Here is a 72089-nt window from a genome sequence, read left to right on the forward strand (position 1 = left end):
ATGATAGAGAACCAATGCCCCAATTTTTGTTCTTCTAAGTGTCCATTTCCCCAATTTTTGAAGCCGATTCTGAACCCAGTTTATTGCTTTCTAGTGTGTCTACTTGCAGGTGACTCTGAAAAGGCAACTTTGACAGTCAATATCTTTTGACTAATAACTTTTCATGAGACAAGGTTTGACAAGATAAGCATATGTGGAATAGAGATTTAGCGTGCCAGTTTTTAGAGCTCTATCAAAGGTTTGGATTAGTTTTTAAGGCCAATCAAAGGATCTTCTAGCACCAATTTGATAGTTTGCATAAAGAGGTGAAAGTGAGTTTTAAAAAATTGAATCAATGATGCAAATTGATTTCAGTTGCTATCAAGTGATTGGTGGATCAATTTTTTAGTTCAAGTCTTTGAAAATGAATTTTTTTTTAGTCAGACCCATTTTGGGGCATGACTAAGTTCATCTGATTGCATAAGATATGGACCTAAAATTAGGGGAGTTTTAAAGGGTTACCTTCTCCATTGCAGCATGTTGTGGGTGGATAGTGGTCAAATGTAGGCCAAGGCAAGTTCATAGAGACACACGAGCTATCTCCATTGTCTATGTAAATGAAATCGTAAGTAGTTTGAAAATATTTTGAAAGTGGATATGAGGAATAAAGGAAGAAGGCCTGGTCCAAATCTTAGATCCAAAACTAATTAAGTCCTTGGAGGACATTGTTATTTTTTCCCCTTGATGGAATCATTCAGCTTTTGTTTCAGAATGTCGACTATTTTTCAATAGTGGAGATTTTTTTGCAACTTCAATAATACATGTCCATCTTTTGCAATGGGGAGATACATACATGCCTTGGCCCAATCAATGCTTACATTTACATTGATGAAAGATTCTTGGTGATAATATGCTTTTTAGTTGGATCTGTCTCATCTCCAAGGATGAGTTCCATATTGCTCAAATCCAATTGTGTCTGCTGCTCACTTTGAAGGATACACACAATAATTATGCAAAATAGAAGCCACTAGGGGTCCATGTGAGGAACAAGGATCATGACTAGATGAAAATTCAAAGCCAAAACTTTTGAAATGGAGAGCATTATAGTTACTTTTTCATCAATTGAATAATAAGCTAGCCAAATTGACTATCTACAAACATTTTTGTCATCAAGATCAATGTAAATATTTTACAACAGGCTATTATGGTGCTTTTGAAGTTTTGTTGCTTTTAAAATTAAAAGGGGGATAACGAGGGATATCTAGCACTGAAAAGGAGTCACCTCTTCAAGAAAGGTAGCATCAAAGGAAGTTGCAACATAAAGCAGAGTCATAGGCCAAAAAAGAGAAACCTAGCCCACACAAATAGCAAAGGAAGTAGGGTAGTGATAAAAAGAGGTAGCTGATGCCATTAAAAAGAGAAGATAGTAGCAGAGGAAGCAATGGAAGAGGAGCCAAAAAAAGACAAAAAGAGGAGTCACACCTTCAAAAAATAATAAATCTCTACAAAGAACACATCAACTTACAAAGAAGCCTCACAAATTAGAGAGGACCGATGGCATTGAAACAAAGTCATCTATAGTCAATAGAATAATAAGGAAAACACAATAGATTTAAATAGGAAAAATAGCTCCACGCCATAAAAGAGCAAGAGCCATATCATCAAATAGGGAGCCAACTCAGGAGGAAACCACGTGGGGAGTTTTAAGAAAGTGTTCAATGCATCAATGAAGAGGGGCATCCGAGCATCTATATTCAAAAGAAGCCATTTCTATAGAGGAAATCCCATGCAAGAGGAGGTCCACAAGTGCCAAGAGGGTAGGAGATTCCACATTCAGAGTAGAGGAAGCCACTTGAAAGATCATGCACAAGAAGTTAAACAATAGAGGAAACCTTCCTACTGAAGTTAAAAATTACTTAAGTTAAATCACTTTTGAGGTAGACTTTGTCTTTGAAGTTTTATGCAATCAAAATGCCAATGTCATTATGGAATAACAAATCTTTAAGGATGGAAGATCATGTGGGTGTGAAAGCTGTAAGCTATAGGCAATGAAATTATGGATATGGCATGTTCTTGTGGAGATATGCATACAAACCATTATCCCACATGGCCTGCACAAAAATTTTTTCAAATATTTAAATGCAACAACATTCACCAAATAACTTGTCTACAAGACACAAAGCTTTTGAAAGCCAAATCTTGCATAGTGGGGCTCGTGGTTGGCTAGCAAGCTGGAGGTAATCGGAGAATAAATTTTGAATGCCCAAACATGCAATAGTGATGATGACATCAACAGGTCACTAAAAAGTTGAATAATCTAGCTAGTCGCTATGTCACTAGGCAAAAAAATTGAGGACTTTTGGCTAGTGAGGTAGCAAGTAGCCAAAAAGACTCAAAAAAGTAGTGAGAGCCAAATAAGTGATGTGGGTCCTACCTAGGTATGGAGCTGTGAACCAACATGTGACAAGTGGCAACCAGGAAGTGATGTGGCAAGCAAGTTTCAATGATGCACCAAATTGTGCCATGTGGCAGATCAGAGGGTTTTCACTATGTTGCTAAGAGGAAGTTTCTCACTCATTAGCATATTGACATAATGAGTATGACATGGCATGCTGACATAGCAGTGAGCAGGACCAACAATGTAGTGACATGGCACAGTAAGGTGGCAAAATAGAAGACCAATTAGATCATGACACATGTCACCAAGCTGGTCAACAAGTTTGACCTAAAAAGAGAATGGTGGAGATATTTAGAAAATTTAAATTTTAACATTCTATTAATTTCCCCCAAAAAATTGTTGTGTAGTTCTTTTTTTTTAAGTTGGAGTTTTTATATAGTTAAAACTATATAAAAGGGATAAATTTTTGCAAAATGCCTTGGAAAAAATGAATAGAGGCTTGATTTTCAAACAGCCATAAGTTGGGAAATTTTTGTCAAAAGTTGGCACTCCAATATACCACCAAAACCAGGAGAATCCAAATTTTCCATTTTTGAAGTCAGTTTTTGCATAGGTACTCACTAATTTGAGCTATTAGCCAATTTGTAAAATCTAGGGCATTCTTAGTAGAATGAGAAGTTTTCATCATGGATCATCAAAATTGGTAAGAGGATAGATATGAAGGCTTGGTGAAATGTGAAAATGAAGAAAATCAATTATGTGATGTTTTCTTGGCTTTTAAAGGTCATATAACTAATTTTTCACTTTTTACTTTAAGTTCAAATGTGACATCAGAAATTAGTTATATTTTCTACCAAATATCTGACATTCTTTATGCTTCTAGGAGCCAGAATCATGGGGATTTGATTTTCAGTAATAGAGAGAAGGTAGAGAGAGGCTTTTGGTCTTCTTAAGAAGGAATTCAAAGTGGACACATGTCAAATGCAGAGAAAATTTGAGAACTCTTTCTTCCTATATCTTTCCCTTTCTTTCTCATTGTAGAAGTTCTAGTTTTTGGAGAAAAAACCAATAACTGATGTGATACCATGTTTTGGATCTAGTTTTAATGTGTTCCCATATTGTGATACCACATATGTTTTAGCAAATCTCTCTTGTATGAATAGCATTAGGAAGGATAATACAGATAGTTCAGCTCTATTAGGTCTTTTCATGTTTTCATTTCATGCATATGGTTGTATTGTTTCAAAGAAATTAATACACAGAATAGCAGGTTGAGCTTAATCATGAATCTTGTCTCCTATCTCATTGAGCTTCAATGTTTTACAATATTTGAACAAAGAGCCTAGATCATAGTTGAAGTCCCTTAAGGCTGTATGATATCTTATTATTTTTTGTAACTCAAGGGGTTATGTAAATGCTTCAGTGAATCAATAGGGTTGTAGGTTTATCGAGAAAGATATCATGTAAGAATGAGGTTTGGATTGAGCACATATGTTTATTTACAAGGTAAACAGATAGATCGTATATCTAAATATATACATAAGTATTAGATATCCATATGTATGCATTTGATTCATGGATTTTCCCAATGGATTAGGCACTGGTCAGCTATAGGATCATTAAAGTCTTATTGGTGCATATCTGAGGTTTTGTTGAATTCAACATTATTAATCAAATGTGTTTTACCCTTTTATGTTGAAAGAATATCAAAGTTTAACCCTCACTTAGCTTGTGCATTTCATAGAGTTGTAATTAGCTACTACACTTCTTTGTTACTGCATAAGTTATTAGGAGATTTAGGGGTTTTCATCTATAGTAAATAGATTCAGGGATATATTTTGCATTGGTACCATATCTTAGAACCTTAAGGTTAACCTACCTAGGTCTTGCAGAGCCTAAAGTAGAAGAAGGGTCAAGCCTTATAGTTGGCCCTGTGTCTGAAATGATATGTTGAGAATGGGAGTTAGCTACCCCTAGATATTTCATATTCTCATTAGGATAATTGAAAACCCTCTAGAATTTTCAAAAACCAAAAAAATGGTGACTCTGTTGGCTAATGTATTGAATCTATGTGATGGACAAAACCTAAGAATTTAAAGAAGATTCAATACATCAAAGAAGTGTTGCTATAGTAGTAGGGTTGTGAGGTGTTTCTTATTTGCTTGCTGAATTTTTATGCACCCTAGTTGTTTTTATTCATTTGTAGCAGTAATTTCAAGGTTGAATATAGATTGTGTTACTAAGTTTTATTTCCAGTCAATTCAACCAGTTGTGGTTTTCATAGTACTACTGAAAATTCAAAGTCATAATTCTTTTAAAGGGTTTTCTCTCTTCAAGGTGTTTAAAATTTTTAAAAGTTCTAGAAAGTGACAATTCAATTCAGATCTGTAGTGTTATGAATTATGTTTTAAATCTTTATCACAATTGTGAGTGGTGACTCTCTAAAGGATCTTTGAACCAGTGTAGATCAGTTATGTATAAATGTTTTCAAGAGTTTGCAATTGAAATAAGCAGATCTGAAAGTTGTCTCAAAACTTTGAACAAGAAGAAAGATATATATACGCTCTTGACTAATAAGTTTTAAAGTGTTGTTTGATCTATTGTCATAAGTTTTGAAATGATAAAAAATGAACCATACTTGTGATTTCATTTAGTTCTCCTCAAGGAGATGGTGAATCTATAAGGATATGATCAATGGTGTGAGGAATTGAGATTAGCACCAGGCCAATTAGTAGATCAATATTTTAGCAGCAACACTAGAGTTATTTTATTTTTTATGATGTTATTCTTGTCATGAAAGAAAGTTGTATAAAAGTTTATTCTCCATCAAGTGAGTTTCAGCACTAAGAAGAGGAGAATAGTTTTAAGGTTTTATACACTTCATTAGATTGAGTTTCAGCCAGTTATTTTTAAATGTATGAAGTGTGTTTGAAGTTGAAATTGTTAGAAGGTTGTATAGATCTACTGCAAATTACAAATCCAAATTAGTGTGAATGAGGTTCAAATTTTTAAAGGATGACAAAATTCATTTCACCTAAGATGTAGCTAGTTAGTGAAGTTTCTAGATCTATTTCTACCAAGTGGTTTATTCCATTATGTTTTGATGGTATTCATGGTTTCTCGAATGTCATTCATAATGATATTAGAAAATGTTTTCCTAAGTTTAGTGGGAACCATCTTGTTTTAGCTGGTCATCATGTTGAATTGTTTAATGATTTGATGGGTGACTATGAGATTTCTTATGAGGACATGCACATGAAGTTATTTGTCCAAAACTTAGAAGGTGATGCTAGAGATTGGCTTACCTCTTTACCAGCACAATCTATTTCATCTTGGAGTCAGTTGCATTCTTCCTTCATGAAGAAATTTGTAGATTGGGTAAGCATATCTGATTCTTATGACAAGTTCTTGAAGATTCATATTTAGAGTGATGAACTTGTCCCTCAATTTAACATCAGATTTGCAAGAGTTTTGAATGAAATCCCTAATAGTTATAGACCTAATGATCAAATGTGTTTAGCAGTGTATTTTGATGCATTTGACAAGAAAATGAATTAGCTACTAAGTGATAAAGAACCACAGACATTATATCAGGCTTTTGTGACTGCTAGGGATATTGAGAATAATATGAAGTATGGATTGATTAGAGGTCATTTTGCTATGAATGATTGCTGGTATAATGTGTTTGAAAGGAAAGTGGAACATAGTGTTGATACTTTCATTCCAAATCAGAATATCAACACCCCTACTGTAATGTATGATCAGATTAAAAATTCAAATCAGAATGTGTGTAGAGAAGAGTGAGTTTATTACAAATAAAGACACATATGTTCGTGATGCTATAGTAGTAGGATATATTTTAGACTTTGATAAGCTTCAGCATTGTGTTGATTCTACCGATCAAAGTCTAGTTACAACAGTAAGTTCTTCTCATGATAATTATATGTATGATGAGGTAACTAACATTTCAAAATTTGAAGTTGTTGAACCTAGATCTCAGTTTGGTGCAAGTGACAAGGCTGAAAGTTATCTCTCTGATCATGAACTTAATGTTGCTGATCCAATATGTCATGGAGAGATAACACAAGATGAAGAATGTAAGTTACACTCATCTTAGTCACAGCCAAAAGAACTAAGCTCACATGTTGATAATGTTCTAGCAATAGAGGGTAAGATGGATTTTCTTGATTAGCAAGATAGGCAAGAACTGATTTATCTTCTTCATAGATTGCATCATGTTGAGAACATTATTAAATCTGAATTTGAAAGACAGTCATATCAATGTGAGTATGATGAAGCTGAAAGTCATCTTTCAAGTGATAATGAAGTTGCTAATCCATTGTATTATGAAGAAGATCATGCTAGTATGTGTTCATCTTCATGTGAATCAGATGCAAGTTGGGAAGAAGAAAGTAAATACATAAGTGAGTATTCTTACGAGAGTAAAGGTATGAAATTTTCTCTTAAATCTGAAAGTGAATATCTAGTTTAGGGTTATACAAGTCAGCAAGATGTTGAAAGTTGTGAATATTTATCTACACAATATGAGGATAAAGAGGTTGTTTATAAGAATGGATAACCTAATTGTGTACATGAATGTCTAGAGAATGAATGTAGTGATAATCAGTATATGAGTGATTCTAAGGTTAATGCATCAACAACTATTGGCAAGATAAATAATGATTGGTTTGTAGGACATTTGAATCACCTACATGAAGACAATGGAAGTAACTTTGATTTGTATTCCACATGCTTCGTTGATGAAGTAGAAAGTGAGTCTACATGTAGTCATGATTTTTCTTCACATGCTAAAAGTCTCCATGAAGACAAACCGGGTAATGGTTTTAAAGTGTATACTAACACTTTATATGATGAGAATCCTGATGATGATCAACCTAATTTTTGTCAAAACATTCAAAGAGGGTCATTGCATGGAGTTATCAATCCTTTATTTGAATAGCATATGGATAGTTCAGATTTAGTTGAGGATGATTTTGATGATGATTCTGTATCCTACTACTCTGAGAAATCAGATTGTTCTTCTTTCGGGTTTGATAGTGAAACTAATGATTATGTTGCATCTCATGATATGAATAACAAGGTGTTTGATGAGGTTGTTAATGAAGATTAGTATGCACCTTGAAGTGAGTTTTATGATGAAATTTTTAATGCAAAGACTAATCTATTTGTTGATTGTGAAGGACCATTTGAAGATTGTGGATTAGCTTCACATTCTGATGTTGATGACATGTGTGAGTACAAGTCAAAATGTTCATTTGAATATCATCTAGTTATACATAAGAATGCATATTTCCAAGGTATATATGGCTTTTTCCCCCATGTTGAATATGATGCCTTCATATTCAAAGTTGATAGCATGCATCAACCATTAAATGAAGATGAGTTTCAGTTTCAGTCTGATATTTTTAAGCGCACTAATCAGAACTTTCATAATGAGAAATTTGTAGAAAATGAACTTGGTTGTTATATGCATTATGAAAGTGAAGTTGTGCATTCAATTTTGCCAAGTGAGTTGATTCAGAATGTTGATCTAATTGGTGAAATTGATAGAAGTAATTTTTCCAATTTATCTCATGAAAGTTTAGATGAAAATCAAGTATACGAAAAAGGTAAATAATTTTGCTAAAGTTTGGTGGCCCAAGGTCATCATATGTACATAGTAGTCGTAGTTGTTTTTTGTTTTCAATAAAGTTGTTTGAGAGAACTTCTATTGTCAAGTGTGTAGTTTTCTTATCCCAGATATCTAAATCCTTGCCATGCCTACAAGGGGCATGTATCCCCAGATAGAGCCACTATTGGTGCTCAAAATTGTAGCCCAAATTTTGAGTACCATTGAAGAGATTAAGTCCCATAAAAACTTTTAAATGCATATGTACCTAGCTAACAATGTGAGGCCTAAGAGGTGTTTAATGCTTCTAGCACCTTTCATTCAGTATGCCTACGTGTTTTGTTAAGTTAAATTGAGATTTTGAGCCATTTCGTGAAGTCTCATTTTGAGAAAGTGTCAATTATGTATTTTCACCTAAGTATCCTTTCATTCAGTATGCCTATGTGTTTTGTTAAGTTAAATTGAGATTTTGAGCCATTTCGTGAAGTCTCATTTTGAGCAAGTGTCAATTATGTATTTTCACCTAAGTATCAGACAACAACAGGAGGTTGTGTTTGCTATTGAATATCTTGCACCCAAAATTGTGTTATGACCTACCACTTTGGGAGTGTTTAATGTCCATACCTAAGAAAATATTTTTTAGATTTCAAGCCATTTTGAGTTCATTTGACTAGGTTTTGAATCCCTCAAAGTTGGTAGTTTACTATTTTCACACATTTGCAAAATGTTCATATTTCTGGGAAGCCTTGTTTGATGAATTATAACTTTGACCCAGTTGACCAAAATGCTAAAATTCCTTTTGTATTGCATTATAGATGTCAGATACTTGTTATATTTCAATTTTTAAGTCTTCAAGAATCCATTTGATCAGTTTACAAATGCAATCCCAAATGGGATTTCTATCTTTTTACTGGTGTCATAAAGTGCAGATTGTTTGGAACCCCTATTCATGATGTTATAATTTGAGATCCATGATAGGTGAGATAAAATTGATTATATCACTATGTTGTCCCTTGAAAATATTCCAAGTGTGTTAGTTTGCAAATCATGATGAATCCGTATGCACACTTTTCTAGGTCCATTCCATTTGCAAAAAATGTTTTTTTTTTTGTGTTTCCAGTTTGCAAACTCAACGTAGCCTACTTTGACTACTCACCATTTGCATCCTATTATTTTTCATAAGCCTAAATCGTAGATTTATATTCAACTCATGATAGAGAACCAACGCCTCAAGTTTCATTCTTCCAACTATCCATTTGCCTAGTTTTTGAAGTCGATTCTGAACCTAGTTTATTGCTTTCTAACGTGTTTACTTGCAGGTGACTCTGAAAAGGAAATTTTGATAGTCAATAACTTTTGACTAAGAATTTTTCATGAGACAAGATCCAACAAGGTAAGAGTATGCAGAATAGAATTTCAGTGTGCCAGTTTTCAGAGCTCGGTAAGAGGTTTGGATCAATTTTTAAGGCCAATTAAAGGATATTGTGGCACCAATTTGAAAGTTTTCATAAAGAGGTGAAAGTGAGTTTTAAAAAATTCAATCAATGATGTAAATTGATTTCAGTCACTCTCGGGTGATTAGTGGATCAGTTTTTTAGTTCAGGTGTTGAAAAATGAAATTTTTTTAGTCAAACCCACTTTGGGGCCCGACTAAGTTCATCTAATTGCATAAAATATGGACTTGAAATTAGGGGAGTTTTAAAGGGTTACCTTCTCCTGTTGCAGCATGTTGTGGGTGGACAGTGAGCAAATGTTGGCCAAGGCAAGTTCATAGAGACACACATGCTATCTTAGTTGTCCTTGTAAATGAAATCGTAAGCAGTTTGAAAATATTTTGAAAGTGGATATGACGAATAAAAGAAGAAGGCATGGTCAAGATCTTAGATCCAAAATTGATTAAGTCATTGGAGGACATTGTTATTTTGTCCCCTTGATGGAATCATTCAGCTTTTGTTTCAAAATGTCGACAATTTTTCAATAGTGGAAATGTTTTTTCGCAACTTCAATAATACATGTCCATCTTTTGCAATGGGGAGATACATACATTCCTTGGCCCAATCAATGCTTACATTTACATTGATGAAAGATTCTTGGTGATAATATGCTTTTTAGTTGGATCTATCTTATCTCCAAGGATGAGTTCCATATCGCTCAAATTAAATTGCATTTGTTGCTAACTTTAAAGGATACACCAAATAATTATGCAAAATAGAAGCTACCAGGGGTCCACATGAGAGACAAAGATCACGGCTAGATGAAAAAGTCAAAGTCAGAAGTTTTAAAATGGAGAGAATTATAGTTACTTTTTCATCAATTGAATAATAAGCTAACCAAATTGACTATCTACAAACATTGTTGTCGTCAAGATCAATGCGAATATTTTATAGAAGGTTGCTATGATGCTTTTGAAGTTCTACTTTTTTTAAAATAAAAGGGTGATAAAGGGGCATATCTAGCATTGAAAAGGAGTTGCCTCTTGAAGAGAGGCAACATCAAAGGAAGTTGGAACATAAAGAAAACTGACAGGCCAAAAAAGGAAAACCCAAGCCATGCAAATAGCGAAGGAAGCAGGGGAGTGATAAAAAGAGACAACAACCACCATTAAAAAGAGAAGACAGTAGTAGGGGCAGCAATGTAGGAGGAGCTAGAAAAAGAAAAAAAGAGGAGTCATACCTTCAAAGAACATAGTAACTCACAAAGAAGCCTCACGCATTAGAGAGGACAGATGGCACTGAAACAAAGTCATGTATAGTCAATAGAATAATAAGGAAGACATGATAGATTTAAATAGGCAAGACAACTCCACACCATAAAAAGAGCAAGAGCCATAGCATCAAATAGGGAGCTGAATCACAAGGAAACCACATGGGGAGTTTTAAGAAAGTCTTCAATGCATCGATGAAGAGGGGCAGCAGAGCATCTACATTCAAAAGAAGCCATTTCTATAGAGGAAATCCCATGCGAGAGGAGGTCCATGATGCCAAGAGGGTAGGAGCTTCCACATTCAATGTAGAGGAAGCTTCTTGAAAGATCATGCATAGGAAGTAATACAACAGAGGAAATCCTACTACTGAAGTTAAAAATTGCTTAAGTTAAATCACTTTTGAGGCAAACTTTGTCTTTAAAGTTTTATGCAATCAAAATGCCAATGTCGTCATGGAACAACACATCTTTAAGGATGGAAAATCATGTGGGTATGAAAGGTGTAAGTTGTAGGCAATGAAATTATGGATATGGCATGTTCTTTTGGAGATATGCATACAAACCATTATCCCACATGGCCTATGTAGTTGTTTTTTCAAATATTTAAATGCAATAGCATTCACCAAATAACTTGTCTATAAGACACAAAGCTTTTGAAAGCATAATCTTGCATAGTGGGGCTTGTGGTTAGCTAACTAGCTGGAGGTAACCTTAGAATAATCTTTAAATTCCCAAACATGCAATAGTGATGATGATGTTAGTAGGTCACTGAAAAGTTGAAAAATTTGGCTAGTCACTATGTCGCTAGCTAGAAAGTCCAAGGATTTTCAGCTAGCAAGGTAGCAAGTTGCTAGAAAAACTAAAATATTGGCAAGAGCCAAATAAGTGACGTAGGTCTCACCTGGGTACATAGTAGGGAACCAATATGTGACAAGTGGAAACTAGGAAGTGATATGGTGAGCAAGTTTTAATGATGTACTTGATCATGCCACATTTTAGATCAGAGAGTTCTCATTATGTTGCTAAGAGGAAACTGCTCACTCATTAGCATAGCGACATAGTGAGTATGACATGGAAGCAAGTAGGACCAACAATGTAGTGACATGGTACAGTAAGGTGGTAGAATAGAAGACCAATTAGATCATGACAAGTGTCACCAAGCTGGTCAACAAGTTTGACCCAGATAGAGAATGGTGGAGATTTTTGGAAAATTCAAATTTTTTGTATTCTATTAATTTCCACCCAAAAATCATTGTGCAATTCTTTTTTTTAAGTTGGAGTTTTTATATAGTTAAAACTATATAAAAGGGATAATTTTTTGCAAAATGCCATGGGAAAAATGAACAGAGATATAATTTTCAAATGGCCATAACCTAGGCAATTTTTGTTGAAAATTGGCACTGTAATATACCACTAGAACTAGGAGAATCCAAGTTTCCATTTCTAAAGTTAGTTTGTGCATAGGTACTCACCAGTTTGAGCTATAAGACAATTTGTAAAATCTTGGGCATTCTCATTAGAATGAGCAATTTTTTATCATGGATCATTAGACATGGTAAAAGGATAGATATGAAAGCTTGGTGAAATGTGAAAATGAAGAGAATCAATTCTGTGATTATTTCTTGGCTTCTAAAGGTCATATAACTAATTTTTCACTTTTTACTTTGAGTTCAAATGTGACATTAAAAATTAGTTATATTTTCTACCAAATATATGTTATTTGCTATGCTTCTAAGAGACAGAATCATGGGGATTTAATTTTCAGTTACAGCAAGAAGGTAGAGAGAGGCTTTTGATCTTCTTAGGAAGGAATTCAGAGTGAACACATGTCAAATGCAGAGAAGATCTAAGAATTCTTTATTCCTATATCTTCCCCTTTCTTTATTATTGTAGAGGTTCCAATTTTTGGAGAAAAACCCAATCACTAAAGTGATACCATGTTTTTGATCTAGTTTTGATGTGTTCCCATACCGCAATGCCACATATTTTTTAGCAAATCTATCTTGTATGAAAAACATTAGGAAGGGTAATATAGATAGTTTAGATCTATTAGGTTTTTTCATGTTTTCATTTCATGCATATGGTTGTATTGTTTCAAAGAATAGCAAGTTGAGTTTCATCTTGAATATTGTCTCCTATCTCAGTGATCTTCAATGTTTTGTGATCTTTGAACAAAAAGCCTAGATCGTAGTTGTAGCCCCTTAAGGTTGTATATTATCTTATTATTGCTTGTAACTCAAGGGGTTATGTAAATGCTTCAGTGAATCAATAGGTTTGCATGTTTATTGGGAAGGATATCATGTAAGAATGAGGTTTGGATTGAGCACAGATGTTTATTTACAAGGTAAATAGATAGATTGTATATCTAAATATATACATAAGTATCAGATATCCATATGTATACATTTGATTCATGGATTTGCCCAATGGATTAGGTACTAGTCAGTTATAGGATCATTAAAGTCTTACTGTTGTATATCTTAGGTTTTGTTGAATTCAACATTATCAATCAAATGTGTTTTACCCTTTTATGTTGAAGCACTATCAAAGTTTAACCCTCTCTCAACTCATGCATTTCATAGAGTTTTAATTAGCTACTACACTTCTTTGTTACTGCATAAGTCATTAGTAGATTTAGGGGTTTTCATCTATAGTAAATAGATTCAGGGATATGTTTTGCATTGGTACCATATCTTAGAACCTAAAGGTTAACCCGCCTAGGTCTTGCAGAGCCTGAAGTAGAAGAAGGGTCAAGCCTTATAGTTGGCCCTCTGTTTGAAATGATATGTTGAGAATGGGAGTTACCTGCCCTAGATATGTCATATTCTCATTAGGATAATTGAGAACCCTCCAGTGTTTTCAAAAACCAAAAGGTTATGCCCACCATATTTGTACTAAGTACTACATCAAAGATCCTTCACTTGATCAAAATGGAATCAATGATCATCACTTTGTCACCATGAGAAGTTTCTTAGGTTTTATGTATAGAAACATAGTGAACAAGGTAGATAAAGGAGAAACCCATCACTCTAATATTAAAAAATACATTAAAATGTCTGCCATTAGATTGAGATGAGATCAAGATTTGTTGCTTAGTCACTATGGTAATGTGCTCACTCTTGTGTATAGCAAGATAGAAAATCAATGACAAGTGTCATCAAAGATTAGTGGGTCCTGATAAATTGCCACTTGGCCCCTGAGAAGAATGAATCAGGTTGTGAAATGTCACATATGTTAGATGGGCCTAGCCCACATGGAAGATAACTTAAGTCATTCATTCTTCATGTTCTTAAATCAATAGTGATGCTTTTTCTAAGATCTAATCTAGGTCATTGATTTGTTTAAGAGTAAAATTTTCTTTACACTTCTATGTTAGCAAGGATACCATATGAATTAAGAGGTGTTTCATGTCTTCCCTTGCAGATATGATATTTGTTTCATCATAAGAATGTAAAAGGTAAAATGAAAAGTGGGATGAATGCTTTATGCTAGTACAAGATGTGTTGAAGTGTAAGCTCATAAGGATTTTTTGATAAGGTTTGAGATCCTACAGTAAACATGGCTGTGTAAGAGTTTAAAGGGAATTGCAAAGCCATGCTTAAAGGACCATAATACTTCTATGCTTGGAGTTTTCTGAAGCATCATTAGACAAACATAGGGGTTTGCTAGTTGTTTCTCTAGAGTCATGAAGATTGAAGCATCATCAGACAAAAGCCCAAATTTTTTTAAAAATGATCAGCTAAGGGATCATGCCAATTAAGAAGAAAGGACAAATTCACCATAACCATGTAAAATAAAACATAGAAAGGTACTTCATGATTGAATTACATGGTTGATATTATTTTCTAATATCGTACAAAGGTGGTATTAAAACTTGTGCATGCAAAATTTACTAAGGCTAGTAGATTGCATGATTAAGCTATAAAGATTTGATTGAATGTTCAGAGTATTTTCCATTTCAAAGAGCTTGTATTTTCTATTCTAAAAATTCTCTAGGCATCCATAGCTTTGCGAATTTTTGCGTTATTTTTGCGAGAGTTTGAGATATAGATTTGTAGAAAAAATGGCTGACATGGATGTTTAAGAGATTCTTGCTGAGGAGGTAGAGGTTGAAGAGGAAGGTGATGATGTCATAGAGGTCATGCCATAATAGAAGAAGAAGAAGGGTGCAGTAAAAATAGAGAAAAAACCAGAGTTTGAAAGCCAAACAAGAATGTAGAGGACTAGTTGAAGATACTTCCAAGGTCATCCAATGCAATTTCAAAAAATTACCATGTCTTCAAAGACCCTTACTTCCTATGCAGGATGCAAAATGCCCTAAGATCGATGGCTTTAATTTGTTCATGTATTTTTACCAAAATAGAACTAAGAAAGTACTAGTATGCAATCCATGGAATAGGAACATGGAAAAATTGATATTCCCAGAGGTATTTTTTGATGTGAACTTGTTAAAGGCATTGATAAACTCCTATAATCTAGTCATGAGGTTATTCCATAGACATAATGGGAGTATTTTATGGACACTTGATAGAACTTCTTTTATAGAAGCTTTTGGTTTGGAGGGGTAGATGGATGTGCCCATTGATATTGATGATTTGTAGGGGAAATTTGGGAGAAATAAGAATCATTATCTAAATGATGTGATGCTACCCCACATCCCCTACAATGTAGAAAATGTAGGAAAGATACCAAATAAAGTTGAAGATCACTTGCCACTAAGTAGATTTAAACACTACTTCAAGAATACAATGTATGGATTACATAAGGTTCTGGGAAGTGATGGGGTAGAGGATTGTGTATATGGCTCACTGTTTTGAATGGCATGTGACATACAAAACCCTTTTCACAACAAGGAATATGATTATGAAAGATTCATCATGGATAGCATGCACCATTAAATTGTCAATGCCAAGAGAGGAAAGATGAACAACTTCAAATTTCATCATTACTCATTGCTGATGCACCTAATCTTGTATAAGAACATTGGTTACATTAGTCAAGATTTCATTGATCAAACTTCTAATGAATTTGGTGAGTTTCCTGTGCAACTATGGACTCACATTTGGGATAAGAATTTTTATTATTCAAATACAATTGTTTTTTTCAATTTGTTTAGAACATTACTCTGACCTTCCTTTTTGGATGAGAAAATGAAATTAGATCACAATTGAGGTGATATATTTTTGTTTAAAGAGTGTACATTGATCAGAATTTATGCATGCCCACAGACTCCTCATATATTACTTGAATATTTTCCCCTTAGATTAGCTATCATTGAATTCTTTTAGCAATTCTTATTGATGAACAAAGAGATGATTCCTCCTTCCCTACATAAACCTACATTCATTTGTAGAAGCTTTAAAGTAGGAGATTTCATAATTGGGAAGAATGCTTATGAGGAGCTTAGTGAGTATCTAGGTTAGTATAAGTTTTTTACTAGACCTTATAGAATGTATGACCTAAAAAATTATATAAAAAATGAGATAAAAGCCATTAGGGGTTACATTCTGCCTCCCAGTAAACCCATCCCTATAGAAGATTTAATTGCTAATATAGTAGCAATAGGGGAGGCTGATGAGTTACTAGGGATGTATTGTGAGATTAGAAAACTAGAAGAGACCTTAAAGAGGACCAACCTAGAATTCAAGGATTTCTACATAGAGATTCCATATCTAGCAATTTGAGGAAAATGGTTGAAATCTTTGATCATATCATTGTCCAAATGACAAGTGAGCCAATAGGAGAAGAGGCAATAGTGAACAAAGAATCCCTTGAGCCCAATGTCCAACTAGAAATTGATGTTGAGGAAAAAGAAAAACCATCATCTTTCACATGGGTGGCAAAAGGAAATAAGAGATAGAAAACCATGCACATCCCAAAGAGGGTGGTGAGCAGAGCCTTGCAAAGTTATGCTAGGAAATTATCAGTATTTTTTTGATATCAGACATAAGTACTTGTAGGAAATGGAAATAAAGGTAGGAAGAACCTCAACTAATCCACAAATTATAGACTCTAGATTGGATGATAGACTCATCCAATCTGAGAAATTCATGGAAGATGATGATTTTATTAAATCATCTAAATTTAAAAGGTTTTTTTAATATAAAATTAAGCAAAATGAACTCACATTGAGCCTTATGCTAGGAGAAGATCCTAAAAAGAATAAAAAATTTGTGGATAAACTGCTCGCATATGATCTAGACAGTGAGATTATGACTCGTGCAGAAGCCAGGGAATTGGTACATAGAAGTGGCATGATTTTAGTGCCAAGATGGGAAATAGAAATAACCTTTGTACTTGACCAAATTAGAAGGTAAGACAAGGAAATTAGTTATGAATCCAAAAATAGTGAAGGATTGAAGAGAGGGTCATGGTTTAGCATAGATACAAAGACCCTAGCTATACGAAATGTTGCCCCTAACACCAAGAAACCTAAAATGATGAATAAAGAAGAGACTTCTTAGGGAAACATGATTGTTTGGACACTAGACAACACCATTGGCAAAGAGATTTCTAGCCTAGTTAAACACTTTGCACTCATGAATGAGGCAAAGGTGGATCAAATTGAGTATAGGCTTGCTGCTGCCTATAATGAATGTTGGATGTCAAAAAGTTGTATGAAGAAGAGCTCAAGATAGGTTATGTGCAGAAACAAAGAATAAAGGATTTGGAGGGAAAGGTCTAGAGCCTTGAAGAGGGAGTTACATCCCTTAAAGACCGACTCAAGACTATAGTAGAGGTAGAACATGGACAAGAAAATGTGGAAGAGGTGAGGCACACTATTGAAGTAGATGCCCAAAAAGAGGATATACCCATAGTGTCGTGCCTATGGTAAGTGTGGAAGCAAAGGTTTCTTAATCTGATAGTGCACCAAAAAGGGATGTAATGCTGACTATGTTAAATCATAGGGTAGCCATCTTGAAGAGAAATTATCATGATGAAAATAATGCATTCACCAATCTACAAGCTACTAAACAAATGTACAAAGAAGCAGTAGGTTGTCTTGATCCCATTTTTCAACAATGGGGACCTTACATGCAATTTTTTGATAGATTGATACCACTACTAGCCAAGAAGCTAGACCTTCTTGATAAGGTCATTTCTATTAAAGAGGGCATGGATAAAGTGAAGGATTTGTTATAGTTCTTTACAAGACAATTGCAAATTATTCATAATAAGATGAAAGTGTTGATTAATGGCTTTTATTCCTTAATTCTTTCAATCCTCAATGCTGATAACCAAATAAAAGATTGGAATAAATGGTCTAGTTCTTCTGACCATATTAAAAACTTACCACAGGTGGTACCCATTTTTGAAGGTGACACTGATGAGTTTCCTTTTAATGAACTCATTAATACTTTGTTTAAAATTGAAACTGAAATGAATAAATCCACAATAGAAGGAAAAATAATTACCGATGCTAGGTGGCAAAAGTTTGTTGGTGAGTTGACAACAACCAAAGCATATGAGTGGCTAACAAAGAGAGAAATAATTGTATGGGAGGAAATCATAGAGATAAAGGCTTTATGAACAAGGGGCATTTGAGGAAGAGGAAAAAATTGAAGGTTTGATGTTCTAGCTATCATGTGCAATTGTTTCTACCTTTTAGCTATTTATGTTAAGGTTTCAAAGTATTTTGAGAAGTTTTCTATTTCCCTAGTTGTAAAAGAAAAATTGTCAATCACATTTTTCCTTGCAACTCATGCTTATATAAATGAATTTTCAAGGCATTGTGAGGGGTCTAAATGGCTTGTCTAATTTTCTTTTCTTTCAAAGAAAAGTATAGTCAGTCTAATTATATGTAGTTTTTTTGTGTTTACTTTCAATTATACTCTATGATAATATATAGAAATGATAGAATTAGCAAGATATTCTGGGCATTTTATTGAGTTTCTATTGGTCATTGTATTAGTCATCAAAAGGATAATACAAAGGGGTACTTACATTATATCTATGTCACCAATTTCTATCTCCATTTTATGAGTTTGTTTACTTTGATGTCATTTGAATAAGGTTCAATTGATTGAATGTCTGGATGGGTTGTATACTATCTCTATTGTTTATTTTAATTCATGGAATAATGTAAATGCTTTAGTAGATGAATAGAGTTTATGAGTTTATGAGATTGATATTTCATAAGAATGGAAATGGGTGATTACAATTGATAGATTCTTTTACGATTTATTTGAATTAGATCTCCCACCAATAGTTAATCTTCTACCCAATGGATAAGGCACTATTAACATAAGTCAAAAGTGATTAAGGGTAAATTCTTCCACTACACATTAGATCAATTATAAATTCAAAATCAATTTCATTCCATTTTGTTCAAGGTTATAATTCTGGTTAGCACTCGTTTATATCTAATTTCTGAGTCTTAGGTAGATACTATTTCCAGAGATATTTGTAAACTCAAGGAGAATTATGACCAAATCTACTTTTGAGGCATGTATATGAATATGAGGATGTCAAGTAATAGATAAATTATGTATGTTTTTAAAGACAAAAGATGAGAATGAAAATGAAACTAATATAATTTGAATCATCCCTTAGGTATACCCATCTTGGTCTTGCAGAGCCTAAAGAGTAGAAAACCACCCTTGGTTTTGTTGAAGTTGGATCCAAGTGGTTTGCACATGTAATTTTTAATAGGAAGTGGCTAATCCTTAGGTTATGTGAGTATAATCACTTTGGTATTGAACATTTTGTTGTTCAGTAGTGTCAAACACCAACAAAATGGTGACTCTACTAGGGATAACACTTTATGTTCTCATAAACTAGTGTATCATTTAAGATCTTTGTTTTCCTTGGGTAGAGTCTAAGGTAGGTTTTTTCACGTGAACTTTTCCATCATTCTGAGGGTTATTTGCATTTTGTTTGAGATTACTAGTGAAGTAATTGTGGTTTATTCAATGATTATTCCCATTTTGATAGGGTGGGTAGTGACTTAGAAGGTTATAACTGGTGTCATTATTTAGAAATTTTTCTCTCAAATCATGGAAAATAAGAACATACAGGAAAATATGACGAAAAAATGATGAATTAAATTACAAACTGATCTCCCTACTAGGGGAAGATAGAATTGGGCTATGAAAAGGTCTTAGATGCATAGAGAAGATCATTCCCAAGAGCATGGAATGAGGGGAGAGAATGTACATTTTTTTGCTATGGAAAGGAAATCATTCTGCCAAAGTTCTAGATCCCATCACAAATTATATGGTGATGACTTTTTTAGCACACCCAAGGTAATATGTCAGGAAACTATTAGGCAAAAAAATGCACCTAGTTTGGATAAAATAAATATTAATAATCTTTTTCAATGAAGTACAAACCCTTTCTTGTCTGGCTATTGTCAGAAAAAATAGGACCAAAACACTTAGATCCTAAGGATTTCAATGATGAAAAAACTGCTAGTTCTATGTTTACTATCTCTGATCCTAATTAGATTGAGATCTTGAAAATGTAGCTTGTTGAGAAAGAATCCATAAATAAGAAATTGCAAAAGGAGAGGGAAGAAAAGATTATGAAAACTTTTGAAGAAAATTAGACACTACTTAGGCAAATTGCTGCCCTAAAGAAGAAAAATGAGATAGCAACCAATGTTTGGTAACTAGAGATTATAGGTCAAGTTGAACAGCTTAAGACACAAGAACAAAATTTGTTGGAAACTTAGAATATGAACCTAGAAGGATCTGTAATACAATATATTAAGAACTATAGTGCTCTAGAAGTTAAGAACAATAAAGAAAAAGATGTAGAGCATGTTGTTGATGCTAAGGATAAAGCAAAATAGAAGGAGATTGGTGTTAATATTAAGGAACCAATAAAGATTGTTCAGATCCATGATTCTATGTCACATTCTGATATTGAGTTGGAAAAGGAAAGAGAATGATGCTTTGGTTAAGAGATTTGGAATTTCAAAAAATGAAGTAGCTATAGCTGAGATAAACAACAAGATTAAGTTTTTTGAAAATGCTAGAATGTAGTCTGCAGTTATGCCTGAAGATGATGGTGGATCTAATGATGCAAATAAAAATATTACTAAGGTACCTACTTCTTTCTTATCTTCACTTTCACTGAAATTAGATCATAAAAAATCTATTGGTGGTGCTAGCACTAGTAATACTATGGATAATACGAAGAGGGATATTGCTCATCATCCTAAGATTGATTTACAAAGGAGACCTATCTAGTTAGAGGGATATAGGAAAATATGTTTTGATGGAATCCCTAGTTTCCCCAACCCCGTCCCACAAGAAATAAGAAAAATGTTGCCTAAATTTGCTAGGAACAATTCTATCACTTTTGAGGACCATTTGAGGAGTTTTCTTGATATGATGAGTGATTATGAGGTTGAAGCTGAAGATGTTATTATGAAATTATTTTTTTAGTCATTAACTAAAGATACTAGAGAATGGTTCAAAAGACTTCCTGAATTATCTATTTTTGATTGGAAGGATCTTGAGTACTATTTCAAAGAGCAATATGGTGACAAACAAAATCAAAGTTATATCCTAAGTGAATTTAGTAACATTAAGAGGCTACCTAATGAGTTTGTCACTAATTTCATTAATAGATTGCAAAAAAGGATGTATAATATCATATAAGCCATCCAAGTTGATGACAAAATATGTTTGATTACTTCTTGAATGCTTTTGATGTAAAAATGGCATACCAACTTAGGGATAAAGAACCTAGGAATTTAAGAGATGCTTTCAAAATTGCTATAAATGTAGAAAATAATTTGAGAATCTCAGGGAGATTAGAAAGTAAAAAAGATGATCCTAGGTTGTTTGGGATAAGGGAAATAGAAAGGAAGATCACAAAAGTTTAGGTGGAAAAAAGAAAGAGTCTAATGAGATAAGTCATGTTTTAAATGCTATAAAGAGTCTAAATCTCCCTCAGGTAAACAATGATAGGAATCCCACTAAAAATAGGGTCCCTTACCAATCAAATTTCAATAGATAGAATAGGTTGCAAAATTTCCCCTATAACACCACTTGGAAAGATGGTCAACCTAGTGTCCCTCCCCCCAAGAACACCAACGAAAGGTTGACCCCTGATCCTTTATCAAAAAACTTTTTAAATTTGGTGGATGATCCTCAGTCCACTATTGAGCCTACATGGTGCTTTGTGTATCAATTATCCCATGCTTCTGAATCCTATGTAGTAGCCTTGTCCTTCCTAGGAAATTAGACTGTAGTAGAAGAATGTCAAGAACATGAAGAAAACAATGATGATGAAGTATGTAACATGTTTGATTCACACTATGATTACTCTAATTGTGAAGATTATGATAGAGATGTAAATGAGAAAAGGTAGTTTCAGAATATAATGTAGCAACAAGTCTTTTCTGATGGGGATGATGGTGAAGATAATGTGTGTAACATGGTAAATGCCAAGGAAGAAGTTACGTTAAGGAAGCCTACTAGGGAAGAGATTTATCAAATTTCTACCAACATGATAGCTCAAGTGTAGACTAGAAACATTGCTTAGAAAAAGGGTAATGACAAGGTGGCTACTATGTTTATAAAAGGAGTTAATCTTAAAAAAGGGGAAGTTGTGAAGGCTAAAGAAATCCCTATTCTAAAGATTAAAATTACTAGTAAAAAATGGGAACCAAAGAAGGTGGATAATCCTAAGGTTTTTGAGTCCTAAAATAATGGTCCTAGGAAGTTAGATGAGAAGATACCAAAAGGAATCACTATAAGTGACAAGAATCACCAACGTTTTGTAAACATTTTGGATAAACATCATGACAAAAAGGGTATGGTTATTGATAGCCCATCTAATTATTCTATAGATATGACTACTTTGTTATCACAAATCACTATCAAAGTCCCTTTGTCTAAATTATTAAGAATCCTTGAACATGGAAATAAAGCCATAGCATGGTTGCAAGATATTGATATAAAAGGTTAGACATGATTGTAACAAAAATAACAATCCCAAAGAAAGCAGTAAAGAGAAGGTGAAAGACAAAGAAGTTGAAGTAGTTATCTCTCAAATTCCTCAGATGTTTTTGGATAACTCTATAAATCAATGTTTGGAAAATGTTGAACCATTCTTCTTGAGTATGTTAGTAAATGGTAAAACATTGAAAAATTGCATGATTGACTCCAGTGCTTCCAATACTATGACTCTTTTTAAAATAATGAAGGAATTAGTCCTAAAGGTTGATACTACTTAGGGAAGATTTTGTGTTATGGATAAAAGAGAATTGAAAGTCATAGGTACTATTAATGCTTTACCATATAGACTAAAAATCTATCCTAACAAAGAGCTTACTATGAGTGTGTTGGTTGTTGATATTCCACTTCAGTATGGCATGTTGTTATCCAGAAAGTGGAGTGCTACCATGGGGGGGAGTCTACAATGTGATTTATCATTTACTACTTTCAACATTGAGGGGAATTTGGTAAAAGTAAATAGGGTGCCTAAAACTATATATATGATAGAAGAGGAGATAGAGGATGATATGAAAATTTTTGTGGATACAGATATTAATGCATTCTAAGTTGAGGGTCTGAATTTGAAGAAATCCAAGCATAAATCTCAGATGGAAATAGAAGCTAACACAAAGATAGACAAATGTGATCAATGGACTATTTTTTTTATGGTGCTTGCTACAAGGATTGATCTAGTGCAGGTATTTTTCTGATATCTTTAGCAAGGGTAACATACAAATTCTCTTTTACATTAAGTTTCCCTTGTACCAACAATATAGTAGAATATGAGGCTTTTCTATAAGGACTTAGATTGGCTCACAAGCATGGGATAAAATGTTTGCATGTTATAGAAGATTTTAAATTGGTTGTATTCCAAGTAAGGAATGCTTATGTGTCAAAAAACAAAAGATTAAAACAATACAAGAATGTTGTACGGGACATGGTTGAATATTTTGATGCATTTGGGATAACTTGGAAAGATATGACTAATAAAAATATGGTGGACTTGTTAGAAAATATATCAATGAAGCTTGATGATATTACATTTATTGGCATATCCAAAGTTGAGATTCAAACAAGACACTTTGTTCCTAGTAATATCTAGAATTGGCAAGTATTTGAGGATGATAAAGATATTCTGAGATTTTTGAATTGTGAAAAATTTTTGTTAGGACAAGAAATTGATTGTGTAGCTTATGTATAAAATATAAATAGAAAAGATACTATTTTTAGGTAGGAAGTTGTGTAATTGAGGACAAACAAAATCCCAAAGGGTTTAGTTGTTTTAAAAACCATTTTTGAAAACCAAGATAGGTCACAAGTTGATGTCAGTAAGGGTGATGCTAAAAATATGGAGGAGGTAAATTTGGTAACTGAGGAAACACCTAAGAAGGTATATATTGGTAAGAAATTGCCTCCTAAAATTAGGCAAGGCTTGATAGATTTGTTAAGGAAATATAGACATGTATTTGCATGGTCATATGATGACCTACAAGCTTATTGAGGATATCTTTTTTAGCATGATATCCTTTTGAAACTAGATGCTAGACCTTTTAGGTAGAAACAAAGGCCAATAAATCCAACTTTGGCTTCTAAAATGAAAGAGGAACTAATCAAATTAAGAGATGCAGTGATCATAAAACCTATTAGACATTCCTCTTTGATGTCCAATTTAGTCCCTTTTAGGAAGAAAAATGGAGACATAAAATTATGTGTTGACTTTAGGAATCTCAATATATCTTCATTAAAGGATATTATGGATTGTCAAATATGAAAACTATGTTGCCAAGGGTCACTGGTTCTAAACTTATGTCCATGATGGACGGATTTTTAGGGTATAATCAAGTGATTGTTAAGGAATCAAAATAATTTAAGACATCTTTTCTACTCCATGGGGTACTATGTGTATGTTAGGATGCCTTTTGGGCTTAGTACTACTAGAGAAACTTTTCAAAGAGCTATGGATATGGCTTTTTTTGATATTATTGATAAATTTTTGGTTGTATATCAGGACAATCTAACTACTTATTCCAAGGATGAGAATGATCATTGCATGCATCTAGAAAAGGTATTTATCAGAACCCTTAAGTATGATATCTCCTTAAATCCAAGGAAATATAATTTTGGTGTTATTGAATGAAAGTTGTTAGGGCATCTAGTTGGTAAGCATGGAGTGCGGATTCACCCTAAAAGGGTAGAAGAAATAGAAAAATTCAAAAGCCTAAAAGTGTTAAGGGGATTCTGTCATTTTTTTGGCAGATCAATTTTCTTAGAAGATTTGTGACTAATTTTGTAGAGATTAGTAGACCTATTTCAAGGATATTAAAGAAAGGTCCTGAGATAAAATGGGATGGTGAGCCTACCATTACATTCTAGAAGATCAAATAAGCTATTAAGGATGCTCCTATTCATAGGGAACCTAATTATGATAAACCAATGGATATGTTTTCCTTTGCTTCATTTCATACTATTGCTGTAATACTATTATAGAAAAATGAGGAAGATTATGAGCAGCCCATTGCATTTTTAACAAATCCTTGTAGGCAGTAGAACTCAAGTATGAAATAAATGAAAAATAGGCATATGCACTGGTGAAAGGGGTAAAGGCTTTTAGGTGTTACCTAATGGGAGCAGTTGTTATTGAATTTGTCCCTACTACTGCTATAAAGGATATGTTTTCACAACAAGAGGTATCTGGTAGAAGACGTACATGGATTAATAGAATATAAGAACTTAACATTAATATTTAGATCACCAAACTGGTTAGGGATCAAGTTTTGGCCAAATTAATGATAGAAGCCAATTTAGAGGCAAACCAAATCAATAAACTTGATGATGGTTGCATGGATATTCTTTGTGATATGGATACTTTTGACTAGTATAAAGATTTGATTTATTACTTGTAGAACATGAAATCTCCACTAGGATTAATAGACAATCAAAAAAGATCTTTGAAGTTGCAGGCTATAAGGTATGTTATAGTACAAGAGAAATTGTGGTGGAGAAGTATGGAAGGGGTCCTTTTTAAATGGTAGATGAAATTATGTCTAAGAGGGTCTTAAGATATATGCATGAAGGTGTATGTGGCGGTCATTATATGGCTAAAAAAATTACTCATAAAGTTTTGAGGGTTGGTTTTTGGTGGCCAACACTTTTCAGAGATGCTCATGAGTTTGTAAAAACATGTGATACTTGTCAAAGGTTTAGTGGAAAGTTAATTTTTTGGGAATTTACCATTAAGACATGTTGAAGTGTAGGAACCATTTCAACAATGGGGAATTGACTTCATAGGTGAGATCTCAAACAAATCTAGTGGTGGACATTCTTGGATCCTAGTGGCTACTAATTGTTTCACTAAATGGGTTGAAGAAATTCCTACAAGAATGCAACAAGTAAAGTAGTGATTAATTTCATTATAAATAATATTGTGACCAGGTTTGGATGCCCATAGAATATTGTAATTGATAATGCTATGTCTTTTAGATCTGAGGAATATAATTTTTTCTGTAAGAAATAAAATATTATAGACTACGCCTCATCACCTTATAATCCCTAAGGGAATGGTTAGGCAGAATCAAGAAATAAAAGTATATTGAAAATTATCAAGAGGATTTTAGGAGAGAACAAGAAGGCCTAGGATTCAAAACTATCATTAGCTTAGTGGGCTGACATGGTTACTATTAAAAAGGCCATTGGATGTGCTCCTTTTGATTTGGTCTATGGTATACAAGCTAGACTTCCACAAAATAATTTAAATGAAATGTATAACTTTGTTCAACTTTATGAAGATGATATCATTGATGAGATGCAGCTTAGGATGGATGATATTGTACAATTAGAAGAAGAAAAAAGAGATTCTTCTATTAAAAAATGCAAAATTATAGTCACAGATGAGGTATTTATATGACAAGAGGGCCATTGAGAGGAAATTTGAAATAGGTGATATGGTATTGATGTGGAATGCTAGAATGGAAGATAAAGTAAAGAATGGTAAATTTGATCCCATCTAGCTTGGTCCATAGAACATTTTTGATACAAATGATGAAGACTCATATTTTTTGAGGGATCTAACTGAAAATATTCTTGAATTTCTAGTTCATGGACAATTCTTGAATAGGTACTTTTCATAAAAGTATATGTGCTCCATGAATAGTAGTTTTGGGGTTTCTTGTGTCTTTGTACATTATGTATATTTGGTAAATCCCTTTAAATTTCCCTGTATAGTTGGGTTCCCAGTTTCTATTGTTTTTTTTTTGTGCTCTCTAAAGAAGTTGTCATTACTGTATCAAGTATGTGGTCTGTTCTACCATAGATTCTAAATTCTTGAAAAGACTCAGGTAGTATATTATCCCTAGATAGAGCCACTGATGGTTTGATTTTCATAGTGTAGAGAAGTTCCAAAAATATGTGTGAAAAATCCTATAATCCTTTTGTCCTATAGATTAGTGTTTCTCTTTTTATAATTTTTCAAAATTTTCTCTTACCCTAGTCACACCCTAATATCTATGTTGTTTTAATTTTATAAAATTCTTAAGGTTTGTCATCAACATAGTCATTAAAATGCCCTCAATATGTTAAAACCCTAGGTTATATTCAATTTTTTGAAAGGGTTTGCAAAATTCCTAAGTTTTGATCCTTTATGGTGTTATGGTGATAGGGTTTCCCTTATGAGTGTTGAGCTCTCTTTCTTTTTTTTCCATGGTCATGCTTAACTAAATGGCATAAAGGTGTAAAGGTTTTTAGTTTATGAATATATGATTGTGTATCTCATAAAAATGAAGTGTGCACTTGAGAGCTCTCTGATCATACGATGGATCCTACAGCGAAGGTGGGTAAAAGGTTTTCATTCTTTGTAAGTTTTCCTTATAGTTCCATGATGATGAGTTAACCCAAATGAGAGAAAGAAATTCATTAAGGTACCTCCAACTATACATTTTTCTTTTAAGCGTATGAGCATAATAAGTTTTAAAATGGTTATGTATGATGATTTATGAGATTATGAGTAACAAGTTGAGCAGACGAGCAAAAGGATGGATTACTTTGGTTCATGCCCTTATGATTTGTTGAATGGTGTAAGAGTGTAAAGGCTCATCATGGCATAGAGGGTGTATAATAGAAATGTCAAATGGATTTATAGTTTTTTGCTCAAGGGAAGCTCATAACAACAAAGCAAGGTATGATTTTGTTTATGTGCTTCCACTATTTTGTTTTGTGAGAAACTCTAAAGTGATATCATAAGCTTAGATTAAGCTCAGATCTACGGCTGTCACTTTATCACTATAATGAGTTTCTTGAATGTTAGGGATAGTGACATAGTGAGTAAAGAAAATGAATGAGGGGCCCACCATATTTGTACTAAGTACTGCATCAAACATCCTTTTCTCAATCAAAATGAAATCAATGATCATCACTTTGTCGCCATGAGAAGTTGCTCAAGTTTTATGTTTAGTGACATAGCAAAAAAGATAAATAAAGGAGGGACTCACCACTCTGATATTAAAAAATGTAGTGTGCCATCAGATTTAGATGAGATCACAGGCTATCACTTTGTTGCTATGGAAACATGGTCACTCTTTATGTATAGCGAGGTAGTGACTCAATGACACTTGTCCTCAAATGTTAGTGGGTCCTGATAAATTGCCACTTGGGCCCTGAGAAGAATGAATCAGGTTGTGACATGTCACATATGTTAAATGGGCCCAACCCACATGGAAGATAACTTGTGTCATTCATTCTACATGTTGTTAAATCATCGGTGATGTTTTTTCTAAGATCTAATCTAGGTCATTTATTTGTTGAAGAGGAAAATTTTCTTTATTCTTCTATGTTAGCAAGGATAATGTGTGAACAAAGAGGTGTTTCATGTCTTCCTCCATGGATATGAGATTCATTTTAGCATAAGAATGTAAAAGGTAAAATGAAAAGTGAGATTAATGATTTATTCTAGTACAAGATGTGTTGAAGCATAATCTCATAAGGGTTTGTTGATAAGGTCTATGTTGGCATTATATTTTAATTGTCATTAGTGACAACACTATTCAATTCTAAATGATTACTGAGTTCATCACTCAATATATAGTGTATACCGAGCATTCAGTAGTTACCTTGTAGGTTCATTACGTAAGTAGTTCATACCGAGCATTCTTGAAGCTACCGAGTGAGTGTATAGTCTAGTAGTTCATACCAAGTATTCATGAAGCTATCAAGTGAGTGTGCAATCTAGCAATATCTACCAAGCCTACAGTGTTCACTAAGCTTAATAGTGTCTACCAAGTTGTCAGTTTGTGTGATGGAAGCCAATGTTTATCGAGTGAAAGCAAGGTAAATGAAGGATTCAATTTTTATCGAGTGACAGTATATCTACTGAGTCTCCAATGGTTACCAAGTTTCAAGCTACATTGTGTGATTAGTATGGACTGAGCTTCTACTTCTATTGAGTGCATGACAATGCCAAGTAATGTAGTGGATGTCGAGTATTAGAATATTACCAAGTCAGCTTGAAAAACCTAAGTTTTCTACTGATTCACTGACTGAGTAATATTTTGCTCACTTGTGTTTTGGCTGAACTTGCAATTGTAATTACTAGAATGGTATATATGTAATGTATTATATCATTTGCAATGTAATGAATATGTTTTTAAGGAATGGACATGTAATGCTTTGAGAAGAATAAATGTGAATCAGCAATAGAGTAGAGTATTTAGCAAGGTCTACAAGGAGTAGTAAAGATTCATTAGTCACAAGAGGTGATCTATACTTCAAGGATCTAATCAAAAATCAAGTTGTAAGTAGATCCATTATTTCATCCTAAAAAGTGAATTAGTTTTTTAAATCCTTTAATGAGGTAGACTTAATAGTCTCTATATAAATCTCCTAATAGAGTGCATACTTCATTGTATGTTTGTAAATCCTCTAACAAGGTGGATCTTGCAGTCCAAATTTCTCTTAATAGGGAAAATCATCAGAAGTGATCAATGTTAGCCCTAATAGGCTAACTTCATACTACAGTAGCAAATTTTTGTGGGTATCATCCCCACCCCAATTTTACTTTCTATTTGGAAGGTTTTTGGGTCACCAAAATTCTATGTTCATGTGTTATAAATGTTTATCCTTCTCATGCATATAGTATATTAGATGAATGAATGATGAATGGATCAAGTATTGAATTGATTTAAAGTTTTTATGGTTACTAATTCATTGCTCCATTCTTAGTAACCTAGTTAGTCTAGATTATTTCCAACAATTGGTATCAAAGCATTGTGGTTCTTAGGAAAAAGTTTGATAGCTTTAGAAAAGATATAAATGACAAATGGAGATATTTAGACTCTACAAAGCAATTGAAAATGAAAAGCTAGATCTAGAAATGGCCATTGCTCAACTCAAAGAAGCAAAGGAGCATCCTTTTCAATCCCTAAAAAGAAGGAAGGAACTTGCAAGACAAATGAATGACCATCAGTATGTTGAAGAAAAGATTGAAGACCTTTTGCCATCAAGCAACTCAAATGAAGCTAATAAGTCAATCAAGGAACTACTAGCAAAGAATGTCTCTCTACAAGAAGAAGTAAGAATGCTAAGAAGGGAACAAGAAATTTAGTCAGCAAGGTTATGTGAAATTTTGGAACAAAGAAACAAATTGGAAAATGAGATAAGTGAAAGGATCAATGTGAATCAAATTTTTATCAATCAACTATCCAATGCAAATGAAGAAACCATGAATCTAAGATCTGAAAATGAAAGCCTAAGGATTGATTTAATCACTAAAAGATAGATCAGTGAAAGTTTGGAAAATGACCTAAATGCTGAAAAGAAAATCAATGAGAGAATGATGAAGTCTCAAGAAGATATGAATCAATTAAACCAAAAAAATGAGTAGAATCTTCATAGACAAAAGGGTAAAGTAGGACTTGGATATAATGAAGAAGGTGAATCTTCCAAACAAGGTGCTCAAAGGAATCAAAAACCTACTTGCAATCATTGTGGTAAGTTAGGTCATACATCAAACAAATGTTGGAGTAATGGAAAAGAAAAATTCAATGGAAAATGCTACAACTGCAATCAGCATGGTCACAAAGCTAATGAATGCAAGGAAAAACCAAAATTTGAAGGCAAATGTCACAAATGCAAGAAACATGGTCACAAGGCATTCCAATGTAGATCAAAATCATTCAATCCAACTGAACAACTTGTTAAGGAAATCTTTGGATGGGATTACAATACTTGGTGTAGATGCTGTTATTGTGGAGAATATGGACACATTGGCAAAGACTGCTCAAGGCATCACTTGAGAAAAAGAGATACAATAGTAAGATGTTATACATGCACTAAAATTGGTCATATAGCCAAGAATTGCATGAATGTAGGAAGAATTGAAGATGAAAGGAAAGATAAAGCTGATAACATTCAAAAATAAATGAGACAACAATGGATTCCTAAATCTACCGAGGAAAATAGTTCAAATGATGGCCACGTCACTCAAGAAGTGGGTGTCTCCACCATTTCCAATTAGATTCATGAAGAAGGATCTAAAACTGTATCATCAAGCTATATCTAGAGCAGTTCCAAATGAAAGAAAGAAAAAGACCCAATTAGTATTTTAGATACAAAGGGTCATAAAAAATTAGGTCATATTAAGCCAGGTTAGTCATAGACTCGAGCGAGCTAGATCAAGAGTAACAACAGTTTTGTTTGATCATCGAGTCTCAACTTTCTACTAAGAAAGTGAGTGGATGATAAATTTTCAAGCACTATGCCATCACAAAAACTCTTGTACTGAGCATTAATGACATATTTTCATCAAAATGATAGAATTCAATTTCATTTTTCATCGCATCTTCAAAATTATTAGAGGTAAGTGATTTCAGGTGCATCTAGGCTATTTCAAGAAATTTTAGAGCGAAGGATTTGTTCAAAAAAATTCTATCTTTTACCAAGCATCAATGGCATCTGGGAGTAGCAGCAGTAGCAAGCCAAAAAGAGGTTCAGAAATGCTAGTTAAGGGTGTGGAGTGGAAGGTGACAAATTTCAAGCTAGTTCTAGTAATTATAGAGTCACTTGACCCCAATGGAGCTCAATCACAAATTCCACCAAAGGTGATCCTTATCAATGATATTAGTACTCATTTCAGATGTTCTATTCAAGAGATTGGAAACCTAGAAATGGATAATGCCCTAGGAGAAATGAGTGTTGATGGCTCTTTGAAACCTAAGCATAAGCATCTAGAGACTAAAGGATTAACCCATATCTCGTACATGCCAAGAAGTTTCCAAATTAAGTGGATTAGGTATATCTTTAGTCATGTGCATACTAGTCAAATATTGTTAGAGTAGCCAATATTAATCATGAAGAAGATGATTCATAAGATTACTAGTCTCCCCATGCTAAGTAAAGCAAAAACTACCAAAACCCTAGGTGAGGATGAACTTTAGAAGAAAACCCTAGCTGAATGGGATGGTAGAGGTTTGAAGGTTAGCACTATTTTTGATATTGAATTAAGGTTTGCCATTCACATCATTGATCACAAGGTTTGTAGCTCTAGTCATTTGAATAGTGTGCCCTGTGAGGCTATGGATTTGGCATTCAAGGTTGTAAAGAAAAATCTAGAATTTGATCTGTCAAAATTATTGTCAATACAACTGAACAAGAATATGGACAAAATTGGGACTTCAAAGAACAACCTTCACAAATTTGGTTCCTTGTTAACATGTCTTTAATTCTATGTACAAAAATTCTTTCCATCTAAAGGAACTATTGTGTGGAGAAAAGATATTCCTATTCTATATCAGATAAATGAATTTGTAGCGGAAATGGGTGTAAACTTTGATAGCATCATGGATAATTATTTTGAATATTTCAAGGAAAGGATGAATAATAGGTTTCAAATTCCACCAAAATTGGTTGAAGACTACAAAGATGATGTATGATTTATGGTTGATTGTGATAAAGTATACATTCAGGCAGTCAGGCCCCAAATTGCATGGGTGAAACCTCTTCCTTATGAGGTGAATATTGATGAAACTAGGGATATTATTGAAGCACTAGTAAATGAGCCAATAGATCCAAAGCAACCAATTTTTGGAATATATGATGAGGCAAAGGCTAGAATTGAGCTTGAGATCAAACTTTCTCAAGCAATTAATAAAGGCAAAAGAAAGGATTCCAAGTTAAAATCTACTACCAAGCCCCTAATGATTACTGAGGGAAAAGGTGTAGATGAAGAAGAGGAGTAGGAACTTGAAGATATAGAGGAAGAATTAGAGGAGGAGGTAGAGCCAGAAAAAAAGAAGGGCAAGGTAATCATTACCAAACCACCCAAAGCCTCCACAGCTATTTTCAGTAGGCGAGAAAAAGGTAAGAACAAAGGTGGAGTAGTATTCAACAAGCCCCAACTAACCTTCCAATAAAGATTGAAACAAATGGAAGAGGGAGATAGCATCACAAATTTCAAGGCATTGAAATTTTAAATAAGGACTGATGCAGAGAAAATGCAAATTGAGGAACTAGTACTTAATAAGATGGGAAAATGAAAATACTCCCCAGACCAGCTTGCCCCTCAAATCTCCAAAGAGTTGTTGGTGAGATTGTAACCAAGGTGGGAGTCAGTCACCTAAATGGCCAATGACATATATGAGAAATCCTTTAAGAATCTTCTACCAAGTCTTATTGAAGTAGAAATAAAGACAACAATTAAGAACAATGAAGGTAAAATGATGATTATATTTCACACATGTTTGATTTTAATTAAGGATATTGAGCATGTTGTAAGAGATGAAACAAACATGTGGAAGGACATCTATCATCTAAAAAAGCCTAGAAATGATCCTATAGAAATCAAATATGATGATGATGATAGTGAAAATGATGAAGGAGATAATGCTCCATGTGCCACTTTTGATGTTGAGGACTATCAGGCAGTAAAGGATGATGATAAAGCTAAAGAGGAAGAAAAGGATGAAGAAGATCTAGTAAAAATTATAGCAAAAGTTATTGGATCCCTTCCTCACTCTCCACCAAAGACTATTACATCTACTATGGAGATAGCTTCTACAAGTGAGACTGTGAGAACAATTGCCACATCATTAGCTCAATCATCACCTATCACCTCCCAGCTACAAGTATCTTCAATGGAAGTGTCAAGAACTTCATCTACCGAGCTACAACCCTCTTTATCAGCTCTTGAGTCATCTATTGCAGCTTGTACAATAAGTTTGTTAGTTTGTTCTATAGTTTTGTCATCCATAGCTTCAACTGCATCAATTTTTGTTTCATCTAGTACTTCAGTTGTAAATATTCTAGTTGGTACATTACCTATTGATACAGTTAGCACCTCTCTTAGTTTTCCTCTAGTTAGATCAATTCAAGTTTTTTCTGCTAGTCCAACTTCATCAATTTTTGAGAAGCACATAAATTTTTGATATAGTTAGCACTTCTCTCAGTTTTCCTCCAGTTAGATAAATTCAAGTTTTTTCTGCTAGTCCAAGTTCATCAACTATTGTAAGCACTGAAGTAAAACCAAAGACTCCACTAAAAATTTTGCTTATTGGAAAGAAAATTGATGAGGATATAGACTTTGACAAGGAAATTATTATACCTAAGATAGATTTGGATACTACCATAGTTGATGAAATGAGACTGGTCAGTTAGTGTTTAAAGCAAAGAGCAAGGCAGAAACAACTTAGAGATGAGAGAGATAAAGAATTCACTATAATTGAAAGTGCTAAAAATATAATTACTGAGGCAATAGGTGTTGATGTGGATTCATCTCAAAACATTTTGTTACAATTAGAAGAGGTCATACAAAAGTTCAATGAGGACACTTCTAGCCAAGAGAAGCTTATAGAAAAGGTAGACAAGAAATTTGATAATAAAGTGCTTGAGCACATTGCTCAACACATTGCAATAAAGGAAGTTGAACTATATTCAATTTTGAGCAATCTTGAAAATTCTTTTCCAAATGTAACATCTCTTTTTTACAAGCTATGTGATGTTACTGAATACACAATATAAATAAAGGTAAAATTGAATAAAATTGATGAGGACCTAAAGGTCAATGCTCAAAAGTTGCAGCTTGACCCCAATTCAAGCTCTGCACATTACATAAAGATCAGATTCTTGTCAGACATGTACGCAGAACTATTGAGAGAGGAAGCAAGGATCTAGTCTACACTATTAGACATCCAAAACATGATCCTTCCTATCATGGACATAATGCAAAAGCACATTTCTTATTCAAAAACATTGATCCATGATAACAATTTTTCTATAGCAGATCATATGATTGAACTTTCTGCAGAAGCTCAAGCGGCTCTCTCCACCTACAAAATTTTGCAAGAGAATTGGGATAAGACATTGGCTCTTATTCTTAAGGTACATTCTGAGTTTTTCTCACAATTTGGTGTCTCTGTGCAAGTATGATTACCTTTGGCATTATTGTGAGTAAGAGAGAATGGAGAAAATAAGGGAGAATATAAGCTATGTATATACCATGCCATATGTATGGGGGAGATATGTAAATACATGTAAGAAATGTATATACAATAGGTTTACAAAGATCAATTTTGAAAAATCAAATCCAGTATGTCAGTGTACACAATGTTTGGCTCATAAGTTTTTTGTCGGTAATGCCAAAGGGGGAGATTGTTGGCATTATATTGTATTTTTTATTAGTGACAACACTTATTTGATTCTAAATGATTACCAACTTCATCACTCAGTCTATAGTGTATACTGAGAATTTAGTGGTTACCTTGTAGGTTCATCACTTAACCAGTTCATACCGAGCATTCTTGAAGCTACCGAGTGAGTGTGCAATCTAACAGTTCATACCAAGCATTCATGAAGCTACTGAGTGAGTGTGTAGTCTAGCAATATCTACTAAGCCTATAATGTTCACTAAGCTTAACAGTGTCTACCAAGTCATCATTTTGTGTTATGGAAGCTAGTTTTTACCGAGTGATGGAAGCATAGTGTTTACCGAGTGAAAGCAAGGTAAATGAGGGATTTATTTTTTATCGAGTGACACTATATCTACCAAGTCTCCAATGGTTACCAAGTTCCGAGCTACATTGTGTGATTAGTATGGATTGCACTTCTACTTTTACCAAGTGCATGATGATGCTGAGTATCAGAAGGTTACCAAGTTAGCTTGAAGAACTCAAGTTTTCTATTGATTGGCCGAATCAGTAATATTATGTTCACTTGTGTTTTGGATGACCTTGCAATTGTAATTACTGGAATGGTATATATGTAATGTATTATATCATTTTCAATGTAATAATTATGTTTTTAAGGAATGGGCATGTAATTCTTTGAGAAGAATAAATGCGAATCAGCAACAGAATAGAGTATTTAGCAAGGTCTACAAGGAATAGTAAAGATTCATCAGTCATAAGAGGTGATCTATACTTCAAGGATCTAATAAAAAATGAAGTTGTAAGTAGGTCCACTATTTCATCCTAACAGGTGAATTAGTTTTGTAAATCCTTTAACAAGGTAGACTTAACAGTCTCTATATAAATCTCTTAATAGAGTGCATACTTCATTGTATGTTTGTAAATCCTCTAACAAGGTGGATCCTGTAGTCCAAATTTCTCTTAATAGGGTAGATCATCATAAGTGATCAATGCAAGCCCTAACAAGCTAACTTCATTTTGTAGTAGCAAAGTTTTGTGGGTATCATCCCCACCCCAATTTTACTTTCTATTTGGAAGGTTTCTAGGTCACCAAAATTATGTGTTCATGTGTTATAAATGTTTATCCATCTCATGCATACAATAGATTAGATGAATGAATGATGAATCAATCAAGTATTTAATTGATTTAAAGGTTTTTTGGTTACTAATTCACCCCTCCCCTATCAGTAACCTAGTTAGTCTTGATTATTTGCAACAGTCTGAGATCCTATGGTAAAAGGGGTCATGTAAGAGCATAAAAGGAATTGCAAAGCCATGCTTAAAGGATCATAATGCTTCTACGCTTGGACTTTTCTAAAGCATCATCAGACAAATGTGAAGGTTTGCTAGTTATATCTATAGAGTCATGAAGATTGAAAGATTTGGACTCAGTGTATGAGAAAAAGACCAAATTTAAAAAAAAATATTAGCTGAGGTGTCATGCCACTTAAGAAAAAGGATAGATTCACCATAGCCAAGTAAAATAAAACACCGAAAGGTACTTTAGGATATAATTACAGGATTGATATTCTTTGTTGATATCCTACAAAGGTGGTATTAAAGCTCATGCATGCAGAATTTATTAAAGTTGGTAGATTGAATGATTAAACTATAAATATTTGATTGGACATTCAAAGTATTTGTCATTTTGAAGAGCTTGTGTTTTCTATTCTAAACATTCTCCAGGCATCCATAGCTTTGTGAATTTTTGTGTTATTGTTGCAAGAGTTTGAGATATAGATTTGTAGAAAAAATGGTTGACATGGATGTTGAAGAGATTCCTGCTGAGGAGGTAGAGGTTGAAAAGGAAGGTGATGATGTCATAGAGGTCACACCAATAAGGAAGAAGAAGGGTGCAATAAAAATAGAAAAGAAAACTAGAGTTTGAAAGCCAAACAAGCATGTAGAGGACTGGTTGAAGATACATCCAGGGTCATCCAATGTAATTTTAGCAAATGACCATGTCTTCAAAGACCCTTACTTCTTGTGCAGAGATGCAAAATGCCCTAAGATCGATGGTTTCAATTTGTTCATGTATTTTTACCAAAACAGAACTAAGAACATACTAGTATGCAATCTATGGAATAGGAACATGGTGAAATTGATATTCCCAGAGGTATCTGTTTATGTGGACATGTTAAAGGCATTGATAAATTCCTATAATCCAATCATGAGGTCATTCCAAAGATGTAATGGGAATATTTTATGCACACTTGACAGAACTTCTTTCAGAGAAGCTTTTGGTTTGGAGGGGCATATGGATGTGCCCATTGATATTAATGATCTATAGAGAAAATATGGGAGAAATAAGATTCATTATCTAAATAATACGATGCTGCCCCACATCTCCTACAATGTCAAAAAATTGGGGAAGATACCAAAGAAAGTGGAAGATCACTTGCCACTAAGTAGATTCAAACACTACTTCAAGAATACAACATATTGATTACATAAGGTTTTGGGAAGTGATGGGGCAGAGGATTGTGTATACGGCTTGCTATTTCTAATGGCATGTGACATACAAGACCCTTTTCACAATAGGGAATTTAATTATGTGGGATTCATCATGGATAGCATGCACCATCAAATTGTCAATGACAAGAAAGGAGAGATGACCGACTTCAAATTTCATCATTACTCATTGTTGATGCACCTAATCCTATATAAGAAAATTGGTTACATTAGTCAAGATTTCATTGATCAAACTTTTGATGAATTTGGTGAGTTACCTGTGCAACTATGGACTTGGATTTGGGATAAGAATTTTTATTACTCAAATGCAATTGTGTTTTTCAATTTGTTTAGTTCTATGATCATGAGGATGGTAGAAAATAATTTCTTTAGGAGTGTTGCCTCTAACACCAAGAAACCTAAAATGATGAATATAGAGGAGACTACTTAAGAAAAGATGATTGTTTGGCCACTGGACAACACCACTAGCAAAGAGATTTCTAGCCTAGTTAAACACTTTGCACTCATGAATGAGGAAAACATGGATCAAATCGAGGATAGGTTTGCTACTATCTATAATGAATGTCTAAATTTCATAAAGAAATATGAAAAAGAGATCAAGATAGGTTATGTGCAAAAAAAAAGAATAGAGGAGTTGGAAGGAAAGGTACAGAGCCTTGAAGAGGAAGTTGCATCCTTAAAAGACCAACTCAAGACTAAAATAGAGGCATAACATGCACAAATAAATGTGGATGAGGTGAGGCACACTATTGAAACAAAGGCACAAATAGAGGATATACCCATAGGGGTGATAGTGCTAGTGCCTATGGTAAGTGTGGAAGAAGAGCTTTCTCAATCTGATAGTGCACCAAAAAGGGGTGTAATGCTAACTATGTTAAATCACAGGGTATGCATCTTGAAGAGAATTTCTCAAGATATATATAATGCATTCAAAAATCTACAAGCTACTTAAAAAATGTGCAAAGAAGCAATAGGTTGGCTTGACCCCATTTTTTAGCAATGGGGACCTTACATGCAATTTTTTGATAGATTGATACCACTGCTAGCCGAGAACCTAGACCTTCTTGATAAGGTCATTTCTATTAAAGAGGGCATGGATAAAGTGAAGGAATTGTTATAGTTCTTTATAGGAAAATTGGCAATTATTTAGAATAAGATGAAAGTGTTGATTAATGACTTTTATTCCTTAATTCTTTCAATCCTCAATTTTGATAACCAAATAAAATATTGAAATGAATGGTCTAGTTCTTTTGACCATATTGAAAACTTTCCATAGGTGGTATCCATTTTTTAAGGTGACATTGATGAGTTTTCTTTTAATGAACTCATTGATACTTTGTTTAAAATTGAAACTAAAATGAATAAATTCACAATAGAAGAAAAAGAAATTACAGATGTGAGGTGGAAATTTTTGTTTGGTGAGTTGACAACAACCAAAGCATGCAAGTGGTGAATAAGGAGAGAAATTATTGTATGGGAGGAAATCATAGAGATAAAGGCTTTACTAATAGGGGGTAGTTAAGGAAGAGGATAGAATTGAAGATTTGATGCTCCAGCTATCATGTGCAATTATTTCTATCTTTTTTCTATTTATGTTACTATTTCAAAGTATTTTGAGAAGTTTTTTATTTCCCTCGTTGTAAAAGGACACCTATCAGCCACATTTTTCCCTTTTCTTGTTGTAATTCATGCTTATATAAATGAGTCTTCAAGGCATTGTGAGAGGTCCGAATGCCTTGTCTAATTTTGTTTTCAAAGAAAGGTATAGTTAGTCCAGTTGAATGTAGTTGTTCTGAGTTTACTTTCAATTATACTCTCTAATAATATATAGAAAAGATAAAATCAGCAAGATATTCTAGGCTTTTCATTGAGTTTCTATTGGTCATTATATTAGTCATCAAAAAGGATAATACAAAGGGGTACTTACATTATATCTATGTCGCCAATTTCTATCTACATTTTATGAGTTTTTTTACTTTGATGTCATTTGAATAAGGTTCAATTGATTTAATGTAGTCTAGATGGGTTGTATACTGGCTCTATTGTTGCTATTAATTCAAGGAATTATGTGAATGCTTCAGTAGATTAGTAGAGTTTATGAGTTTATGAGATGGATATTTCATAAGAATGGAAATGTGTGATTATAATTGATAGATTCATTTACAAGTTATTTGAATTAGATCTCCCACCAATAGTTAATCTTCTACCCAATGGATAAGGTACTACTCACATAAGTTAGAAGTGAGTAATGGTAAATTCTCCCACTACATATCAGATCAATTATAAATTCAAAATCATTTTCATTCCATTTTGTTCAAGGTTATAATGTTGGTTAACACTTATTTATATCTAATTTTTGAGTCTTAGTTAGCTACTATTTCTAGAAATATTTGTAAACTCAATGAGAATTATGACCAAATATACTTATGAGTGATGAGGATGTCAAGTAATAGATAAATTGTGTATGTGTTTAAAGATAGAAGATGAGAATCTAAATGAAACTAATATAAGTTGAATCATCCCTTAGGTATACCCATCTTGGTTTGTCAGAGCCTAAAGAGTAGAAAACCACCCTTGGTTTTGTTGAAGTTGGATCCAAGTGGTTTTCACATGTAATTTTTAATAGGAAGTGGCTAATCCTTAGGTTATGTGAGTATAATCACTTTGGTATTGAAAATTTTGTTGTTCAGTAGTGTTAAATACCAATAGGATCTATCACCTTACCTTTGTAATAAGCAATAGTGAGGTCAAAGGATGGCATAGGAGGCTCCTCAGGTACTCCCCTTTCTATACTAGTAGTAGTGACTATGACATATCCTTCCCCTCCAATTTGTCTTATTTTCTCCCTCACAGATGCTTCATTATGTATTCTGAGTGGGGTTTGGGATGGTGAATATTTTCCTGCCTAAGAGGATGATCCCTGTTCTAACATCTCCCTCTTAGGGGCATTTGTGTTAGGTGGACTCTCTAATCTTAGCCTTTTGTAGGAGCGAATGTGTTGTATATTTTGATTTACAATGTACCTAGACCTCCTCTATAGTGTATCCTAGCCTAGAGTCACCACCATTTTGCTATTTATTCTTCTTTGCACTTTAGCAGATTTGTCTGAATATGCTTTCATTAAGATACCCTTCTTTTCATTCAAAGTTTTCATTATAACAACAAAATTATTCATCAGAGCATTCATTTTGGCTCCCCAATATTTCTTATCTATAAGGGAGTTGTAGTCAAGCTAAAAAACATTAATAAATTCCAAAACTTTACTAAATTTACCTAGTTTTCTTTTTTGACCTCTTGTTCCTATAATGAAAATACATGTGATATCTATCCAAAAATAAACTCAAATTTCTCCATCCTTTATCAACAAAAAAAAATCATGTATACTACTAATAATAGGGAAGAAAGTGCCTTTACCTTTTCCCAATATATCTCTTTCCTCAATTGTTCTAATCTACCATAGTAACTCTACAATTCCTATCTTCAAAGGAACATGGAAAGGAAATACATGGAGTTTTCCAAAAAACTCATAAACTCTAATTACATTAGAAATAGCGTATGTGATTATATCCCCCTAGTTATGACTAACCAATAGCCCCTTGGCATGTTCTTTGGTTTTGATTAGCTCTAGTAAAGGTTGTGGGATTCTTGGGCTATCCTCTTTCAAAAGAAATCTATAACGTGAAGCAAAGTATTTATCAAATCTAGCATAGCTAGCATCTATGACTTCTCAAGTCATGTGAACACTTCATAACTGAACTAAGAACTTCTCTCCAGCTCTTTCTAGTTCTAACTTCATTTTCTTGGATAAGAAAGTGACTCCCTTGTAAATACATTTGTACATTAACAAATAATACCAGCAAAAAGGCCTATTCACATTACCTTGAGCTATTCCAACTAAACCATTATGAATTTCCTCAGCTAGAAAAGTAGCAAAATCAAGAATTGTGCTCATTCCAAATTGGATAGCCTAAGCCATGATGAGTACAATAGAGCCTTGGATATAATCCTACTCATCTATCCCAAATATTTTGTAGAGAGTAAAATATAGGGCCTATGCCCTAGGGTTAAAGTATTTCTTCATCAAATGTTTTGGGGTATTAGGTGTAACTAGAGGTAGTGACCCACTTTTCACAACATGTTATTGTAGTGGCCCTACCCTCAAGTATACCCTATGTTCATCATATCTTTCCTATAATTCATCCATATCAATTTTATAATGGACTACCTAGATAGGATTGAGCTTGAATACCTCTCTAATCAAGGTAGGTGAAACCCTAAAGAGATTATCCCCAGCATGGTTCTTCACAATTTGAGTGATGGGGTCATACTATTTGGCCATGTCAAATAATAGGTCTGTATTAAAAAATACCCTAAGAACAACCAATTTTCCAATGTCAAACTCCTAAACATTACTCAAGGGTGTGTCCAAGTTATGTTATGAAAACCATTTTTTGAATAATTTGAAACCCCCACTGGAACTTGTGCATCTCTTACCCAATTAGCTCTATCATAGAAACCCTCACCTCCAACCAACCTAGGGTTTTTAGGGATGAGTTCTCTTCCTTTTGTGAATTCATTCATAGACAGAGGTAATTGTTCAAGTAAATCATTGTGAAAAGACCTTTTGAAGTGATCTATTTAGCTAGAAAATTCCTTTTGGGTAGGCATTTTAATGTTCAACTCAACACAATTAAAATTATTTTATTTTCAAAAGTCATAGACCACTTACCGACTAATTTATACTTCTTTTTCTCTATGAATTTCTCTTTAAATCACTAAAAACCTTACAAAATCTCATGCCCTAGCTCTAGAAACCCTTGTGCTCTGAAAAAATTATGATTATGTAGCTCATCAATGGGGAATTGGCAATTTATATCATACCATTAAGGTCTCACAAAGTAGCCCTATATAGCATTCATGCCTCTAACAGTCATTTTTCTATCATGCCTAAAATTTGAATTTTATTTGTTGATCACATAGCATCAAATGACCTTGTTTAAAAATTAAAAAAATTTCTTTAAATTTTTAAAGTCCTCACCACATGTTAAAATGGCACTTCACTACTTTGTTTAAAATTTATGCATCTCCACAATGCGATGAAACATTGATTGTTGATCTTCCAAAGATTGACGATCTTAATACTTGGTGAATAAGACCCATCAAAAAGTGGTCACACTAGCATGCTCATCGCCAACATGATGAGCACTTTATTTGGCCAATCACTTTGCTCCATTTCACAACCCTTTTCCACCTTGGTGTGACTCAACAGCTCTTCTTTACAATAGGTCTCACCTTGCCACTTGGTAGAATGACACTTCCTGACTTTATTTAAATGTTGAGCACTTTTTAATAGCAATAATGCACTGCCTATTGGCTTTTAAATGTTCAATAGTATATAACTTGCATCTTTTGAATCGTACAAAATACCTATTGTGATGTCATCTGGGATAGGTGTCACCAAGGTGCTTGCCCACTTTTGTTAAAATCCTTGCATCTTAGTATTGTGGGGAAGCACCATCTATTGATTTTTAAAAGATCAATGGTGAAAAAAATGCATATCCTTTAACAATAAGTTAATCATGCCAACCAATGAGCTCATTACACTTTGTTACAATTGTATCTAACAACTATTAGCAATACAAATGGTATAACACCTTTTAGAGACTTTGTGACATTATCATATGCCAGGTGTCAATAAGGTGCTTCCTTGCATTATTTAAACATCAATTTATTTCATCTTGTAGGGAAGTGGAATTTATCAATATAATCAAGATCAACAACATACAATCTACACCCTTTTGAACTATGTGTGACATCCTTTATGGTATCAACTGGGACAAGTGTCACCATGGCACTTCCCCGCTTTGGATAAAATCACTATATATTCATAACCCAAGCAAGTGCCAATAATTGATCTTCCAAAGATCAATGATGCAACAAATTTGAAAGAAAAACAACCCCATTGGAATGAACCAACCAATAAGATTGTGAGAAAATGAGACATGTATTGATAGGTACTAACAATTATGAAAATGGTCTAATGAATTGCTAACAAAATTAGACAAAATTTAGTCTTTGTAGTGTTTTCCAAACCCTCCATTAGTAAGTGTGATGTGGTACATAGGTGCTTGCCCACTTCACTTAAAGACCTTGTATCTTCTTAATGTAGGCATGCGCTAACCATCGATCATGGAAAGATCAATGTCTAATCAAAACAAATTGCCATAGTTATGATGCTTTATTCAATGTTTAAAAAGGATGACCACAATTAGTGTAAGCTTAATAAGGCTTAATTCATAGAAAATAAAATAATCTTTCTGAAAAGAAAAATTAGGGTAAGTGTGTCATGTGTAATTTAAATTTTGAAATTATATTTTAATTACTTTGAGGGTTAGGGCACACAAATGAGTGTTTACAATACCTTTATTAAATTAAATTAGGGTTTTATCCATTAATGAAAGTTTTTCAAATAAACAACTTAGGGTTTTTCACAATAAGGAACAAAATATCATAAAGGGTGAAAAACCAAGCTAATAGTGGCTTTGTCTAGGGACACTAAATAGGTAAAAATTCATATGAGGGCTCAAGATCCCTAGAAGAAGTAGAGCACAAACTTGACCATCCTTCTAACTTGAAACTTTGAGAGAGAAACAACACCAAGAGAGGAATAAACAAGAACTACACAAAAGAAACAAATGTACAAAAACCCTAAAACTATTGTTCTTGGAAGAAACAAGTATTTTAACAAAAATACCTCTTCAAAAATTGTCCATGAACTAGCAGTTCAAGAATATTTCCTGATAGATCCTTTAGAACATAGGAGTCCTCTCTTAATGAGGCTTCAATTAGATAAGGGCCTAACCATATAGGATCACGATTTCCATGGTTTCCTTTATCCTCAATCCTAGAATTCCATGTGAGGACTAAATCTTCAATTTCAAATTTCTTGCTCATTATTCTTTTATCATAGGGTATTTTCACTTGTAGTTGCAACTTCTTATTTCTAGTAGATACTTCTTTCTTGGTCTTAGTCAATCCTACCAACTCATCTAATCCCTCTTGCATGTCATCAATAATGTCCTCATCATACATTTGGATGTAATTATAGGGACTCATTAGGTTTCTTTGAGGCATCCTTGCCTAGATTCCATACACAATGTAAAAGGGTGCTATACCTATAGCTTTTTTCATAGTCACCCTGTCAGCCCATAATGCTAACTGCAGTTTGGAATCCCAGGCTTTCTTGTTATCATCCAATGTTCTTTTTATTACTTTAAACAAGCTCTTATTTGTGGACTTGGCTTGTCCATTTCCTTGTGGATGATAGGGAGAAGATGTTGAAGTTGTAAACCCATACTTGTCACAAAATTTTATAAACTCATTAGATCTAAAGCACATTTCCTTATTTGTCACAACACTCTAAGGAAAACCAAATATTGAAATGATGTTATTTAGTAGAGATTTATTAACAACCTTTCTAGTTACATTTCTTGTTGGAATTTCCTCTACCCACTTTGTGAAGTAATTAGTAGCAACCAAGATCAATGAATAACCATTGATAGACTTAGGAGAGAGTTCACCTATAAAATCCATCCCCCACTGTTGGAATGGTACTTGGACTTCCACTAGTTTTAATGGAGTGTTAGTTGAGAATTTTAGTTTACCTACAAATCTTTGATAGGCATCACACTTTCTAACCATTATCTGAGCATCTTTGAAAAGTGAAGGCCACCAGAATCCAACTCTCATCACTTTTTGTACAATGGTCTTGGCCATATAATGTCCACCATAGACTCCAACATGCATTTTATTCAATACTTATTTTGATTTTTCTTGATCAACACATGTTAGTAGTACTCCTTCAAAGTTTCTCCATCATAAGTTGTTCTCAACAATGATATATCTAATGGCTTGTAACTTTGTGTTTCTTTTCTCATTTTTAGTCAAATGGGAAGGAGCTTCTATATATTTTAAATAATGAATAACATTAGTATGCCATTCACAATGATTCATATCACATAGATCTAAATTTAAGTCATCTATTAACAAATTTATTTGATTAGAATCCAAGTTGGATTGAGCCATAAGTTTAGCTAACCCTTGACCACTTACCAATTTTGTAATCTAAATTTCAATATTAAATTCTTGGATCCTATTGATCCATCTAAATCTCCTACCTAATAGCTCTATTGAGAAAATATGTCCTTCATACAAATGCAATGACAATGGCACCTACCAAATAGTATCTAAAAACTTTAACAACTTTCACTAGAGCATAAGCTTATTTCTTATTTATTTCAATTCAGCAGGCTGCAAGGATTTTCTAAAATATGTAATACGCTGGCCATATCTTCTTCATTCTTATGTAATAAGACTGAAGTTATAGTATGAAAAGATTCAAAAGAGAATATGTGCATTGGCTTAGTGTAATTTGGGGTTCTAAGAACTAGAGCATTTTTTATGCCAACCTGAATATCTTGAAAGGTCTGTGAAGTTTAGGTGTAGGAAAACAAAGATAATTTATAGAGATCCTAGTTGTAGATTAGGAATATGGTTGAAAATGATGTAATAAGATCCAATATGTAAGGTTAATTGGACTCTAGGTGCCATTATAAGCCAGAGTGCTAAATTGAGCCAAGGGGTCAAAAATGAGAAAAATAGGTGATTTTCCAAGGAATAAAGGATTTTTATGTTTATTAGAGGGTTCTAAAGGTCATATAGATTATTTGGTTAAGTTTTAGATGTCTAGGAGGTAAGATATCAAAAAATGCAAAGAAATTACAAAAGTTGTTAAGCAAAATTGCAAATATGCTGACAACTTTGTAATTTTGTTGAAAAACTAAATGAACATTGCAACCACCATTTTGAATTTGGTTATAACCATTGGAATAAAAACATATATGTATAACAAGACTATACATGACTAAGGTAAAGATGGTTGTATGAATTTGAGTTCTTTTGGAGCAATAAAAACTTGATTTTCTACTATTTTTCCTATTTTTTGTTGTTGTACAGATGTTTATGGATTGGAACATGTGAAAAGTTGATATGGTTGGATAGGTATTTGAAGTATGTTTCTATTTTATTTGGTTTGATGGTTTTATCTATTCATTTGTGTGAGATATTGCCATTTTACTAAAGCTTGCCTAGTTAAGCTTGTATTTGACTATTTTGCACTTATGGCCCTCTAACTTGCAACCCAATGGTGGGATCTTGATGCCATTTGGAGGGAAGAAATATAAGCATGTATCTTACATATGGAAAAGTTTTAGGGGTAGAAAAGATGGTTTTATATTTTTGGTTCCAGGCCCTAGGTTGAACATCCTGATGTGTTCAACCCAGTTTTGAAGAAGAATTGGTGTAAAACTCCCAAACTTTCTATAATGACCTAGGTGACTAGTGGAATGGATTGATGGAGTGGTGAGTAAGAGTCCCAAGTGGTTGTGCTGATTTTATAAACTCATCTCTTGACACTCACTCTGGAAAGCTAGCCTAATTAGGCCTATTAGGTTTGTGAACCTAGTTGGTGTTTGGGTATGCTAGAGTAGGGTTAACCTATGAGACTTTGGAATATTCAAGAACCTGGTAAAGGGTATTTGGAAATGTCTTTAGTTTGTCACATTGTGTGGGGAGTTTAGGAGTTAACCTTGAAAAACTAAAAATAGACCTATTAGGATTTCTAGGCCTAGATTTTGGAAATAGGTCTATTGGTGGTGTTGGAACCCTAGAAGTGGATAAATCCTAGTGGGATAGGACTAAGAATGACAAAAAATGTCTTTTTTTGCACCATTGAAAGCATTTTGTCTAATTTTCCCTATTTGGCCTAGTGAGGGCTAGTGTCCCTAAAGCCTTATTTTGACCCAAGTTTGCTAAGAGCCCTAGGGAGAGGGTAAGACCTTGGAGAAGTGGAGTCCACTTGGAGAGATAAAGGTCAGCATTAAATGAAGGTTGGTAACCTTTCTTGGCATCTTGTAGTTGATTGGGTGTGACTAGGCACTTAAGAAGGTTTTGGTTGAATAAGGTTGTAGACTCTACATCAAGTGGTATTAGAGCCATTAAGAACCTATTGAAGTAGCAAGATGTCTAAAAATGAGGATGGAGAGAGGGAAATACCTCTTACAATCACTAATGTGGAGTTGGCCAAGTTAGTCATAGAGAAAATGGTAGAGAGTAGAGTAGTAAGGGAGGAGAAGAGAAGTTTGGAAAGAGAGTTGGAAAGTTGAAGGAAAAGATGGCTAGAGGAGTCATAGAGGACTCTAAAGGAGAAGAAAAAGGGAGTAATGAAAGAGAACCAAGGAAAGAGAGTGATAGGATTCCTATAGATCAAGGAGCCATGTTGGAGGCCCTAGAAAGGGTAGGAAGAATGGATCAAAGATCAAACCTACCTATGTTTAGTGGAAAATTGAATCCAGAGAAATGCATGGATTGGATTTAAGCACTTGAAAATCACTTTGAGTTTGATAATGTGCCTAAGAGCCATAGGATAAAATTGGTTAAGTCTAAAATGAAAAGAATCTACCCTTGGTGGAATTTTTTTCAAAATGAGAGGATAGAGGAAGAGACGGAGCCCATAGCCACTTAGAAGAGGATGAAATTAGAGGTTAAGAAATAATTTATACCAAAGGACTATGAGGTCTTAATGCATCAAAAGTTGCAAAGTCTAAGGAAAAAGGACCTAGATGTGGGGGTATATATAGAGGAGTTTCATAAACTCACTCTAAGGGCTCAAGTTCATGAGAATGAAAAGAAAAAGTTGGCAAGATACTTGAATGGGTTCAAGTATTCTATCGAGGATAAATTAGTTTTGTTCAATCCCAAGATTGTCCATGAATGTTATCAAATGGACCTCAAGATTGAGGAGAAACTCAAGAGGAAAAATGATTCCCGTGGTAAAGGGAAAGGAGTAAATAATAGAGGTGGGGGAAGATTTGGGGGTTGAGGTTCATCAAATAGATCTCAAGGTGAACTTAGCAGTAGTCAAGAAAAATTAGATGGAGAAGCAAATCTAGGAGGGGGATTTAGAGGAAGAAGGCCTAATGGAAGAGGTATATTTGGAGGGAGGACTCTATGGATCTTCGCTAGAAGATGTTTCAATTGTAATTAGACTAGTCATGGGTGTTCTAGACTTCCAAAGAAAATGGGTAGCAACACTCAAGATGGAGAAAGAAGAATTTACTTGACACAAAAAGAGGATACACAAAGTGAACAAGGGGCAAGAGTGAATACTGATCTAGAGAGATGAGAATATCTAACATTTAATAGGGCCCTACTAAAGACTATAGTACAATAGAAAACTCCCCAAAGAAAGACCTTGTTCAGAACTTTATGCAAGGTAAAAGGTAAAGTTTTCTAGGTAATTGTTGATTTTAGTTCAACTAATAAAATAACATCAGTAGAGATGGTAGAGAAGCTTGGATTAAATAGGTTACCTCATCCTAACCTTTACAAAGTTTCATGGTTAAATAAGGAGCAACAAGTTGTAGTTAGTGACTACTCCTGCAGATCGTAGGTACACTACGCTCAAAGGTACACTGCAGACCGTAGGTACTCCATGGTATTGCAGTCCAAGTGGTCATAGCCATCAGCAGGGGTGGGGAAATAAGTACCTCCCACCCCATTCCAAATTTTAATATTTTTTTTCATAATATTTTTTAATAAATTTTATCATGCACGAATACAATTCATGATGCGATTTTAATGAGATTTCACTGTGAAAATTCATTCAACTTTTAATTAATTAAATATATATGTGTGTGTGTGTGTGTGTGTATATATATACATACAGAGTTTTATAAAATATCATAGCATATAGACATGTATACATATATATAATTGTATATATATATATGTATATATGTATGTAGATTCAAAAATATAAACATATATATATATACACAATTTATTTAAAAATTCCAATTTTCAGAATTCTCCTATAAATTTTTCATCTCAACTTTATCCAATAATACATCTAATGGTTTTGGCTACAATTTAAACCCTAGCTCCGTGTTCTTTTTAGATTTATGCAAATAAGATTCTCAAATAAACTTTAACTACCCATATTGAGAATGCATACAATTTAAATAGAAAAATTGTCAGGAGCATATGGAAGACACAAAGAAGATAGGAAGTGCAAGATGTAGAAATAGCATAAATAAAATCACAAGAATCTACCCAGATTCTGATGCTAATTCGCTCTTCCTCAAAAAACCACCTAAACAAGCTCCTCCCTCTTTAGAGTTTCAGAGTCCTCCAATGCTCCAAATGCACTCCAAATGCTATTTCTAAGCTAAACAGATAATGGCAGGAAGTGGTGCATCATGTAGATCCTGACTAGTAGGTGACTATGACTCCCTTCCAACCATATCAAAAATGCCATACAATATGAAAACACACACACCATACACATGCAAGTATGGGGTGAGTATCCATAATAAAACACATGAGATAATAAACCATCTAACTAATAATCAACAATAATTGGAAGCAATGCAATGATCATCATGCATACATGAAATGTAAAGTCTAAATGATCTCATCATATACCAATTGAATCCATAACATAATATCTGATAGTGTCAAAACAATACTACTAATCCATCAACATAAAAGTAGTCTAACATAGTCTAATAATGATAACAAGAATATGTCCAAAAAAGATGTGAATGAGGGCAGGCACTACATCCATCCCCACTTGGATTAGGCTTACTCTTGGAAGCCTACAAAAAGGTAGGGATATAACTCCCGTAATCTAGCTACATCCTCCCATGTAGCTGAAGAATCATCAGTAGGATCCCATCGGACCCTTACCTACTCGATGGTTCAACCCCTGAGGGTCAACTCTCGCTGCTTTAGAATATGAACTAGCTCCAAAGCCAACTGCCCACCCTCTACCTGCAACACATTCCAATCCAAAACATGTACAACATTAGGAATATGTTGCCTAAGTACTAAAACATGGAAAAAATCATGAATGTAAGCTAGGCTAGGTGGTAGAGCAAGGTGGTAAGCAACCGGGCCAATCCTCTCTAGAATCTCGAATGGTCCCACAAAGCAAGGTGCTAGCTTAGAACCCTTTCTGTATCAAATCAAAATCTTTCATAGATGCACTCTCAAGATAACCTTATCACCCACATCAAACTACTTATCAGTACTATGAGCATCGACATACTTCTTCTGCCTATCCTATGTCACAGTCAAGTGCTCATGGATCCACACTACCTATTGCTCCATATCATCAAGCATCTTAGGACCCAGTAGGATGTGATCCTCAAGACTATCACAACTCAATCATCTACAATAAGGACATCCATATAATGCCTGAAATGGTGCCATGCCAATAGAACTATGATACCCATTGTTGTAAGCAAACTCCACTATTTAGAGATAGTCCTCCCAATGTGTATGCCTATCCATCACATACATCCATAGCATATCCTCCAAAACCTGATTCACCCTCTTTGTCTAACCATTTTTCTTTAGATGAAATGTCAAACTAAAGTTTAATTGGGCTCCAAGCTTATGCTGCAATGATGTCTACAATGTAGATGTGAATACAAGATCCCTGTCAGAAATGATCTTTCTAGGAATACCATGTAATCTCACAATGTCACGCATGAAGACATTGGCTACAGAAGCTGCTGTGTAGGAATACCTAATCGGTGAAAAATGTTCCACCTTAGTCAACCGATCAATGATGACCATGATAGCATCATTACAACGAACAATCATAGGTAATCCTGCTATGAAATCCATGGAGATGATATCCCACTTCCAAGAAGGAAAGAGATTTGGATGCAAAAGTCCAGCTGTGTGCTGATGTTCTACCTTAACTCTTTGACACTCAAGACACCTAGCCACAAAATCAGCAATGTCTCACTTCATGCTAGACCAAAAGAACAAACGTCTCAAATCAGCATGCATCTTCTTGACACCTAGATGTGCTGAGTAAGGTGTACGATGGGCTTTAGGTAGAATCAGGATGTGAAGCTCATCCAAAAATGGCACATAAATCCTCCCCAAATGTCTCAAAAGACCATTTGATTCTTGAATGTAGCCTACAAACTTACCTTCCAATGGTCTTTCTAAATCTATCTCTCTACACACTTCCAGATACCAAGAATCTGTAGGAAGTGCCTGAAGAATCTGACTCCTCAAATCCACACTAAGAGTCATAGATGATACCACATGTCTCTTATCACTCAAAGCATCCGCCACCACATTCTCCTTACCTTGAATGTAATTAACCTCAAAATTTTCCACCAAGTGGCCACAAAATTCTCCAAATTAGTGATCGCAAATCTTGCCTTAACATTACTGTCGAAATCCTACATGTCAAAAATCTTGTTCGAGGAAAATAAGCCACTACTCGGACACATAACCAGAACCTTTCCCATTGAAAGGCTTGACCTTGGATCTCAAAAGATCCTTCATCTGAGTGGACACAATGGACCTCTGATGATCCTTTCAAGGGCTCCTAGACCTGGGTCTATGCTCTTGTTCTACTTGGTGTGCTTTGGGTTGTTCTTGAACATGAGGTAGATATTCAAGAATAGTTTGCATCATCTATCTCAAACCAACCTCTTTAGACTTAGCTTGTCCTCTCTACAACTCTCTTCCTACTGCCTACTAGCATGAACTCCTTTGCTCTCTTCATGAGCAGATCCCTCATGGGTAGATTCATGGACACTGATAGTTTTGCCATGACCATGGCCTCTACCACAGCCTCTACCATGACCTCTAACAGAAGACCTAGTCCCAAATACGATCCTAAAATAGTACCGAGTACTATTACAATCAAAAGACACATGTTTGCAATAGACTAAGTTCAATTCTATATTTACGTTTAAGTTAAATTTCTAGTTTTGAAACTAGGTGTTGGAGTATGAAAAATGTACAAGTAATAGTTCAAGTTCTATTTTAGTTCACCTAGTTTCAAGTTTGAAAAGATACACTTAAAAGTTCAAAGTTCTAGTTGTTCCAAAATACCCAAAGCTCCCAATGTAGAAACTTGGGCTCTGATACCAAATGTAATGCCTTGCCAAGGGATCCAAAGAATTAACCTAGAATTTCACTAAGTTTGGTAGCATTTTTTTTTAAAACATGAAATTAAATACCACATATAATTTATGCACCATAACGGAAGCAATAGAAATGACCATCTAAAGGTAAACATAGCATACATAATAGATTACATTCTTTAAGGATCCCTTAACGTTGAATTACATCAAAGTCAACTACCATTATTGAATCCATCTAATATAACAACCACATGAAATAATAATGATAAGTCCAATATTTATACATTACATTCCAAATGCTCAATTATCCACTGTACATGTCATAGGGTATGAAAAGCTTAAAAGAATATAGATATGTGAAATAAGGTACATCATCCTATTCTAATCCATGATACATCAAAGTAAAGATAATCACATGATACACATGATACACCATCATAGAAGATATAAATAGCCATCATAAAGATCAAACATAATAAACTAAGTGCACAGTTCCTCCCAACCGTTAATAGTATCATTAGACCATCGTGGGCCCTAGCCATCCCTCCATGCGTAACATTCCAAATCATCGAAGAGATCATCAGTATCAACATAGTAGGAAGGTCACTCATAACATATACTACATCATATGCAAAAAGTAATATAACATGCAAATAAGAGCATAAGATAATGTCATCTAACATATGCTAATCATCAATGAAAGGATACATATCCACCATCATGAAGGATGCATCAGCCACGATGTCTCAATGAATCTCAAATGATAAGAGTGGAAAAACACTACCACCTGACCATGTGGTACCTAAGTGGTCCACTCCCACTGTGCTAAGGAGATAATCTCAAGTCCCAAACAAGCTATCCAAAATCACATAGCATAAATCTCTATAAGTCCAAGAATCCTAAAAGTATACTACTCAAAGATACCAATCACAAAACTGACATCTAATCCTAGAAGCAACACAATGACATGTAGGAACCTACTATGCAAGTAGGAAAGTGTCATCGCATATATCATGTACAAGTTATCCTGGTAGTTAGCTAAACTCCATGGGTCCATATTGATCCTCATGCAACCACTAGTATCCTCTCATACTAATGAGGCATACTATGGAATGCAAGGTTGCAACCATGCACTTTCTTTACTCCCATCCTAGTCTATACAAGCACTCAAGGCATGGGTGAGAACAAAACAATTATCTTTTTAGGTTCATTTAGTTAGTATTAGGTATGAATGTTTTTAATTTTTAACCAACTTATAATGAGTTACCTATAGTGCACCAATATTACAGTCAAAGGAACCAGCAAATATAAATATATTTTTCTTTTTCAATGAAAGCATTTTTATTTTATTTTATTTGTTATATTTATTTTCCTTGATCTACAATATTGATGTACATTCCTACAATACATTTAACTAACTTCACTAACCACTTTAGTTCCTTCCAACCAGAACATTATTTAAAATTCTAACAAAATGTCTTTATAACCAAATGTATCAATTTCAAATGGAGACACATTTTCTCTTAGAATCATTTTAGAAACAAAAACATAACAACTTTACTCATTTCTATATACTATAGGATAGTGCATGATATATAAATTTCTTTAATCACTGAATGTAGCAACATATCAACAAGTACAGTCCACTTATACAGTCCACTTATACAATTTTCCAGCTTACAAGCTGTCATAAAACACAAGATTGGGAGTTACCCAAGGGTGACTCTCCCTAATACAATAAGAATTCACTTGGAAGTATGTTTTTGCTGCACATGAAAATAAGACAACATCCTTCTTCTCTTCAAGTCTTCAATCCATAGATCACAACCTGCAGTACAACACACACCAACAAGCCCATGGTACTCTCCTCCCAACCTTAGGCCTTTTAAAGACCACCCCCGAGTAGGGAGAACCTTGACTAGGTGGACATACATTACTAACAACCATTTACAACACAATGCTCACATTACAAAACTGTTCACACATTTTACAGTTGACAAATAAAACCACAAAAATTCCCAACCAAGGTAGACCACTTAGGATCACATGTAGATCCATCTCAAGGGGTAAGGGTGGAAAATGAATGTTGAGGAGACTCCACCTGCAACTATGCCTTTATTAGGCTATAAACTTTATACACATGCCTTCAAAAGGCAACCCAATACCACATACATGCCCTCACATGGCATCTTTACAATACTTATAACTCCAGCAAGGTGGCATATGGGGCCCATAACACCCATATGGCATCCCTCTCCTACTCTAGGAGAGACTCTCACCCAACACATTCCCTATGCACCCCTTACCCTCACAAGGCTCTCTTTCCCTCCCAAGAGATGAGACTCACCTTGTCACACCCAAAACAAAAAACTGCAACAAGAACATATGAATTCACAACACAAAGTAAATCACAATACACACATACACCAAAAATGAAACATGGTCCCTCAACCTCACACAACACAATAAAAATAATCTACTTAACAACAAACTTTCATAGAAAGGGTACATAAGGTTACCAACCTGGTTTCCAAGCAAATTTGAGCTCCCTCTCTTTTTACCAGCAATCCTCCTCCTAAGCTATCTTCTTCTCCTTGTTTTTTTTTCCCCTTTTCCAAAATTTTACCCCACTTAGATTCTTTTTCCAGATCTACCCAAAAATTCTCCCCCCAAGAACTCTCCAACCAACTCTCTCTAAAGAATGTTTTCTTTTGATGCTTAAGTTTCCAAATTCGGCCAACTTGGGAATCCACAATTTTTGGGTGCTCTTTTCAATGCCTAGGGAAGCTTATAATACTTAAAAATGCCCCTACCCCCTAGGTATATCATATGGGCTTTAAAATAAGACCTCAAACTACCCCTAGGGATGGTGTAAACCTCCTAGAAATTCACAAAAGGTGTGCATTCGACCTAGCATGGAAAGAATCCCTCTTGGACCCATAAATACACCTAGGGAAAAGAAATCCTACCAAACCACTCCTTGGTTCACTCAAACACCTACCATCCCACTAAGCATGCTACAAAGGAGAACATGTGTCAAGTGACACCACAATACACACAACACACTTGGCAAGCCATCAAGAAAAACAAATTTACTTTTATAGAATCACAATAATACACACAAATTGGTTTTACAAATAAAATACAAGGGTAAAAAGGTTATACCCTCCTTAGGGTTAACCTTGGTTTTTCCAAACACCTAGCAAGGTTCTCCATAAATCCATGGGCTTCTTTCCTGCACACTTATTGAAAATATCAGTAGTCCAAGAATAAGGTGATAAAATGATAATGTAAATATAAATCACATAGATTCTATCATCAATGAATAACATAACTAATATGAAATATGTATTTCCATTCATATCACATTACACACTTCACATTTGTAGCAATTCTCTAATCTAGACAGTAAAACATTATGATCATTTATTCTTATAGAAAATTATGGAATTACTCTACCTTAAGCAATGCATCAAATATAATATAAGTATACAATTCTAGTTTATTCAAATGATACATGAATTCTTAATGTTACTCTAAATATGCTAAGACATGATAATCTAGCACCATATGGAGACCACAATTCAAAAATCAAACATTCACTTGAGTATAACATAAGCTTCAATCATGACATATGGATCATCAAGAAGGTAAGTAAGCATATCTGAATAACATCATAAAAACTACTTAGAATATTAGTGTCCTAGTAACATCATAAGGAATCATCATATAGCCTAATGATATAGTTATCAATGTCCCAATAACATAACATGAAATCAAATAGTCTAGGGATCAAAATATCAATGTCCATAGGGGGTAATAATGTGTCATCTAGAGTCTAACTATCAAAGTCCAAAAGAAACAAAATTTCAATAGTGCTATGATGGTCAGGGCGAGACATGACATTACCCTGGCAACCTCTTAGGGCCCTAACCTCCATTGCAAGCCACATCCCAACACTACATGTAGATATCCTACCCTAAGCTCATGGAATCATAAAATATCAAAATCACAAAATATAATCCATAATAAGAACATCAAATATGCATAAAAGCATCAAATCTCCATGAGCAAGCATCGATAGAAAATAATGATCACAACAGCTCTCTATTGGCAACTAAAGTATCACTGATAATAAAAACTATCCATTGGTTCTCAATAACCAAAATATATCCTAGTATCGAAGACTCCAAAATGGTTGAGTCAAAACATGTCACAACATGACATCATAAAATAACATTTCAGTCCCATCATGGTGACTGGAAAAATAATGAAGAATAACTGATCGATGAACCAAAAATGGTTAAGTGTCTCATGCATAAGAATCTCAACTATAACAATCAGTAATACAACATTACATAGAGCATTCCATCACATAACCATGGTTGGGTTTAAAGATTGAGATTAAAACATTATCATGACATCACAATCACATAACCCCCAAGCCTCTGGTAGACGTCTTATAACTGGTCAACACTATTCAACCCAAAACAATAGCATAAAGAATACACAAGGCAAACACATGTTCTAGTTTTTCTTGAACTAAATGTAGAGGTTTCAGTTTACGTTTCCAAGTTGGATAATGAATGGAGGAACATTTTGTATGTTTTTGCCAACCCATGTATTGTATTGACTGATAATGGTTTTTCCCTCTAACTCTTAAAATCAATTTTCTAATGTTCTAAATGTCTTTTATATACACATTTTGATGATAATGACCCCCATCATTTTCAAAATAATAATTGAAATTCTTTTCATATTCATCTTTCCAAATTAAAAAGATTAAACTAAACCTATATTGCTCAATTATAACATTATAAAATAATTTGTTATATAAGAATTACTCTTTAAATTCCAACCATTTATCAATATATTAATTATTTATTATTAACAATGTATATACATATATATATACTTATATATATATATATATATACACACACATATATATAAATACATATACATATATAATTATCATTTTATAAAAATGAATTATATAAAAAATTGAATTAACAAAACATATGACAACTACACATTACACACAGTGAGTTTAATAATCTTCAGTCACAATTATATAGGCATCTTGCAGATCGGAGGTACACTGTGGTCACAGGTACACTACAGACCATAGGTACTCTGTGGTACCGCAGTCTACATGGTCATAGCCATCGGCAGGGGTGGGGAAATAAGTCCCTCTTGCCCCATTCCAAATTTTAATATTTTTTTTCATAACATTTTTTAATAAATGTTATCATGCATGAATACAATTCGTAATGCGATTTTAATGAGATTTCACTGCGAAAATTCATTCAACTTTTAATTAAATAAATATATATGTATATATATACATATGTATGTATATATATATATAAAGGTATATATGTATATATATCTGTATATATATGTATATATATATATACATATAGAGTTTTATTAAATATCACAGCATATAGACACGTATACACACACACACACACACACACACACACACACACACACACATATATATATATATATATATATATATATATATATATGTATGTATGTATATGTATATGTATGTATATATGTATGCAGATTCAAAAATATAAACATATAGATACAAAATTTATTTAAAAATTCCAATTTTTAGAATTTTCCTATAAACTTTTGATCTCAAATTTATCCAATAATACATCTAATGGTTTTGGCTACAATTTAAACCCTAGCCCCGTGTTCCTTTTAGATTTATGCAAATAAGATTCTCAAATAAACTTTAACTACCCATATTGAGAATGCATACAATTTAAATAGGAAAATTCTTAGAAGACAAATGGAAGACACGAAGAAGATAGGAAGTGCAAGATGTGGAAATAGCATAAATAAAATCACAAGAATCTACCTAGATTTTGATGCTAATTTGCTCTTCCTCAGAAAACCCACTGAGCAAGCTCCTCCTTCTTCAGAGTTCTCGAGTCCTCCAATGCTCCAAATGCTCTCCAAATGCTATGTCTAAGCTAAAAAGACAATGGCAGGAAGTGGTGCATCATGTAGATCTTGACTAGCAAGTGACTACGACTCCCTTCCTTAACCATATCAGAAACACCATACAATATGAAAACATGCACACCATACACATGCAAGTATGGGGTAAGTATCCATAATAAAACACATGAGATAATAAACAATCTAACTAATCATCAACAATAACTGGAAGCAATGTAATGATCATCATGCATACATGAAATGTAAAGTCTAAATGATCTCATCATATACCAACTGAATCCATAACATAATATCTGATAGTGTCAAAACAATACTACTAATCCATCAACATAAAAGTAGTCTAACATAGTCTGATAATGATAACAACAATATGTCCAGAAAAGATGTGAATGAGGGTAGGCACTATACATTCCATTTTTTTCAAGGTTATAAATGTTGGTCAGCACTTGTTTATATCTAATTTCTGAGTCTTAGGTAGCTGCTAATGCCAAAAATATTTGTAGACCCAAGGAGAATTATGGCCAAATCTTCTTATGAGAGATGTATGTGAATCTAAGAAAGTCAAGTAACAGATATATTGTGTATATGTTTAAAGATATAAGATGAGAATTAGAATGAAACTAAAATAGTTCTCATACAATAGTATGCATTTGAATCATCCCTTAGGTATACCCACCTTGGTCTTGCAGAGCCTAAAGAGTAGAAAACCATCCTTTGTTTTGTTGAAGTTGGATCGAAGTGATTTTCACTTGTAATTGTTAATAGGAAGTGGCTAATCCTTAGGTTATGTGAGTATGATCAATTTGGTATTGAATATTTTGGTGTTCAATAGTGTTAAACACCAACATAGTAGCCATAAGTGTTTTGACTGGTCTTGACTGTTGCATCCCAAATGTTTTTAGTATCTCCTTGATATATTTTGATTGAGTAATGTTGATATTCTTATTCATCTGATATACCTATAAAAAAATAAAGAATTTGATTTCTCCAAACATATACATTTAAAATCCCTTCTACATGTCCTTAGAAAATGATTTTCATATTGTATCTTGTCCTCTATAGGCTTCTAGATTAATAGTTTTTGAGAAACCTAGTTGTAAGAACATTTACAACTAGGGGTAGCTAATTCACATCCTCAATGCACCTATTTAGACACTAGGGCCAAGAATAAGTCTATTTAACTCTCTTTCTCTTTAGGCTCTACAAGACCTAGGTGGGTGAACCTTAGATTGTTTATATGGTACCAGTGTAAAGGAATATAACTGAATCTAGATAACAGATAAAACCCTTGAATCTTCTATGTTTATGCAGACATACATGGACATGAAATAGATAATAATAGGGCACAAGGATCTAATAAAATAAGTGAGGGAAACTCTTTCAACTCTTAAACACAAAGGGAAAATATATTTGATTAAATATTGAATCATCGACATAACCTAGGTATGCAACAAAAAAACATGTAATGTCCAAATTGATCAGTCCCTTATCCATTAGACATTCAATAAGTCAAAAAATACACATGGACACCAAAATTATACTCATATATCTAGATATCTAATATATATATCTACCTTGCAAATAGACATCTACTTTCATAAGAGCACTCATACTTACTAAATATCCTCCTAGTGAAACTTGCAACCCTATCAATGTAAATAAGCATTTACATGGCTCTTTCTTCCAATAGAAAATCTATCAAGACATACAACCTTAAGGGATTGTAAATTAGTTTAAGCTCTTTATTCTTAAACACAAAATGTTGTAGACAATAGAGGAAGGAGATGAGAACCAAAATGAAACTAGGAAAGTGAAGCTTTTGTATTAATCTCATTGAGACCAATAGATCATATATATACAAAATAGAGAAAACATACAATAAATGACTGTATAATTGAAATACATCAAAAAAATACACTACTATTGTTTAATGTAGAGGAAAATATGATGAGAAATGTGGAATCACAATTCTAGAACTCGAGCCAAACTTGTGGTCATAGAGTCATAAAAATTGGAACCTTTTCAAAGAGAAAAGAAGAGAGATGTATAGTTAGGAAGAGACTCTTGGATCAGAATTTGATTTTTCCATGTGTTCATCTAAGATTCTTCTTATCTTGTTGCTATTGAAACTGTCTCTTCTCCATCTACTAGGAATGATTAATTGATTAATGATGTTATAGAGATATATGTTAATATCCACTAAAAGTAATTAGAAAAACTTTCTATGAAGGAATATTAGATACATGTCATAATGTATGACGGAGCTTCAAATTTTATCTTGTTTACCCTCGTCTACCTTCAATCATGAATCTCTAACTACTTTTGGCAACAAAACTCTAATCTCTTCCAACTACCTTTAAAATCATTCAAGTCATCCTTTATGTTTTTTCAATGCATCTAATATTATCTAAAGATCACCCAAATTTGATATTGTTTCTTTCTGAAACAACAAATAATATTTATACTAAGGATGCCTCAAAATTATAAAACCTCATGTAGCTTCTTCTAATGAATACCTATGTAAAAATTGAATGTAGAAATGAATTAAAATTCAGACTCTCTCAGTTCCAATGGTATATTATAGTCTATATCTCTAACAAAAATGCTACCCTTAAGGTTGATTTGAAATTTCCATGCTCATGCTATTAATAGAACTATTTAAATTTAAAAATTTAAATTATTTATATAATATAAACTATATAATATCATTAAATCATTTCACATTATCAACTACAACTTTAGGTGTGTGTTCAAATTATTTTAATATCTCTGAAACTCCTTTTTTATTCCTCACCTTATCTCTCCAATCTGCATGTACCATGTATCAAATTTTCATTCACCATTTTACTTGGGTGGGCCCCACCTTTACTTGTGCATCTTTTGAATTTTGAATGTTTGTAGCATTAGGAGTTCACTATTTTTAATCTCCCAATGACCCAACCATACTATAGTATCATAGCATCAAGAGCCTTTAATTTAGCCTCCCTAATCTTACACCAATCTCCAATCTCATAACACTGTGACCCCCAAATTTACATCTCTTGAACACATGATCAGTTGTAACATTTCAAATCTACTTTCATTTCCTTATGATTTCCTGATAGCCTCATAGAATCATGAGTACTCAAACATTTTCTATTAATCTTATGAAAATATTATAGGATCATGCCTCTTCCTACTTCACATCCTGACACTATGATGGTCCATGTGGCACTTCTTCTTATGAGCATGGGAGCAAAATATTATTGACTTTATTCACCTATAGCTAGTTGTGGGCAAGTCTACACATGAGCCTTACTTGTCTTCATGCGGTTGCCTTAAAGATAAATCAATATTCTACCCTTGTGAATTTAAATATAAAAATGTTTTCCCACCTGATGAATGTGGGACAATACAAATGTTGAGGCTCCTCCACAAAAAATTGGTTGATGTTTCTTCTAGCATTATGAAATGGGACACTTTGATTGTGGGTCCTATCTTAGAAATTAACAGACTATGAGATTGTAAACCTTGACTAGGATAAAATTTCACATCATGGGTTCTTGCAACAGTTGAAGTGTGAATGCTCTGCATTAGTGAAGAAAATGGGGATGGAAGATAAAGTTAAAATGATCATCTTGCTACATATAACATCATGATGTTTGACCATACATTATCTACTAGCTCCCACATAGTTCTCTTGAGTGCAATCAACAACTCCAAGCTGAACATTTCATCACACCCTCAAGCTGTGGATGTTTGATATCTTACCTTTTAACATGGTGTACTCTTCTCTACTCCTACCATGGAGCTATGCTAATTGGGTGCCTATATTTCTTTGACATGATGTGTGCTCTATTCTCAACATATTTTTTCTACATGGATGGTTCTGTTCCTTGCCCCTATCATGGTCCTTCTTGACTGATGCCTACCACTTTGATGGGAAAAAGTGTGTCCATCAATGGACCTGAGATGTTCCTTATGAAGCTCTCCTTCTTGCAGCTTCAGAATTTGGTCATGGTAGGTGGGAGCCATTTAAAAAATAAATTTGGAGTGGTTTATGCTATAGTGACATGTTTGATCATCCAACAAATGATTTGAAATAGGGTAGAAGGTTAGTGCCTCCATATTTGGTCTATAGTCCACCATGCACCACTTCTATGACTTGGCTACCTACAATGTCTTATAAAAGGCCTTCATAGTAGTTGGTAAAAAATAGTCCAATATCTTGTATGAATCCCACCCTATATGAATCAATATGGAGATCAAAAAAATTCTCAATACTCCTATATAAGTGAGCATGGGCTATGTGGGTTTCATGGTTGTAATAGTTGAAAAAATAACCAACTTGCTAATATAATTAGGGCACCCTATTAATAATATGTTGTGATCTCCTTGGGCCATGGAGAGGTTTCCCTACAACTCTCACTAAGCATATCATCAAAAAAATCACCGTCAGTATATGCGTATGTATGATTCTTTATGTAGCTACCATGCATTGGGTATGTTATAGAGTCTTTCCACAAATAGAGATCAAATGAACTAGAAAAACAAACAAACTACTCAGAAAATAGTGCATCAAAATAAATAGATGGCTAATCAATAGGACACTTTTACTCCAATATAATCATAGATTTATATTTTACTCTTCTCCAATTGGACCATTATGATATGGAACTACTCCATTTAGTTGTTATCTTTCCATTTACAAAGGTGATATGCAATGTGCTTATTAATCAACCAATTTACTATCAAAAAATAAGGATGCAAATCAAGTGCCCATTCCTTATTATCTCTTTGAGAATAGCCACTATATCTAATGGTAATGAAGACAACACGAATCCACATCATCAAAACTTTAATTTAGGAAAACCCCTCTCTTATACCCTTAATCCATACACATCTTCAACGATCTAATTGAATCAGTCGGACCCAAGAGCGGGTTCAGCTAAAAAAAATTATTTTCAAAAAATTAACAATTAAAACTAATCCATTAATAATTTGATATTTATTAAAATCCAATTCAATCCCCTAATTTATCATTTGAAATTGAGTTTACCCCGCTTTTACAAACTGGTATTTTTTGGCTAGAGGTCCTATAGGTTGGCTTTAAAATTTGATAGAAACACCTAATTGAGCCTTGAGATCTGACACACTAGTTCTTTGCTTAGAATCCTTACACCCTCTTATATCTTATTGCATAAAAAATTCAGGGTCAAAATCTATTAACCATCAAATATGCCTTCCTAAAACTATTTGTAAGAAAACATGTTAGAAAATAGGAAAGTGCATTTGGATTTGGCTTCACAAAAGGGGTACACAAATACTTGAGGGTACAAAAATTGGGAGATTAGTTCATTTCCATGAGGAGAGTATAATTCTATTATTTGAGCTCATGATGAATAACAAGGTGCATTTGCAAAGTGTGCAAAGTTAGGTACTCAAAATTGTAGGACTTGAAACATTAGCAAAAAATTGGTTTTTGCAAATGGAATGGACTTGGGAAAGTGTGCAGACAGATTCATCAAGAATTTCAAACTAGAATACTTAAATAATTTTTGAATTAGAAAAAAATGGCACCAACCAACCAATCTCATCAATATGGCATTCTGAATAGGGGTACTAATCAATCTACATTTCTTGAAACTAGTAAAAAGTTATAAATTGCATTTGGAATCATGTTTAAAAACTCATAAAATGAATTTGTCATAGGCTCAAACCTAGAGCATAGAAAGTGTGTGACCTCTAGAATAAAATGGAAAAGGAATTTACATAGAATGGTAAACTTGGTTAAAGTTATATTTGGTCAAATAGGGTTTCCTAAAACTCAGGGCAATTATGTATTAGCATGACAGAGATAAGTAACAAACTTTGAGGAATTTGAAACCTAGTCAAAACATATTGAAATGATATGAAAATTGAAACATAAACTCTTTGATATGTGCACTAAGTACTCCCAAAGTGGTGATTCATGAAACATAACTAGGTGTGAGATATTCAAATTCAAACTAGGCTTCATATCACTTTTTGACACTTGCGCAAAAATGCAAAATTGAACATTGGTCAAAATAGAACTTCAACGAATGACTTAGAATTATAGTTTATCATTATAGGATGCATGGAAATTCTAAAATCAAGGTGCTAGTAATATTAAACACCTCTTATACCTCAAAATGATAGTTGGGTACATAAGTAAGAAAATGCGCTTATAGGGCTCAAAATGACTCAAAATTTTGGAATGGGACTCAAAATGGGAATGCAATATTGAGTCCCATAATTGTCCAAATATGGTATCATCAAAAAGTATTTTAGATAACAATATCCCTTTAATATCTTTAGTTTTCAAGTACTAATTAATGTTTTCATTTGTTCTTGAAAACCCAATCGTTACCAAATAGTTATGCAACTATTCATACCATGATCTAGGGGCTTGGTTTAGTCCATATAGTGTTTCATGTAGATTACATACCATGTTCTTCTTACTTTGATAAAAAAATCCATATGGTTGTTCAATGAAAACTTTTTCTTCTAGTATTTCACTCAAAAATGGTGATTTAACATACATTTGATAAACTTTAAATCGTGATGTGAATATCAGGATTTAACTGTGTGATTTTGAGTCAAACTCGATGACCCATGTTTCATGAGTAGTGATTCAACATAAATCCATCTCTCATGAGAATAAATGGAACACTTAGCACTCATTGGATTTAGGTGATGCTCACAGGGGTGAAGCACCGGGACTTCCCGGGAGGTCACCCATCCCAGTACTACTCCAGCCTGAGCGCGCTTAACTACAGAGTTTCCTCCATAGTTAAACCCAAAGCTTGCAACCCCATTTGCAAAACCTTCACCAAGTGCTGTGCCTTATGAACCATTCATTAGAAAGCCCCTTAAGCTCATCAATTGATAAGTAGAAGATGATTTCCACAGCTAGTCAAATTGTGATGTGAATATCAGGATTTAACTGTGTGATTTTGAGTCAAACTCGATGACCCATGTTTCATGAGTAGTGATTCAACATAAATCCATCTCTCATGAGAATAAATGGAACACTTAGCACTCATTGGATTTAGGTGATGCTCACAGGGGTGAAGCACCGGGACTTCCCGGGAGGTCACCCATCCCAGTACTACTCCAGCCTGAGCGCGCTTAACTACAGAGTTTCCTCCATAGTTAAACCCAAAGCTTGCAACCCCATTTGCAAAACCTTCACCAAGTGCTGTGCCTTATGAACCATTCATTAGAAAGCCCCTTAAGCTCATCAATTGATAAGTAGAAGATGATTTCCACAGCTAGTCAAATTGTGATGTGAATATCAGGATTTAACTGTGTGATTTTGAGTCAAACTCGATGACCCATGTTTCATGAGTAGTGATTCAACATAAATCCATCTCTCATGAGAATAAATGGAACACTTAGCACTTAGCACTCTCAGGCTGGAGTAGTACTGGGATGGGTGACCTCCCGGGAAGTCCCGGTGCTTCACCCCTGTGAGCATCACCTAAATCCAATGAGTGCTAAGTGTTCCATTTATTCTCATGAGAGATGGATTTATGTTGAATCACTACTCATGAAACATGGGTCATCGAGTTTGACTCAAAATCACACAGTTAAATCCTGATATTCACATCACAATTTGACTAGCTGTGGAAATCATCTTCTACTTATCAATTGATGAGCTTAAGGGGCTTTCTAATGAATGGTTCATAAGGCACAGCACTTGGTGAAGGTTTTGCAAATGGGGTTGCAAGCTTTGGGTTTAACTATGGAGGAAACTCTGTAGTTAAGCGCGCTCAGGCTGGAGTAGTACTGGGATGGGTGACCTCCCGGGAAGTCCCGGTGCTTCACCCCTGTGAGCATCACCTAAATCCAATGAGTGCTAAGTGTTCCATTTATTCTCATGAGAGATGGATTTATGTTGAATCACTACTCATGAAACATGGGTCATCGAGTTTGACTCAAAATCACACAGTTAAATCCTGATATTCACATCACAATTTGACTAGCTGTGGAAATCATCTTCTACTTATCAAACTTTAAATCATTTGTAAGAAGAATACACAAGTAGAGTTCTAACTAATTCCAATCTCAAAAATGGGGCATAGATTTCTCAATATTCAATTCCTTATTCTTGTACATATTCTTTACAAACTAGCCTTGCTTTATTTCATCTTACTTCTCCTTTCTCATTCAACTTGTTCTTGAATACCCACTTTATTCCAACAATATTCTTGTCTTTTTGTCTATACATAAGTGGCCAATTTTTATTCTTCTCTATTTATTTAATCTCTTGTTTGATTTCTTGAATCTAATCTTCATTATCTAGAGAATCCTTTACTATTTTAGGCTAAAACTCAAAAATTAAACATGTGTCACTTCTCAATATTTTTATTTTCATAAGTACTCCAAAGTCTTTGTTTCCAATGATTTTATTAGATTTTTGATTTCTTCTCACATATTTTACTAACATAGGCTCTTTTCTTCTATCTTCATGTTCAAATTCATCTTGAATATTTTCTTGTTCTTCTAATTACTCAACACTAGCTTTCTAAAGCTCTGTAGCATCTTCTTCTATCTTGACATAATTCTATTGATGCTCATCTCATATAGCCTATTTGTTAGCAGCCTACTACTATAACTCAACATTCATATTTTACTATTTATTAGTATCCTTGTTCTCTAGCTCAAGTAAGGTGCAGTGAACACCTTTACTAACATATATAAATGTGTTTTAATCTTAAGATGCTTTCTTGCATTTAACTTTGTTCTTATCTACATATTAATAAAATTCCACATTTGGCCTTTCCACAACTTTGTTAGTGTTAGAATTCAAAGACTTATAATCTTTGCTCTTAGTAGAATACCCTAGATATATGCCTTTATCAATTTTAGCTTCAAGTTTCCATTTTTGTTGTGCTTCAATGTATAACATTTTCTTTCAAAAAATTTAAAGTATTTCAAATTAGATGCATACCCATACCATAACTCAAAGGATGTAACATTTTTACCTTTCATGACTTGTACTTAGTTCAAAGTATAAACTATTGTACCTAAAATTTGTCTCCAATACTTTTGAGATATATTCTTCTCCATCATTAGTGTTCTATCACAATCGATGATTAATCTATTCCTTCTTTCGGCTATTCCATTCTATGGAGGGGTTCTGGGTGTTGAAATATGTCTCTCAATTCCTTTATCATTGCACAATATGTTTAATTCATTTGAGATATAATCACCTCCTATGTCAAATCCAATGAACTTCATACTTTTTCATGTTTCCTTTTTAACTCTTGCCAAATATCACTTAAACAATTGAAAAGAATTGGGTTCTTCTTTTAAAAATATCACGGTCAATATTCTAGAATATTCATCAAGAAATAGAATGAAATATTTATCACCACATTAGCTTTGTAGTCCAATAGGTCCACAAAGGCCAGTATGAACCAATTCCATAATATGATTAGATGTGCAGGTTTTTCTCTTGAAACTATAGTTTGTCATTTTACCCAACTATCATGATCAATTTTCTTCAATCTTGGTAATTCTCTTACTATTTTCATCCTATTAATGCTTCCCAAATTATCAAATTTCACATGACATAACCCCTTATGCCATAACCATATATCATCAAATTTTGCAAACAAGAATTTTTCATTAGATAAATCTAGATAGAATAAGTTACCTCTTATCTATTCTCCACTTCCAATTAGAAAATATCTTGGCCTTATTGTGATGGAATTCAAATCTCTATCTTGATCTACTCAATTTTTCAACACTCAAAAAATTATAATTTAGTTCTTCAACCTAACAAACATTATTACACCCAATCTTATTAGTTAATTTTATTGATCCTTTATCTTTCACAAGACATGGTACAACATTACCGAAATTGACATAACTTCTTTTATATTGTTCTAATATTTCAAGCTTACCTTTTTCACTAGTCATGCAATGTGTGGGCCCAGTATCAATTATCCATCTATCACATTTACTCACATATGAAATTAATACAATTTTCTCATCTTCATCAAAATATTCTTTCATAGAAACATATGCAAATTATTCATCATTACTATCAAACTCATTATGACACAAGAGCATCCTCAGTTTAAGAACAATCTTGCATCACCAAAGAATATTTTCTTTTTAGTCTTTTCTATTTTAATAAGGATTAGTAGACAAGGTGGTTATTATTTCTGGGAACTTGCTATTTTTAGTAAGTTTTTTGTATGATCTCATAATCTTCTCATTTTCTACAAGAAAGTTCATTTTATAAAGCCATCATAAAAATCTCATTGCTTCAGCTTAAGTATCAAAGAAGTTATTGTGGATTTTTGGTGGAAAATCAAGTGTAAAAAAATCTTTAGACTCACTGTTGGAGGCCTTAGAGTACCTAGATGAGGTATGAAAGTTCAATGCAAGGGTGCTAGCACCATTCCAACTTTATAGATCAGGAGTTGGAATTTTCAAAAAGTGGTTATAATAACCAATTGAAGCAATGGTTTGAGAGTTATGGCCTTCTTAAGTTGGGCTACTCAAAATTTCTAAATAATTATCAAAGATATATTTGGCTAACTCTATATGTATTATTAAGGTTTGTCAGCCCTGGTATTAAGTTTCAAAGTCTAGTACATTCCCATGTGGCATCAAATTGCCTATTTAAGAAAGATGCAAACATTTTTTACAATAGCTTTGTGTAGTAGTTCATAGCCGAGTCTTGTATATTACTATAATGAAGGCACCCATGTGGATTAGCATATTTTACTTGTGAATTCTATAATTATGCATTTGTGGTGCAAATAAAAAATTCATATTTTTTTCTCACATTTGTTATTGTTTCTTTGTTTCTCTTATGTTTTCATGGTATTAATGGGAGCACCCTTCACTAAGCGGTCTCTAAGCTAGAGTTCCTGAGTGTGTGGATAGATTTCCAATTGTAAGGAAATTTACACCATGATTGTGGTTTGGGTTGAGCATGTAGATAGATCATCAATTATGAGGAATTTTGCACTAGGGTTTTAGTATAAGCACAAAAATGCATCCACAAAAAGAGTGTGGTGGAAGTGTTGTAGGTGTTACACCTTATGTTTTTAGAGTCCTCCAATGAACAATGCAAGCATTGGAAGGAAAATTGCATAGAGGAAAAAATATTGAGATAAGAAAGGGAAGCAAGGAATAGGAAGAAGAAGAAGAAAATGTTGAACCAGAGGGAGTTCTAAACCCAAAGAAAGAGAAGATTTTTAGGGCCATCTCCAAGATTGGAAAAAGACCTAAGTTTGAAGTTTTCACATTTTTGAGGAATCCTAAACTAGAGGATTTGATCAATTAGATCAATTAACTAGAGGAGTACTTTGAGTATGAAGATATTGATGATCTTGATAGGGTCAAGTTTGCAAAGGAAAAATTAAAGGGACATGTAAAGATCTAGTGACAGGAGGTTTAGTTGGAGCAAAATAGAAAAAGAAAGAATAAAATCACCAAATGAGATCAAATGATAGGTAAATTGAAGTGATAATTCATTCTTGTGGATTATGAGCTTGATCTATTAAAGAAGACACAAGGTTTGATGCAGGTGGGAAAATCTATTCAAGAGTATACCAAAGAGTTATACTGAGTTCTCATTGGAACCTGCTATGTAGAAGATGATAAGGAGAAAGTACTTTGTTATCTTAATGGGTTAAGGCCAAGTATTTAGGATGAGTTGAGTCTAGTTTGAATGAACCATATTGAGGAGGCATAATATTTTGTCATACAAGTTGAGGAGATGCTAAGCCTGATAATAAGAATAATTGAAGAGGTCATGGTGAAAGATCTAGCAAATGAACAAAATAACAAGGATGAGGCTAGAAGTAATAATTAGAACTAAAGGGGAAATAATTCCAATCATTTCTAAGATTAGAATAATAGAGATTAGAGAGGAAAAGGTAGAGGACAAGGATCTAGAAGAGGAGGCTTCTGTGGAAAATGTTTTCACTATAGAGAAGAAGGGAATAGAACATTTGAATGTAGCTAGTGCTAAGGAAGGATAGATCAAAGAAAAGATGGCTAGGATAGAATTGCACATGTTGATGAAGATGCCAGATCGTCACATTTTAAAAGTGTTGAAAGAGGAGAAGTCCTTCTTAATAAAAGAGTTCTACTGAGTGGTGATAATGAGCATGATCAAAGAAGGAGCTTGTTTCACACAAGGTGCAGATGTGAAGATAAGTGTTGTGATGTGATCATTGATGGTGGAAGTACTCACAATCTAGTGTCAAAAATTATGGTCACAAAGCTAAAGCTAAAGAGATAGAAACACCTACGTCCATACCATATTTCTTGGGTGCAAGATGACAACAAGATCATGGTCAACAAGTAGTGCTCAGTGAAGTTCAAGATTGGAAGCTACTAGGATGAGGTAATATGTGATATCATTCCTATGGACATATGCCATATGTTGCTAGGTAGGTTGTGGTAGTTTGATAGGCATGTAGTACATGATGGGAAACAAAATACCTACACTCTAACTAAGGATGGAGTGAAGCATAAGTTGAAGTCATTGAAGTAGAAAGAAGAAAAGGTATGTAATGCTACCAAAATATGTTTTGTTGATGGAAAAGAGTTTCTAAAAGGCATGAAGCATGAGCATATGTATTTTTCTATAATTCCAAAAGATAGTAAAGATGAATTAGAGGAGGTACCTATAGAAGTTACATATATGTTGGGATAGTTTTATGATATTGTATAAGATAATGTACTTGATAGATTTCCCCCAATGAGGTATATCAATCACTAGATGAATTTGGTTCTAGGAGCTAGTTTGCTAAATGAGGCAGTGCATAGAATGAAACTAGCAAAAAGTTAAAAGTTGAATAGAGAATTTCATGAGGTGTTGCAGAAGGGGTTGATTCAAGAGATTCTAATTCCATGTGTTGTACCAACCATAATAGCATGAAAGAAGAATAGAGAATGGAAGATGTGCACAAATTCTTGTGTTATCAACAAGATCACAATCAAGTATAGATTTCCATTGCCAAGGATGGATGATATTATGGATTGTTTGAGTGGAGTTGGGTAATTCACAAAGATAAATCTAAAGAGTGAGTACCATTAGATTCATATCATAGAAGGTGATGAGTGGGAGACTACTTACAAGACAAAAGAAGGACTGGATGACTAGTTAGTCATGCCTTTTGGGCTAACCAATGCACTGAGCACTTTCATGCAGATCATGAATGAAGTAACGAAGGAGTTTTTGGGTAAGTTTGTCATTGTTTACCTAGATGATACTTTGATCTTTATTAAGAAATTGGAGGAGAATTTGACCCA

This window comes from Cupressus sempervirens, chromosome 1 (genome assembly GCF_028749045.1).
Source record: "Cupressus sempervirens isolate cs-2001-9-10 chromosome 1, ASM2874904v1, whole genome shotgun sequence".
NCBI lineage: Eukaryota > Viridiplantae > Streptophyta > Pinopsida > Cupressales > Cupressaceae > Cupressus > Cupressus sempervirens.